Source organism: Nicotiana sylvestris, chromosome 11 (genome assembly GCF_000393655.2).
Source record: "Nicotiana sylvestris chromosome 11, ASM39365v2, whole genome shotgun sequence".
In the NCBI taxonomy this organism is placed as follows: Eukaryota; Viridiplantae; Streptophyta; class Magnoliopsida; order Solanales; family Solanaceae; genus Nicotiana; species Nicotiana sylvestris.
The window spans coordinates 140691580-140763668 of NC_091067.1; the positions used below are offsets into that span (position 1 = coordinate 140691580).

At 36.7% G+C, this 72089-nt stretch overlaps 1 protein-coding gene across 1 annotated transcript; it reads right to left on the bottom strand.

Annotated features, from left to right (window-relative positions):
* Positions 1-21695: 21695 nt before the first annotated feature.
* Positions 21696-22640, bottom strand: LOC138881753 (uncharacterized). The gene is made up of 2 exons (XM_070162009.1): positions 22362-22640; positions 21696-22136 (listed from the first exon to the last, which is right to left on the bottom strand). Exons 1-2 carry the CDS (start codon positions 22638-22640, stop codon positions 21696-21698), a joined length of 720 nt encoding a protein of 239 aa, XP_070018110.1.
* Between the last annotated feature and the right edge of the window lie 49449 nt (positions 22641-72089).

A 72089-nucleotide genomic window follows, 5' to 3' on the forward strand; every position in this document is an offset into this window, starting at 1 on the left:
TTCTTCGTGTTTTCGTCGTCAACCCGTCGCGCTGCTGCTCCGTTCTCCAAACGAGCAAGCTGCTCCTGTTTTCTGTTCCGTTGCTGCCCCCGGTGCTTCTGCCGGTGCTTCTTCTCCCCGTCGTCCTCCTCGACAGACTGCTGCTGCCATGGTCGCCATTGCTGCTGCTGTTCGGCGTCGACCAGCTGTTGCTGCTTCACGTTTCTGCTTCGGCTCTTGCTTGATCTTCTTCGTTATGTCAAAATTTCGTTGGTTTCATTTAGAGTTAGTTCAATGTTCATCGTTGGTCATTTACGGTTAGTTGTTCTAAGTTTTATTTTGTCCATATTTTTGTTTGATATTTTCCGGATCCAAAATCCCTAAATGATTCAATTCTTGTTTTGTTTGTTCGTCGTTGAAATAATTTTCTATTTTTGCTCATATGTTTTGTTGATTAAATTTTCAGATTCAAATGGAACTTTGATTAATTCATTTTTTCAGTTTGTTTCATGTTTGTTTTATCGTTCTTGTTTATTGTTTAGTTAAAAAGTTGTTAGTTTAATGTTGGTTAAATAAAAATTGAAGTTTAATTAATTTGTTTCATGTGTTCTATGTATTTTTTCCAGAAATTGTTAATATTGTTAAGTTCAAGTTTAAATTCATAATTGTTTCTTCTTAAGTTTTGTTTTGTTATTTGCCTAAAATAATTTATTTGTAATAGGGAAGTATGTTGGTTTAATCATGTGAATCCGTCATGTTTTGTTGTTTAAAAATAGATTTAATTCATGTTCATATTATGTTTGGTTGATCTTGAATCCGAAATTTGTATAGTTTGATTTCTTGTTTATCATTTAAGATTATTTCTTGAATTTGTCTCATAATCTTGTTTAAGTTTAATATAGGAATTGTTTGTTGTAATGTTGTTAAAGTTGATTTTAAGTTCAATATTATTGAATTTAGAAATCTGAATATACTTGTTTGTTGTTGTTGTTGTTGATTCTGAAAATAGGTTTGTTTGTTGCTAAAATATTGTTCAATCAAATTTTAGTTGTTCTTTGTTGTTCAATTTGTGTTCATGTGATTTGTTATTGAAATGTTGAAGAAATCATGTTCATGTGATTTGTTGTTGAAATATTGAAGAAATCATGTTCATGTGATTTGTTGTTTGAACATTGTTAGAAATTGATCATATTGTCTATATTTTGGTTAAGTTTGATTAATTGATTGTTATAGCTGATGGGGTAGTTTGGTAATTTGTAGTACGTTCAGGGGTAAAATGGTAATTGCAATAAGGTCGGAGGGGTAGTTTGGTAATTGAACATTTTATAATTCTTTATGTTAAGCATGAGAGACAAAATATAATGGGGTGAATTTTTGATATAATTGTTTAATTTAATGGAGAACAAGACAAAATGTAGTGGAGGGGAATCTTGTATTTGTTTATGGTAGGCATGGGGGATAAAATATAATGGGGTGGGGTTGATACATTTATTTAATGTAATGGGGATGAGTGGGAAGAATAATGGGTTTGGTAGGAAAAAGTATTGAGTTATTAGTTAATTAAAGGGTTTGGGAATGTGATATATATAGGAGGTCTTGGACAGATATAAAAACACAAACAGAGAATAGAGAGAGAACAGATTAGAGAGGAAAAAAAAGAGCTGAACATTTATTCCGAAAAAACATTGAAACTCTCAAGAAAAGAAAAAACATACAAAGAAAATAATAAAAAAAAAGTTGAAAATTAGAAGAGAGAGTAGTACACACCTGATAAATATTCTGGTATACAGGTGTAGAAATTAAGGGTTGAAGATTAACTAGCCTTTCAAAAATCTGAAAATTTCCCTTGGTTTCTGTCCGTTATTTTAGGCATTCCTGGATTTTATTTTGAATTTTTCAAATCTGTCACTGGGGCTTTCGTTGACTGGTTATTGCTGGTTATTGTTGTTGTTGTTGTGTTACGTATTACGTTGCTGACTTTCTTCTTCTTATATTGACAATATCAGGTACACGACTGTAATTTTGGCATTTTGTAAGCCGAAATGAAGAATGGAGTGTTAAATTTTTAATTTAGTTTTAATTTTTTTTGTATTGTATTTAGATTATTCATGTATTATTATTCTGTAAATCACTGTCATTTGGCATAACTAGGCATGTTATAGCGATATATTAAATAACGCCTTAACCGGATTATTAGAAAATATATTTAAGCCTGATTACTAATTAAAACTGTTTAATAATCAAAATAGAAGAAATAACGTAAAAATGGCGTTATTGAATCAGTTTGGCAAAAATTGACTAAGTTCCTTATTCATAAGGTTTTTTTGTCAACGTTAAGTTAATCGGAATCATGTAGTTAATTTCAGTTAAAACATGAATTAGTTTGCGAATCAAGTATTAGGACATGATGTGAATTAAAACAAGGTTAGTTAAGGTTAAATTGTTTAATTTTTAGAAATATGGTTTAGTAATCAAGTTTTTTTTTCCAATTTTTAGTCTTTGTAAATAATTAATTTCAATAAGCTTAAGTCATATTAACAATATGAATTTTAATCCAACTATGGGATAATTAGTTTTTATTTTTATTTTTTGACAATTCCATGTTGTTTGTAATTATAATTTTAGTAATATTACTTTCCATTAATATTTGTTTTAAATTAGTAATTAATATGTTATTTTTAAGTATGTAGAGATTGACTTCATAATTATAGACAAACTTAGTAATAATAAAGATGTAGTCATTAAAGGGTATTCATAAAATAAGGGAGGATCTCGCTAAAAAATAAATAAATATAAATAATACAAAAATTGCAGTCCTCCAATCTTATTTATTTATTTTTTTAATATAAGAAAATATCTAGATTCCGAGATGGGCGATTTAGTAAAATTCACAGTCCTACCTAATAGTACCATAACGCGTAGTATTTTTGCGCATATTTAATAAGGTTATTTTCTTAAATACGGGTGTACATTTATGTAACCCAAATCACGATCTTGACGAAGTCAAAATGCGTCAACAAATCGCGTGTGCACTGGTTGTGGTGTGGTTCGAGATGTGTTTTCGCGACGTTGCAATTTTGTATAAAATAAATAATGATAAAAGCGGTTTTAAAAGTTAAATTTGCATATAAGTTCTTAATTGTTTAAAATCAGATAAATGAGCCAAATATGACAATTGAGCAACCGTGCTAAAACCACGGAATTCGGGAATACCTAATACCTTCTCCCGGGTTAACAGAATTCCTTATCCGGATTTCTGGTTCGCGAACTGTAATACAGAGTTATTCTTTTCCTCGATTCGGGATTAAAATTGGTGACTTGGGACACCCTAAATCTCCCAAGTGGCGACTCTGAAAATAATAAATAAATCTCGTTTCGATCGTCCTTTAATTGGAAAAAACTCCCTTCGTACCCTCGCGGGGCAAAAAAAGGAGGTGTGACAGCTCTGGCGACTCTGCTGGGGATTCTTGTCCAGAACCACTGGTTCAGGGTTAGAAGTTGAGCTTAGAATAATTGTTATTATTTGGCTTTATTTATTATCTGATTTTATACATGCTAATTAATTGCCTTTACCGCTTTGATATTATGTGAACTGTATATAAACTGTGCTGAAACCCTTCTCTTCTTACCTCCGGGGAGAAGCTCGCTGGTCGAGATTCCCAATTCTGTTAGTGTCAATACCCGAAATAAGAAAGAGGCTCGGATAAGTTACAAAACCGGATGACCCTGCGGGTCCCCGGTACGTAGCCCCCTCCTCGACTCGAGTTATCTGCTCGGGTAAGCCAGGTCTAGAACAAAGCCCAGTTGAAACTTAGTAAAACATGACTTCATGCCGAATCCCTAGTAGGAAAAACGGTTATTTGCATCACGTTGCATCTGACTTAGGGGGCTCAACACAGGAGTTGAGTCCGTCTAGGACTAGCAACCTGAAATCTAAAGACCATCCTGTTGCATCCTGTTTACTTTATGCGTTTATTTGATTTAGACTGGCATGCTGACCGGCTTTGGAAAATCAGAAATATCAAAAATTGTGAAAAAAAGGGACGTAGTAATAGTGTAGAGAATTAATTGCCTATTTTAAAAATATATATAAAAAATAAAACAAAAAGTTTGTATTATCGTGAAAGATAACAAAAAATAAAAATAAAAAGGTCTTGTTTTTAAATGTTTTTACTTATTTATTTATTTATTTAAAAAAAATGCCAAGAAATAAATAAAGAATCAATAGCTTGTATTACCATTAAAAATAAAAAAAAAAGTTGTTTTAAATGTTGTTATTTATTTATTCATTTATCTACAAAAATGCCAAAAAATAAATGAAGAGTCAGGCTATGCCATGTTGCAAAAATTGCCGAACATTTCCTATAGGGGCGCTGAAAGGCTGACTCTGCATAAGCAGCCACCTTTGTTTTTTTTACCTTACGGCTGATTAAATCCCTACAGCTTTAAGATCTTCATCCTTGAAGAGTCAGAAGGCCGTGTTTTTAAAATAAAAATAAAAAAGTCAGTATTTTTAAAAATTAAAGAAAAATAGGAAAATTCGTTTATGAGTCAAATAAAGATTTTGCTTTTGTCTAAATCCCTTAATAAATGTGCAGAATGAGCACGAGTAAGAGTCCATGTGAGGCCATTATAAACAAATTTCCTTTGGGCTTACGCATGTGGTGGAACGACCTAGAAGAATCGGGGCGAGATACAGTCAAAATGTACTTGGGAAATTTGGTTGGATTGCTGGACATCGATCCGCGAGGGGACATTATCAGGGCTTTAATTTCATTTTAGGAGTTGGCAGGGTACATTGGATGTCCTAAAATCCCTATGAAAGAACAGTACCTTATTGCACCAAGAACCGTGACCATACACAAGTTCCTGGATATCGTAAAGATCCGCAGAACGGTACATAACCCAGAGTTATCAAAGGAGTTTTGCAGTCTGGCATTTCTGTACGACAGGTACAGTCATCTGGGAGGGTTCAACAATCCCGTGAGTAAGATCTGCAGTGGGGAAAGCCGGTTGAAATGGGAGAGGAATAGATGTATTGCTTTTATGATAGCCTTTCTGGGTTTTCTGGTGTTCCCTAGAAGGGATGGAAAAATTAACATACAAATCGCTGGGGTCGTCAACACTCTGCTCAGACAAGAAAACAACACTCTGGCACCAATGATAATAGCAGAAATTTTCCGCGCACTCACTATTTGCAAAACCGGAGGAAGCTTCTTTGAGGGATGTAATATACTACTGTAAATGTGGATGATAGAGCATCTATGTCATCGCCCTCAATTTCTGAAATATGGGTCATCACAAAAGACTTGTATAGAAGAGTTTCCAACCAGGATCGACGGGTTCAGTTTGCCGGAAGAGGTCGCCGAATGGGTCACGCTACTGCGCTCTGTTTCAGCAAACCAGATAGAGTGGGCGTTCGGGTGGCTACCCATAGATGAAGTCATACACATGTCAGCCACCGAATCTTACTTGTTATTAATGGGTCTCCAAAGTATCCAGCCCTACGCACCATGCAGAGTGTTGAGACAGTTGGGGCGATACCAAATAATCCTGAAGGAAGAAGATCTCAGTAGCGAGGTGATCGAAATCGGACTTGGTGGGCAGTTCCCTGAAGCGGTCGTTCGGAGAATCTGGAATGAATGTCAAACCCTGAAGGTAGATACTTGTGTACGAGATTGGGCCAAGGGCGAAGTGTCGCCAAAATACCTCATGTGGTACAGAAGAGAGCTTGAGCATCAAAGACCAACTAAGAGAGCTCACATCCAAGACTTTGAGGAATCATCACATACACAGTGGGGTTGGTTAAAAAGGGAGGAAGGCTACCGGGCTGAAATCGGGAAGCTAAAGCAACAAGTTGAAAGGCTTATATTTGATAACAACGTGCAAGTCGCCTCCGAGCGGGGTGAAAAGAACAAGTTAGCCCAAGAGAACCAGACACTAAAGACCCGCATTCTCCAAGCCAGCAAGAGTAACATTGACCGACAGAAACGTCGCTTCGACGAAAGATTGATAGCAGATTTGAGAAATCAGGTTAGCCAAAGCCGAGAAGAGTTGGAGCAATCAGAAGCTTGCATAGCAAGGATGAAGGTCAGATGGGCAAAAGGTACAATGGCCCGGAGGCAGCGTCTGCAACAAGTCATAAGGGATTATAAAATGAGCATCGGGATACTAAGGAAAACAAACTCCATGCTTCAGGAACGGATCTTCAAACAAGCACGAGATGCCCAGGCCGACAGAAGACGTTGTTACGATGCGATGACCATAATGGAAAGACAAATGGAGATGTTCCAGGATCAACTTGCCGACAATGCTCAAGCACTGGGATTAAAGAACCGGCAAATAGAGCAATTGTTCGTTGAAAGGGACAACATTCGAGGAAGAATTGATGAGATTGGGCACTACATCTACATGAGATGCCTGGCATGTGAGCAAATACCTCGGAAAACCCTCCTTGTTTCCATCATGGGCTGCGTCCACCGGATCATGAATGAGTTGAAGAGCTTGCAGAAAGACCTTACACCAAGAGCCGCGGAAAGGCCGAATGATGCCTCGCGGACCCCTAAGTTGGAATTTTAATCTTTTTCGAGTCTTGTTTAGTTGTCTTGTTTGTCCTCCCATATGCTGTTGTCTTTCTCTTTTAATCAAGTCGGTTTAAAAACTTTGGAATCTGTACTATTGTTGTTCCTTGTTTGAAGTAATTTGTAATAGTAAAAAATTTGACGAATTAAATGATTCCAAAAGAATTTTGTGTGTCTTTACATTGTGGCAGAACTACGTCCGGTCTGATTCACGCGGGGACGTGATACGTAGGCAATCCACATAAGATTCGGCCGCCATAAAAAAAATACAGGGGTTCCCAAAGTACTTTAAAAAGGACAAATAAGCATGTCGGGATGACGCATGCAATCGGGCAAACGCATAATAGAAAGGAATAATTGTATAGGTGCATTCATGCCAACGTGTAGTTGTTAAATCTGTTAAGACCTAATCGCTAACAAAGTGGTTGTCTAAATGTGCGATATCAGGCCGGTGGTTAATTCTGGCAACTCATCCATACAACATCCGGTTGAAAGATCAAGTAAAAATGACAGGGCAGGATTCGGAAATCAGCATCGTAGACCCTTCGAATGAGGTTGAGGTAACAGATGTGGGTGCTATGAAAGAAGAGATGAGGAAATTAAAAGCACAAATGGCTGAAATGCATCAGGCATGGTCGCAGGGACACCCAGCACCACTATATCCTGCCAACCCATATTACATCCCACCCTTGGCTCAAGCTCAGGAGCCTATCACTCCCCACGCATCTTCAGCTTTCCCTTATCAGGCCCAGGGAAGAGAGGCTTATGATTCCCAAGCTCCACCTCCCACTCAAAACCCTCCTCCACCAAATGTTCCCGTCTTTGTGGCACCTCCCCCAGCTCCACTACATAGATCATCCAGTGAGCCGCTATTCCAAGCTCACGACACCCAATATTACCCTCCCGAACCCACTTTCAAAGCGCCTGAGCCATATACCTCCTCTCCCCATTTTGAAATCCCGGGAGAAGTTGAGAAACCGGTTAAGAATGCAGAACAAGAGGAGGTGATTCGTAAAGTCAAAAGCCTGGAGCAATCCTTCAGGAACATGCATGGTTTAGGAAACCAAGTTAGTGTCGCATACAAAGATTTGTGCCTTTTTCCTGATGTACAGTTGCCTGCGGGGTTTAAAATGCCGAAGTTTGACTTATATGAGGGCACGGTGACCCAGTAGTCCATCTGCGTGGTTTCTGTAGCAAAATGAGAGGGGCCGGGGGAAAGGATGAGTTGTTGATAGCATATTTTGGGCAAAGCCTGAGCGGGTCAGCGCTAGAATGGTACACGAGGCAAGACCCCGGTCGATGGTATACATGGGATGATTTGGCCCAGGCATTCATTGGCCATTTTCAATATAACCTCGAGATAGTCCCTGATCGTCTGTCATTGTTGAAACTAGAAAAGAAGCCTGGGGAAAGTTTTAGAGAGTTTGGTTTCCGCTGGAGGGAACAAGCTGCAAGGGTTGATCCTCCCATGCGGGAGAGTGAGATGGTAGATTACTTCTTGCAAACATTGGAACCTACCTATTTTGGTCATCTAGTGACATCTGTCGGGAAGTCGTTTAATGAAGTGGTAAAGATGGGAGCCATGATTGAAGAAGGATTGAAATCTAACAAGATCTTGAGCTACTCGGCGTTGAAAGCAACCACCCAGGCCATCCAAAGCGGTACTGGTGGTGTGCTGGGGAAGAAGAAGAAAGAAGAAGTTGCTACAATTGAAGCTAATATTTGGTCCAGGCACAATAATCGTCCACTCTACTACAACCAACCCAGACCCCACCACCCAAACTATCAATATACCCCATATGGTCCACCGCAACACTATTATCCACCACCAGAACCACACTTTTCTATTCACTACGCCCAGACCTACACTCAACCCCCAGTGTACTCGCAATGGCGTACACCAAGTCTCCAAAATACACAACCACACCCACAAAACACCTATCCACCTCCCAGGGCTAACAGACCAGGAACCAACTTCCGCCCAAACCAAGCTTTTAGAAATGAGAAGGCCCCAAACAGAAAAACATTTACACCGCTGGGAGAATCTTACACTTCTCTCTTCCACAGGTTGAAACAGTTGGGGATGCTGACCCCAGTTGAATCCAAAGCACAAAATCCTCTTCCCAGAAACCTGGACCACTCTGTTAGCTGCGAGTATTGCTCAGGGATGCTGGGGCACGATACTGAAAAATGTTGGAAGTTGAAAAATGCAATCCAAGAGCTCATTGATAATCGTCGTATTGAGGTACAGGCTCCAGAGGCCCCGAACATCAATCAAAATCCGTTACCAGCGCATTATGAGGCCAACATGATCGAACTGATACATAAGGGGGCAGAGCCTAAGAAACCTTCGCAGGTGGTTATGGTGATTCGTTCTACGGAAACCAAAGAAAAGACAGTGAGTGCAAGGCCAGTGGTTCAGTTAAAAGCAGTAGAAGACAAGCCAGTGCTAGTAATGGGAAAGGGATCGTTTGTGGCCGAGAAAAAGTAGGAGCCAGTCAAGATAGTGGTACCAAGGTCAGTATCCGCGCCCGTGGTAGTTGTGAAAGGAGCCTATGTAGAACCGGTTGTCATAAAACCGGTAGTCCAGTTACCCATGGTTGATAGCAAAGCCGTACCCTGAAAATATGACAAGGTAGTGGTGACATACAAAGGAAAGGAAATTGAGGAAGAAAGTTGTGAAGCACAGGGACTGACCCGGTCGGGACGTTGTTTCGCCCCCGAAGAGTTGAGAAAAGCTAAAGGCGCAAAAGACAATCCAGTACCAGTTAAAAAAGCTGTAACGGAAGAAGAGGCAGAAGAGTTTCTGAAAAAGATGAAAGGACAAGATTATTCCATTGTTGAGCAACTGAGAAAAACACCGGCCCAAATCTCGTTGTTGTCATTATTAATTCACTCTGATGAGCATTGCCGAGCTTTAATGAAGATATTGAATGAGGCTCATGTGCCTGACAAAATTTCAGTAAACCATTTAGAGACAATTGCCAACAAGATCTTTGAAGTGAACAGGGTAGCATTTTCTGATGATGAATTGCCTATGGAAGGCACAGAACACAACAAGGCTCTCTATTTGACGGTCAAATGTGAAGGTTCAATGGTTACTCGGGCACTAATCGATAACGGGTCGAGCGCTAATATTTGCACGTTATCCACATTGAACAAGTTAAAGATTGATGAGGATAGAATCCGCAAAAATAGCATTTGTGTTCGAGGGTTCGATGGAGGGGGAACAAACACAGTAGGGGATATTGTACTCGAATTGACTATTGGCCCAGTCGAGTTCACGATGGAATTTCAGGTGTTGGATGCTGCAGTATCCTATAATCTTTTGTTGGGTCGACCGTGGATTCATGCGGCAAAAGCCGTGCCCTCCACACTGCACCAAATGATCAAATTCGAGTGGGACAGACAAGAAATTGTGTTACATGGGGAAGATCCCACATGCGCCATGAATGATGCCATTGTACCCTTTATAGAGACCGAAGATGATAAGGGGCCATGGGTGTATCAGATCCTCGACACGGTTTCGGTGAGCAGGGTGCCTGAGGGTAAAAGCATGACATGTCCCAGGGTGTCAGCTGCGACCGTCATGGTAGTGTCAGAAATGTTGAATAACGTGTTCGTGCCCGGGAAGGGTTTGGGGGTTGAACTGCAGGGCATTACTCAACCTGTGTCTTTGCCCAAAAATCTGGACACCTTCGGGTTACTGTTCAAACCAACAGCGGCAGATGTCAGAAAGGCCCGTAAGTTAAAGAAGAAAGCTTGGGTGCTCCCTAAACCAATTCCTCGATTGTCCAGGTCCTTCGTCAGACCGAGTATTAAGAAACAATCATTGGCAAAGATGTCAGGTTCGTTAATTGAGGCGGATGGGAATTTGGATAAGGTGTTTGAGAAAGTATTTGCTGAAGTAAACATGGTTGAGGCCGGGGAAGGGTCAAGCAGAGCAGACATACAGTACATCGGACCACGTGCTAACATCAACAATTGGGAAGCTACTCCTCTTCCAGTTCGGAGGGAGTCGTGGTAGTGGGTTTTGTTTTCCTTTTTGTCACCTAGATTATTCCAGGGTTTGTAATCCAGTTGTTATGTTCCGTCCGTTTGGATGAGGTAAAACCTTGTTGTCTTTACGTTTAATGAAATGCAATTTTCTTCGTCCTTAATTCTCTTTCCATTTTCTTTTCTTTTCTTTGTATAGTTCTTTTTATGCTGATATCAATGACATGACATGCATGAGGAATCTTCGGCCCAGTTTTAAAAGCCAATCTAGTTCAGAAGTAATAATACAAGAGATCGAGTGTGATGATGGGGTGGATTGTAATAATGATGAAGCTTATTAGGAAATTAGTAAAGAATTAAGTCACTTTGAAGTAAAACCCAAACCTAACCTAAATGACACAAAAGCAGTTAATCTAGGGGACCAAGACAATGTACGGGAAACTAAAATAAGTGTTCATTTGGAGCCACAACTCAAGGAGGAGATAATTAAAGTATTGCATGAGTACAAAGACATTTTTGCATGGTCATATGATGATATGCCGGGTCTAAGCACCGATTTGGTGGTTCATAAATTGCCCACTGATCCAGCACTCCTCCCTGTCAAGCAGAAGTTGAGAAAGTTCAAAACAGACATAAGTGTGAAGATCAAAGAAGAGATCACCAAGCAGTTTGAGGCAAGGGTCATTCAGGTTACACGGTACCCCACTTGGTTAGCCAATGTCGTGCCTGTGCCAAAGAAAGATGGCAAGACCAGGGTGTGCGTCGATTATCGAGACCTTAACAAGGCAAGCCCAAAAGATAATTTCCCACTGCCCAACATCCATATACTGATCGACAATTGTGCCAAACATGATATTGGCTCTTTTGTGGATTGTTATGCGGGTTATCATCAGATTCTAATGGACAAGGAAGATGCAGAAAAGACGGCATTCATCACGCCGTGGGGAACGTATTGTTATCGGGTCATGCCGTTTGGTTTGAAAAATGCTGGGGCAACTTATATGAGGGCCATGACAACTATCTTCCATGATATGATACATAAAGAAATCGAGGTATACGTGGATGATGTGATCGTGAAGTCTAGACAGCAATCCGACCATGTCAGAGATTTGAGAAAATTCTTTCAAAGGCTTCGCAGGTACAATCTTAAGCTCAATCCTGCGAAATGTGCTTTCGGGGTGCCATCTGGGAAGTTGTTGGGATTTATAGTTAGCCGGAGGGGTATTGAATTAGACCCGTCAAAGATCAAAGCTATTCAGGAGTTGCCACCTCCAAGAAACAAAACCGAGGTGATGAGTTTGTTGGGAAGACTGAACTATATCAGCAGGTTCATTGCTCAGCTCACGGCAACGTGTGAACCAATTTTCAAATTGTTAAAGAAAGATGTCGCGGTCAAATGGACTGATGAATGCCAGGAGGCTTTTGATAAGATAAAGGGGTATTTGTCAAACCCACCCGTGCTGGTCCCACCAGAACCAGGGAGACCTTTGATTCTATATCTGACAGTTGTGGACAGTTCATTCGGCTGTGTACTGGGGCAGCATGATGTTACGGGCAGAAAGGAGCAGGCTATCTACTATCTCAGTAAGAAGTTCACATCTTACGAGGTCAAATATACTCATCTGGAAAGGACATGTTGTGCCCTAACTTGGGTGGCACAGAAATTGAAACATTACTTGTCATCTTACACCACTTACCTTATATCTCGCTTGGACCCGTTGAAGTATATTTTTCAGAAACCCATGCCCACAGGAAGGCTTGCAAAGTGGCAGATCTTACTTACAGAGTTCGACATTGTCTATGTGACACGGACTGCCATGAAAGCACAGGCATTAGCCGATCACTTGGCTGAGAACCCCGTTGATGAAGATTATGAGCCTTTGAAAACTTATTTCCCTGATGAAGAGGTAATGCACATTGAAGAATTAGAACAAGCTGAGAAGTCGGGATGGAAACTTTTCTTTGATGGGGCCGCCAATATGAAAGGCGTAGGAATAGGTGCGGTACTTATTTCGGAAACAGGTCAGCATTACCCCGTTACAGCTCGGCTTCGTTTCTACTGTACAAACAACATGGCAGAATATGAGGCGTGTATATTGGGATTGAGATTAGCTGTGGATATGGGTGTACGGGAAGTCTTGGTCATGGGTGACTCGGACTTACTGGTACACCAGATTCAAGGGGAATGGGAAACACGGGACTTGAAGCTTATACCGTATCGGCAGTGTCTGCATGAGCTTTGCCAGCGTTTTCAGGCCATATAATTCAGACACATTCCAAGGATTCATAATGAGGTTTCTGACGTTTTGGCTACTTTGGCGTCAATGTTGCACCATCCAGATAAGGCCTATGTTGATCCATTGCAGATTCAAGTCCGTGATCAGCATGCTTACTGTAATGTGTTAGAAGAGGAAATCGATGGAAAGTCGTGGTTCCATGATATCAAAGAGTACATCAAAGCGGGAGTATATCCAACGCAGGTCACCGGTGATCAGAAAAGAACAATTCGACGGTTGGCAAGTGGGTTTTTCCTTAGTGGAGGAGTACTGTACAAAAGAACGCTAGAGCTCGGTTTGTTGAGATGTATAGATGCACGGCAGGCCACAACTATCATGACTGAGGTGCATTCCGGAGTTTGCGGACCGCATATGAGTGGGTATGTTCTAGCAAAGAAGATTCTCCGAGCAGGTTATTATTGGCTCACGATGGAGCGAGATTGTATCAGTTTTGTGCGTAAGTGTCATCAATGCCAAATACATGGAGATTTGATTCATGCTCCACCATCAGAATTACATACGATGTCCGCGCCATGGCCTTTTGTTGCATGGGGCATGGATGTTATTGGGCCAATTGATCCAGCAGCATCAAATGGGCACAGGTTTATCTTGGTAGCTATAGATTATTTTACCAAATGGGTGGAAGCGAAGACATTCAAGTCTGTGACCAAGAAGGCTGTAGTTGACTTCGTGCATGCAAATATCATCTGTCGGTTTGGGATCCCAAAGGTAATCATCACAGATAATGGGGCTAATCTTAATAGTCATTTGATGAAGGAGACATGTGAGCAGTTTAAGATTGCTCACAGGCACTCTACTCCGTACCGTCCCAAGGCAAATGGTGCGGTTGAAGCGGCCAATAAGAACATAAAGAAAATACTCCGGAAGATGGTTGAAGGATCTAGACAATGGCACGAGAAATTGCCTTTTGCATTGTTAGGATATCGCACCACCGTGCGTACCTCGGTAGGGGCGACTCCTTACTCATTGGTATACGGTACCGAGGCAGTAATACCCGCAGAAGTGGAAATCCCATCTCTGCGAATCATTGCAGAGGCTGAGATCGATGATGATGAATGGGTGAAAAGCCGTCTTGAGCAGTTGAGTTTGATCGATGAGAAAAGATTGGCATCAGTGTGTCATGGCCAACTGTACCAACGAAGAATGGCAAGAGCATACAACAAAAAAGTACGTCCAAGGAAATTTGAAGTCGGGCAATTAGTACTTGAGGCGGATCTTGCCTCATTGGGCTGAGGCAAAAGGAAAATTTGCCCCAAACTGGCAGGGACCATTTGTAGTAACCAGAGTGTTGTCTAATGGAGCATTGTATTTGACAGATGTGGAAGGAAAATGTGTAGAAATGACCATCAATTCCGATGCGGTCAAGAGATATTATGTATGATTTCTTTATTTTCTGAATGTATCTGTTCGTATTTGGCATATCTTAAAGATTGAAATGATGAAGGCATTTTGTTCTGCTATCCAAACACTCTTATCCCTTATTATCCCCTTCGAGCCTTACTTATTTTTCATACACCTCTTTCGGAATCAGCGGCACTATCAGAGAACACAGGTGCCGAACATAAAGAAAAGAAGGAAAGAAAAGAAAATAAAGAAAAAAAAAGGAAAAGAAAAAGAAAAGAAGAAAAGGAAAAGAAAGAAAAGTGAAAGAAAAGGAAAGGAAGAAAATCACAACAACAAAGTTAAATACAGTGAACTACGTTTGACTTGATCCCGAAAGGATACGTAGGCAGCCTTACTCCAAGGTTCAGTCATACCAAATAGAAATCCAAAAATCCCCAAGCAAGAAACTGGGGCAGAAGTGGTGATTGTTATGAAAGTTGGATTCCGAAAGTTGTAATTTGAACCCATTGGAATTGTTTTGAGCCTTTTATACCTTTCTTTCTAAATCAATCCAAAAGCCTACATTACGGACCGAAGAAAGACCTTATGATCAGTTTTGAGAAATGCCAAGATGAACAGGTAGGAATAACCCACGATAGGGGCAACACTCTGGTTCGAGCAAGAAGAACAAAAATAAATGAGAGAGTCTTATGGGTGAAAACCCTCACGGGCACCGTAAGGCGACGGGAGCTGAGAGAAAAATAAATGAGAGAGTCTTGTTGGTGAAAACCTTTACGGGCACCTCAAGGCGAAGGTGAGATAAGAAATGGAAAACTGAGAAAGGTATGTTGATAGAAACCGTTTCGCGGTACCGCAGGGAAACAAGGTTAAGGTCTGGATAAATCAAAACAAGTGATGTAAGTTCTGGGCAATGAGGTACGGCAGTTGAGAGTTGTTTGGTTGGACAGATTGGGCTGATTAATCCAAAATGCATGTCATGACCATTGGTACTAGTTGTCTCGCTCAGATAAGTTTCTTTTCCTTCTCTTTTCAAACAGTCATCTGGTTTTGGATTCTTCTTATCCTTAACTCAAGAATCATTGCATTTCATTTTCTTTTGAGGGTTTTATCTAGCTGAGATGTTTCAGTGCCAGTTTTGTTCAATGCAAGCAGAAAGGACTTCAAAGTTCACTACCAGCTTCTAGAATTGTAAAGCACAACGTGGTCAGAGCATGTCAAAAACAACTTGATGTCAAGTGGAATACAGGGAATTAACGGAAGTTTCATCGGTGAAATGATTGGGGAATGTCGTGGGAAAGGCAAAAGCTCAAACAAAAAGGTCAGAAAAGTGGAATAACATCATGGGTGTAAAACATTTAGGTCGCCAGAGGTTGGGAAATTTAAAAGTTGGTCAGAAAGTCAAGCGGTTCAGGGTCAGTGCGTGGAAATCAGTCAACACAAAGTAAGGCAGTGGAAGGATTTTTCAGCAAGAATGCCATCAACTAACCACCGTTTTAAACTGACGAAATTTTCTTTGATTGAGCAGGGGAAGAAAAGTTAGTTGTTGAGGACGAATTCTCCAGGAGGGAAAAACAAGCACTAATCAGTTCGCATGTTTAGGATAAATGCAAGTTATCAGGAGTCCGCCTGGAGAATAGAGACATTCAATTTTAAATTTAGCAATCAGGAGTCCGCCTGGAGAGCAGAGACATACTTTTCAAGTTTGACATCAGGAGTCCGCCTGGAGAATAGAGACATTCAATTTTAAATTTAGCAATCAGGAGTCCGCCTGGAGAACAGAGACATACTTTTCAAGTTTGACATCAGGAGTCCGCCTGGAGAATAGAGACATTTAATTTTAAATTTAGCAATCAGGAGTCCGCCTGGAGAACAGAGACATACTTTTCAAGTTTGACGTCAGAAGTCCGCCTGAAGAATGGAGGCATACAGTTTAAATTTCAAAAAGCAGGAGTCCGCCTTGAGAATAGAGACATTCAATTTCAAATTTAGCAATCAGGAGTCCGCCTGGAGAACAGAGACATACTTTTCAGGTTTGACGTCAGGAGTCTGCCTGAAGAACGGAGACATACAGTTTAAATTTCAAAAGTCAGGAGTCCGCCTAGAGAATAGAGACATTCAATTTTAAATTTAGCAATCAGAAGTCCGCCTGAAGAACGGAGACACACAGTTCAAATATCGGTTGAAGTCAGGAGCCCCCCTGAATAACAGAATGGCGATTTATTGGTTGAAGTCAGGAGCCCGCCTGAAGAGAGAAATGACGTTTATTTTTAAAGTTGTTGTTGAAGTTGGGAGCCCGCCCATAGAACAGAGGCATACATTTCAGTCTTTTCATTTCAAGTGTTGAAGTTGGGAGCCCGCCCATAAAACAGAGGCATACATTTCAGTCTTTTTATTCCAAGTGTTGAAGTTGGGAGCCCGCCCATAGAACAGAGGCATACATTTCAGTCTTTTTATTCCAAGTGTTGAAGTTGGGAGCCCGCCCATAGAACAGAGGCATACATTTCAGTCTTTTTATTCCAAGTGTTGAAGTTGGGAGCCCGCCCATAGAACAGAGGCATACATTTCAGTCTTTTTATTCCAAGTGTTGAAGTTGGGAGCCCGCCCATAGAACAGAGGCATACATTTCAGTCTTTTCATTTCAAGTGTTGAAGTTGGGAGCCCGCCCATAGAACAGAGGCATACATTTCAGTCTTTTCATTTCAAGTGTTGAAGTTGGGAGCCCGCCCATAGAACAGAGGCATACATTTCAGTCTTTTCATTTCAAGTGTTGAAGTTGGGAGCCCGCCCATAGAACAGAGGCATACATTTCAGTCTTTACATTTCAAGAGTTGAAGTTGCAACAAGAGGTCTCAGCACAAACTCAAGTGCATGTGTCAAAAGGAAGAAAAAAACATCGGAAGAAAAGCACCGGAAGAAATACAAGAAGACAAGAAAGCCAGGCAACAAAAACAAATTGCAGTCTAGCCTAGCTTCTTGTTTTCTTTTAAGCACGGTGTAACAAGGAGATCGGTAAGCAGTGATAACAGCATGCAACAGCAGTAACATCGCAGTCCCACGGTAGTCCCAGCTACCAAAAACTTCCCGAACTACATTGACCTGATTCCTGTTTAGCCCAGGATATGTAGGAAACCTTTGAAGCAAAGGTTCGGTCAAATCTTTTTCAAAAAATGCTTCACACGGAGTACTCGGATGGGCAAAAATCGCTCGCTTTATCTTTGCACGAAAACCCTTCGTGTCTTCGGGCAAAGAGGGAAAGCTGTAACCACGTGATTTTTGCCCTATATGAGAATTACTCCCAAAAAATTCAAAAAAATAAAATAATTTTTCTTGGTGTGCAATTTTTGTGATATTTTGTGATATTTTGTGTAACTATTTGTATATTTGTCTGTGCATGTTTATTTGTTAAATTAATAAAAATACAAAAATATATCGCATTTTGCATGTAGGATTTAATTCTACAATTGTTAGTAATTAAGTTCGTTTTACAAAAAATAAAAATCACAAAAATAAGCATCGTTTGCATTTTTAGCATGTAATGTCCAAATATACAATTTTATGCTTAATTATTACTTAATTGTGCGATAATTGTTATTGGGAGTTAATTTGCGCTTTTATAACTTAATTTAGTTCTTAATAATAATTTAAGTATTTTTATAATTTAGTTTTAGAGAAATAAAAGAAGAAAAGAGAACGAAAATATAAAGAAAGTCGGAATTGGGCCTCTTCTTCGATTTCAAGCCACAGGCCCAAAAAATAGCCCAATCTTCCCAAACGACCCAGTCCATTTCGAACCGGGTCGAACCAATCCATAACCCAAATACCCAACACCCTATCTTGTAAAACAAAAGAAAAGAAAAAAACAAACCCTAAAAACACCCTAAACCATCCGCCACCCCCCCTATCTTCTTCCTTAAGCTCCCCTCCCTAGCAACCATGGCTGCCCTACCCCCTCACCCAACGACCACCCCCTCCAGCCCTTCCCCCTCACCCCGTCACACTCACACACACACGCACCAACAACTCCATAGCTGCCCTCCTCCATCAAGCTTCGTCATCGTCGAGTTTGAGCTCATCCATGGCTTCCCCTACTGCGTTCAGCTGCTTCTCCTTCTTGCTGCGTTCAGCTCATACTTCTTCTTCGTGTTTTCGTCGTCAGCCCGTCGCGCTGCTGCTCCGTTCTCCAAACGACCAAGCTGCTCCTGTTTTCTGTTCCGTTGCTGCCCCCGCTACTTCTGCCGGTGCTTCTTCTCCCCGTCGTCCTCCTCAACGGACTGCTGCTGCCATGGTCGCCACTGCTGCTGCTGTTCGGCGACGACCAGCTGTTGCTGCTTCATGTTTCTGCTTCGTCTCTTGCTTCATCTTCTTCGTTATGTCAAAATTTCGTTGGTTTCATTTAGAGTTCGTCCAATGTTCGTCGTTGGTCATTTACGGTTAGTTGTTCTAAGTTTTATTTTGTCCATATTTTTGTTTGATATTTTCCGGATCCAAAATCGTTAGATGATTCAATTCTTGTTTTGTTTGTTCGTCGTTGAAATAATTTTCTATTTTTGCTCATATGTTTTGTTGATTAAATTTTCAGATTCAAATGGAACTTTGATTAATTCATTTTTTCAGTTTGTTTCATGTTTGTTTTATCGTTCTTGTTTATTGTTTAGTTAAAAAGTTGTTAGTTTATTGTTGGTTAAATAAAAATTGAAGTTTAATTAATTTGTTTCATGTGTTCTATGTATTTTTTCCAGAAATTGTTAATATTGTTAAGTTCAAGTTTAAATTCATAATTGTTTCTTCTTAAGTTTTGTTTTGTTATTTGCCTAAAATAATTTATTTGTAATAGGGAAGTATGTTGGTTTAATCATGTGAATCCGTCATGTTTTGTTGTTTAAAAATAGATTTAATTCATGTTCATATTATGTTTGGTTGATCTTGAATCCGAAATTTGTATAGTTTGATTTCTTGTTTATCATTTATGATTATTTCTTGAATTTGTCTCATAATCTTGTTTAAGTTTAATATAGGAATTGTTTGTTGTAATGTTGTTAGAGTTGATTTTAAGTTCAATATTATTGAATTTAGAAATCTGAATATACTTGTTTGTTGTTGTTGTTGTTGAATCTGAAAATAGGTTTGTTTGTTGCTAAAATATTGTTCAATCAAATTTTAGTTGTTCTTTGTTGTTCAATTTGTGTTCATGTGATTTGTTGTTGAAATGTTGAAGAAATCATGTTCATGTGATTTGTTGTTGAAATATTGAAGAAATCATGTTCATGTGATTTGTTGTTTGAACATTGTTAGAAATTGATCATATTGTATATATTTTGGTTAAGTTTGATTAATTGATTGTTATAGCTGATGGGGTAGTTTGGTAATCTGTACTACGTTCAGGGGTAAAATGGTAATTGCAATAAGGTCGGAGGAGTAGTTTGGTAATTGAACATTTTATAATTCTTTATGTTAAGCATGGGGGACAAAATATAATGGGGTGAATTTTTGATATAATTGTTTAATTTAATGGGGGACAAGACAAAATGTAGTGGAGGGGAATCTTGTATTTGTTTATGGTAGGCATGGAGGACAAAATATAATGGGGTGGGGTTGATACATTTATTTAATGTAATGGGGATGAGTGGGAAGAATAATGGATTTGGTAGGAAAAAGTATTGATTTATTAGTTAATTAAAGGGTTTGGGAATGTGATATATATAGGAGGTCTTGGACAGATATAAAAACACAGACAGAGAATAGAGAGAGAACAGATTAGAGAGAAAAAAAGAGCTGAACATTTATTCCGAAAAAACATTGAAACTCTCAAGAAAAGAAAAAACATACAAAGAAAAATATATAAAAAAAGTTGAAAATTAGAAGAGAGAGTAGTACACACCTGATAAATATTCTGGTATACAGGTGTAGAAATTAAGGGTTGAAGATTATCTAGCCTTTCAAAAATCTGAAAATTTCCCTTGGTTTCCGTCCGTTATTTTCGGCATTCCTGGATTTTATTTTGAATTTTTCAAATCTATCACTGGGGCTTTTGTTGACTGGTTATTGCTGGTTATTGTTGCTGTTGCTGTGTTACGTATTACGTTTCTGACTTTCTTCTTCTTATATTGACAATATCAGGTACACGACTGTAATTTTGGCATTTTGTAAGCCGAAATGAAGAATAGAGTGTTAAAATTTTAATTTAGTTTTAATTTTTTTTTTGTATTGTATTTAGATTATTCATGTATTATTATTCTGTAAATCACTATCATTTGGCATAACTAGGCATGTTATAGAGATATATTAAATAACGCCTTAACCGGATTATTAGGAAATATATTTAAGCCTGATTACTAATTAAAACTGTTTAATAATCAAAATAGAAGAAATAACGTAAAAATGGCGTTATTGAATCAGTTTGGCAAAAATTGACTAAGTTCCTTATTCATAAGGTTTTTTTTGTCAACGTTAAGTTAATCGGAATCATGTAGTTAATTTCAGTTAAAACATGAATTAGTTTGCGAATCAAGTATTAGGACATGATGTGAATTAAAACAAGGTTAGTTAAGGTTAAATTGTTTAATTTTTAGAAATATGGTTTAGTAATCAAGTTTTTTTTTCAATTTTCAGTCTTTGTAAATAATTAATTTCAATAAGCTTAAGTCATATTAACAATATGATTTTAATCCAACTATGGGATAATTAGTTTTTTTTTTTATTTTTTGACAATTCCATGTTGTTTGTAATTATAATTTTAGTAATATTACTTTCCATTAATATTTGTTTTAAATTAGTAATTAATATGTTATTTTTAAGTATGTAGAGATTGACTTCATAATTATAGACAAACTTAGTAATAATAAAGATGTAGTCATTAAAGGGTATTCATAAAATAAGGGAGGATCTCGCTAAAAAATAAATAAATATAAATAATACAAAAATTGCAGTCCTCCAATCTTATTTATTTATTTTTTTAATATAAGAAAATATCTAGATTCCGAGATGGGCGATTTAGTAAAATTCACAGTCCTACCTAATAGTACCATAACGCGTAGTATTTTGGCGCATATTTAATAAGGTTATTTTCTTAAATACGGGTGTACATTTATGTAACCCAAATCACGATCTTGACGAAGTCAAAATGCGTCAACAAATCACGTGTGCACTGGTTGTGGCGTGGTTCGAGATGCGTTTTCGCGACGTTGCAATTTTGTATAAAATAAATAATGATAAAAGCGGTTTTAAAAGTTAAATTTGCATATAAGTTCTTAATTGTTTAAAATCAGATAAATGAGCCAAATATGACAATTGAGCAACCGTGCTAAAACCACAGAATTCGGGAATGCCTAATACCTTCTCCCGGATTAACAGAATTCCTTATCCAGATTTCTGGTTCGCGGACTGTAATACAGAGTCATTCTTTTCCTCGATTCGGGATTAAAATTGGTGACTTGGGACACCCTAAATCTCCCAAGTGGCGACTCTGAAAATAATAAATAAATCATGTTTTGATCGTCCTTTAATTGGAAAAAACGCCCTTCGTACCCTCGCGGGGCGGAAAAAGGAGGTGTGACACCATCTCCTCAACATCAACTGCTTTAGAGGACTCTGCAACCTTACCTTTTCCTTTATCCATGCTCTTCTTCTTACTTTCATCCAAAGCCTTCTGTAGGTCACTCTCACTCTGCTTCACCCTGCTTCTTGTGGCCCTTCCCTTTGGAAAGGGAGTTTCAGTAGTTGTTGGGGAGGAAACCTTTCGTTTCTTGGAGGGTTTAGCAGCACTGGGGGTTCTCCTTTTCTTTGGATCATAACTAGCACCTACTTTCTTTATACGGACTGCTAGGGTCTCTTCAATAAATGAACCAGGTTCATCTCCCTGTGAACTTAGATTAACTAACCCTTCAGCAACTTCACCAGAACTACTTCCCCCTGACTTCTTGCCACTTTCTTTAACAGTTTCCTATGCAACTCTACAAATAGCAGGTACAGACAATGCAACAGTGGGTGAGTAATCAGCCACTCCTTTCCCTTTTCCCCTCACATATCCACATTCACCCTCTCTCTCTTTTTCTTTATCAAATTTCTTTTTACCTCCACTCCTTCTTAACTTAGGTAATTCCACATCCCTGGTAGGCCCAACCAGAACAAACCTATTTTCTAAATTTTCAGTCAAAGAAGAACTTACCTTAGAAGGGGATTTTTGAGCCTTCTCAGAGTCAAAAGACACAGGTCCTTCCCCCTCACTAGCAGATTTGTACGACTCAGAATCAGAATCTTGAGCCTGACTTGCCTTTAATTTCTCATTTAATTTCTTTGAAAGAGCACCAGATGCTAGCGTTTTGCGAGCAAGCACTTTTACTCTCCTTGTCCTGGGTTGGGGAGTCGTGCTAGGTGGAGAAGGGGTAGATGAATCAAAGGGAGTAGGTTGTGGAGGAGTTCCAGGGTTGTCTTGTGGGTTCGTCATTATAGCTAATTTCTTGAGAGAATTGGTGAGTTAAATCTTTGGAGAAGAAAGTAATTGAGAGTGAAGAAGGTTTTTGACGATTTTGAATTATGAGGGTCGCAGAAATTAATAATAAATATTTAAAGGGAAAGACTCATTGAATGGATAACGATAACTTTAGCAGTCAATTAGAGGTCTAATCAACCTGAAATTACAGGTTGAACGAACGGTTAGGCTTCCCTAGATTTTAGACAATTTTTGTGGTTATAATTCTAATGAGGATGGAACTGGTTCAAAAACAACCGAATAGGATTTTCGAATTAGTTGAACAATGGTAGGACTCTGATCTTGATTTAAATATTTATATTTTTAATTGTGCAGAGTATAGAAAACACACTTTGGCATTCAGATGAACCAATACTGACGAACCAGGTTCTTTATTTAGAACTCTCTTGATCATGCCTCAATTTACCACAATAGAGAAAAATTTTGTGAGAAATCAGTGAGTCATATTAACACATGTCACAAGAGTATACTATTTACAGTATGAAGCTGAATAAAAATTAATCTAGATATTTACACAACTTCCAGATTTCCTAGCCAATTTTTTTTCCTTTTTTTAAATTTATTTTTCATTGTGCATTCTGAGCTGGTCCCATTAGGTGATTTTAATCATCCCTAATTCTAACCTGTTCCTCTCAAAGCTTTCTTTACTCAGTGCTTTAGTAAAGATGTCAGCAATTTGTTTATCAGTAGCACAGAATTCTGTGGTAATCAATCCTTTCTCATAGTTGTCCCTTAAGAATTGATGTCTAAAATCTATGTGCTTAGTCCTCTTATGATGAACTGGTTTCTTTGTCATACTTATAGCACTAGTGTTATCACAAAAGATGGGAATGCAACCACTTCAATGCCAAAATCTATCAGCTGTTGTTTGATCCACAACAATTGAGCATAACAAGAGGCAACAACAACATATTCAGCCTCAGCAGTGAATAAGGCCACCGAATTCTATTTTTTAATAGCCCATGATACAAGACATGAACCAAAGAAATGAGCCATACCTGAGGTGCTCTTCCTATCCACAAGGAAACCTATATAATCAACATCAGCATACCCTACTAGATTGTAATTACTAACTTTAGGGTACCAAAGACAAAGATCAGTAGTGTCTTTCAAATATCTCAGTATCCTCTTGACGGCAATCAAGTGAGATTCCTTAGGGTTTGCCTGAAAATGAGCACAAAGCCCTACACTGAAAACTATGTCAGGTCTTCTAGCAGTAAGATACAAAAGTGAACCAATCATACCCCTATACAACTTTTGATCAATAGATGAACCAGGTTCATCTATGTCTAATTTAGTAGCTGTTGCAATGGGTGTGTCTATTTCCTTTGATTCATCCATTTTAAACTTTTTAATCAACTCTTTTGCATATTTCTGCTGATGGATCATGGTTCCATTTGAGTTTTGTTTGATCTGTAAGCCTAAGAAAAAGTTAAGCTCACCCATCATACTCATTTCAAACTCACTCCCCATCAATTTGACAAAATCCTTACTCAGTTTGTTAGTGGTTTCCCCAAAAATTATGTCATCAATATATATTTGTACTACAAGAAGATCCTTACCTTTTTCCCTCACGAATAGAGTATTGTCAATTTTACCTCTCTTGTAGCCATGTTCAAGCAGGAATCTGGACAATCATTCATACCATGCTCTAGGAGCTTGCTTAAGTCTATAGAGAGCCTTGTCTAATTTGTACACATATTCCGTACACTCCTTGCTCTCAAACCCTGGAGGTTGTTTGACAAACACTTCCTCTTTTAGGTAGCTATTCAGGAAGACACTTTTGACATCCATCTGATGAAGAGTGAATTCCATGTGTACTGTAAAGGATATGAGGATTCTTATTGCCTCCAGTCTTGCAACTGGAGCAAAGGTCTCATCATAATCTATGCCATCCTCTTGGCTGTAACCTTGGACCACTAGTCTTGTCTTGTTCATTATAATTGTTCCATCTTCATCAAGCTTGTTTTTGAAGACCCATTTAGTGGCAATTACTGATCTATCCTTGGGTCTTGGAACTAGATGTCAAACTTGACTTATCTCAAACTGATTGAGTTCATCTTGTATTGCATTTACCCAATATGCATCCTCTAAAGCCTCAGCAACATTTTTAGGTTCAATAAGAAAGGAAAAGCATCAAACGTATACGGATTCTTTAATTGTGATCTAGTTTTAATCCAAATGTTGGATTAGTAATTATGTTCTCAATGGGATGAGAACTTTGATACTTGTAAGGTTTCACAACCAACTGGTTTCTGCTTGATGTTTCTTCCATGTTCTGTTGCTGAGGAACAGGGTCATGGACAGGTTCCATTAGGGGATTGGTTTCAGTTCTTCTTTGTTCAGTTCCCCCTGTCAGGTTGCCCTGGATGGAAGAACCTGTTCCATCACCTGTTCCTTCGTTTGGTGCATCTTTAGCTTGAGCTGAGACTTCACTCAATTCTTTTATCAGCCTAATAGTTTCATGTTCCTGTCTCTTAGAAAGAATGTTAGTTTCATCAAAAACTATATGTACACTTTCTTCTACACATAAAGTTCTTTTGTTGTATACTTTATAAGCTTTGTTATGTGAAGAATATCCCAAAATACTCCCTCATCACTTCTGGAATCAAACTTACCTAGGGAGTCCTTTCCATTATTGTGCACAAACCACTTGCATACAAATGCCCTAAGATAGGATATATTTGGTTTTCTCCATTTAAGTAACTCATAGGGAGTCTTCTCTACAAGAGGTCTAGTCATGCATCTATTAATGATGTAACATACGGTATTTACAGCCTCTGCCCAGAATCTATGGGGCAATTTACTAGAAAGAAGCATAGTCCTAGCCATATCTTCAAGAGTCATATTCTTTCTTTTAATTACTCCATTTTGTTGAGGAGTCCTAGGTGCAGAAAAATTATGATCTATACCATGCTCATCACAAAATTCAGCAAACTAGCATTTTCAAATTCAGTTCCATGATCAAACCTGATTGATGCAAGTTGATTACCTAGTTGTTTCTGAGTTTTTCTAACAAAGGTAGTAAACATGTCAAAGGCTTCATCCTTAGATGTTAAAAATAGCACCCAAGTAAACCTAGAATAATCATCAACAAGTACCATCATATATTTCTTACCATCTCTGCTCAATGTTCTCATTTGACCATAGAGATCCATATGAACCAGTTCAATCATTCTGGTTGTGCTTACCATTTTCTTGCTTTTAAAAGATGATCTTACCTGCTTCCCCTTGCACAAGCCTCACAAACTTTATTTTTCTTGAACTTGATATTAGGTAACCCTATTACCAGGTCCTTGGAGACTAATTTGTTAAGTTGATTCAGACTTGCATGACTAAGTCGTTTGTGCCACAGGAGGGGATCATTGTCCAACACACTCAAGCAAGTGAGTTCATTTTCTGAAAGAGTGGACAAATCTACAATGTAAATATTGTTAACTCTTTGTCCCTGCAAAATAATCTTGTCAGTGGTAAGATTAATCACAAAGCATTTGGTAAAGGTAAATGCTACAAGGTTACCTTTATCATACAGTTGTGATACACTGATTAGGCTATATTTCAAGCCATCTATTAAGTAGACATTCTCATTGGAATGTGAGTCTGTCTTACCTACCTTTCCAACCTCTATGATCTCCCCTTTTTCCCATTTCCAAAGGAGACATTACCTCCTTTTAGATCCTCAAGTGAAAGGAACTGGTTCTTGCTTCCAGTCATATGCTTTGAGCAGCCACTATCCATATATCATATTCGGATACTTCCTTTCACTTGGACCTATTGTTCATCATCTAATTCTCCAATGGCCATAAATGCTTATTCATCTCCAGCTTCATCTTCTGAATCCTCATATGATGTTTCTCCCCAAGCAGCAACCATAACCTTTGTTGATCCTTTGTTCCTTTTGGGTTGAACGTGTTCTTTCTTCCAGTTCCTTTGTTCATCCCTTTCCTTCTTCCATTCAATTTCCCACTGAGGACAATTTTTGATCATGTGGTCAGTCTTGCCATATTTGTAGCAGCCCTCGTTGGTCTGTTTCTTAGGATCCATTGGTTTGTTGAAGGTTGTACCTCTTGAAGAACCTTTTTCTCTCATCAGGTACTTTTTGAAATCCCTTGTGATCATGGCCATTTCATCATCGTTCTACACCTTTAGCTATTCTGAGAGCCAGACTCCTTTTCTTCTTGGGTGCATCTATTTTCATGGTTTGCCTTCTCAGTTCATAGGCAGTGAGATTTCCATTCAGTCCATCCAACTTGAGAGTAGCAATGTTCTTTGATTCCTGAATAGCAGCGATTTTGCTTTCCCAAGTTACTGGTAAGACCCTTGTCAAGATTTTCTCAACCATGTCTTCTTCAAGGATAATTCTCCCAAGAGATTTAAGTTGATTTATTAATATTGTGAACCTTGTATACATCTCCTAGATAGTTTCTACTTCCTTCATGGTAAAATTCTCATATTAAGAATATAGTAGTGTTCCTCTTGATCTCTTTACTTGAGGAGTTTCTTCATGAGCCACTTGTAAAGTGTCCCATATCTCCTTAGCAGTGGTACAATTTTGAATCCTGCTGTACTCGTATGGATCTAGTCCACACACAAGTCATTTCTTGGCCTTGGCATTCTTTTCCCATTTCTTTAAATCTTCGGTAGTGCAATGAGCTCTTGTCTTTGGCACGTCCACTCCTTCAGCATTCTTCTTTGTAGTAGCCAGGGGACCATCTATGACTATGTCCTAGAGTTCATAGTCTTCTCCTATGATATGGTCTCTCATCCTGTTCTTCCACCAAGAATAGTACCGACCATTAAAGAGTGGGGGTCTAGCAGTGGATTGCCCTTCCCAGTTTCCAGGTGGTGCACTCATCTTGATCTGTTCCTAAGGTGTTAGCCTCTTCAAGGATAACCCGCTCTGATACCAATTAATGTTTTATACTTCAGTACCACAAAAAAAGGAGGGTGATTTGTGTGGTTCCCAATTTTTGCTTAACTTGATTATAGAAGGACCGGGTTCTTCTATGTGTTCCAACTACTATTGTTTGCGGAATAATAAGTAAAGAAAATAAAGAACATAGAGATTTTTACATGGAAAACACCTGGCTCAAAAGGTGAAAAAATCACGACCTACTACTCAGTAGGATTTTCCAAAACTTCCACTAAAATCACTGAGCCAAAAACTGCATTTACAAAAACTCTTTTGTAAACCTAGGATTAACTTTAATCCCGTTGTAGCACACAGCCTCAACTGGTGCGACAACTTCAAGTTAACTCTAACTTAAACACTCTAAGTATCTAATACAATTGCTTCTATAAAAGCTGAAAGGTACAATGTAAAATCACCTACTGCAATTGAGCTAGAATAAAAGATAGACACTTGGAACTGGTTCTTCTATCTGGTTTAAGTAGCTTTAGGATTGCACGCTTGAATCACACATAAATTGCTTGCAAAATTGCCTTGCTATTTTGCTCTCAATTCACGTTTAACTTCTGCTTATGTGCATTACTTGTAAAAGAGAACAACACTGGTATTTAATGGGTTAGTAATTAGAGATTGACTGGGATACAGATGCTACTCTTCTATGGTAGAAGAGTTCTAGTTGATCTCATATTCTAACACTATCATCTTCCTAAATTGTGTTCTCTTCGTGTAAGGAGTCTTTCTCTCCTTATCCAATATGCAACCTTTTGATCAGGTCAAAAGGTATTACTTCTAATAAGTTAGATTTATCTCCTTCACGTGCATCTTACATGTTTGGGTTGATCACGATTGTGCTTCACAAGATGGACCTGGTCCATTTCTGAGTTCCTCTTGTCAGTATTCAAAACTTCACATTTACTTGGGCTAACAGTTTTCAAGACTCTTCAGAACCCGTTTCTCTCTCTTCTCATCATTAGCCCCTCTTCCCATAAAACTCTCTTTCTCCCTCACAGCAAGTCATGAACCTTTATCTCTTTTGTATCTCTGTGATCTTTTCTTCACTTGTCTTTCACTTAACTCCCCTACCAAATCCTTTTATAATGGAAATCGAATGATCGCTTCCTTCCCCACCATTAACACCACTCCCACTTCCCTATCATCCTTAAAGTCATCTCCAGAAATTCACTCTTCCACTCTTTCCAATGCTACTGCACCCACACCTGTTTCCTCCTTATTTCCTATTATTTTTCCTTTTTTGTCAAACTATGTCTCCCTTCCATGTGTTGAAAATCCCATGTCTCCTCATTCCTCTGATCTCACCAAAGAACACTCAAGAAGTGTTACCTCTCAGGTGTCAGAGATCTCTAAGGATGATCCTAATCAGTATCTGAACTCCTCCATTTTGGTATCATTGCTATTACAGAGTCACCAGAAAAGGAAGCAGCGCACAATATCACGACTATCGCTGTTGAGAGTCTGTTGAATGAAGGAGCATATCTCTTATCTCTTGGATGAAATAACCATGGTACTCTTCGAGTCTTTAATCCATGAACCAGTCCCAGAAAAACCTGCTGGAGGACCTGATTCTCTTCCAGATAAATCCACTCCTAAACCTCTTGATTATCCCAAGCCCTTATAATCCTCTTCCAAGTCACCCTCTATCAGGTTCCAGCAGAAAGAGTCCTTCGAGTCTACCTTGCAGAAAAGTAAGAGAAGTGTCAAGACAAGGAAGAAGAGGTTGATGAAACAAGGGGAATTTGTGACTGACAAAAGCATTCCAGTGGGTGAGGTTGACAAAGATGCTCTAAAGGAACTCATTTCCTTAGTATAACGATCTATAAAAATCCAGAAGTCTTTGGATGGAGCTTCCGATGAAGCTATTGAAAAACAAAGTGGAACATCTGTGAAGGGTAGCAGTAAGTCTAAGAAGAGTATAGTTGAGCAAGCTATGTCTGAAGGAGATACTATGGGGCTTGTAAGTTAGAAAGGGAAGTTTGTTAAGGATCTAGAAAACGAAAATGGGAAACTGTATGGGAACCTGGTTCTCTAAAGACCATACCTAGTGATAGTGGTCTTTGGCAGGAGAGATTGAGAACTCAGAAAGTCTTGTGGGGTCGTATGTTTGATCCGGCAATTTCAAAGATGGCAGGTATGAGGCAAATTCTGGAGATAGTGGAATTTCAGTAATGGGAGCACTTGTTTCATAAGAACGTGCATATGGTGTACAAAGATGCGGTACAAAATTTCTACGCGTCTCTGTTCACTGTTGAGGGGGATCACATCTGTTGTTAGTAAAAGGAGTAGACATTGTACTTGACGCTTCAGCCTTGAGAAAGGTTCTCCAAATTCCATGTGAAGGAATATCCTCAATTAAAGGTGTTTATGGTGCCAACTTTAGGAGAGCTATCATGAAAGAGCAAGCTATTCAGCAGGGGAACATGTGCATAAGAAGGTATTACTTCCTGAGTATCAACTTCTCTTTGAGCTGGTTAATAAGGTGTTTTTACCTCATTTTGAGAGGCGGTCTATTGCTACAAAGTCTGATCTGGTCTTAATGGAGGCTCTTGATGAGCTTATCCCGATCAATCTGCAAGCAATCATGATAGATCATATGCAAAAGGTGGCAAACATTAAAGGTGGGAATCATGGGCTTCCATATGGCTTTCTCCTCACTCAAGTGTTTAAGTTTTACAAGGTTCCATTGGGTAATCCCAAAGTGGGCACACGCAACCAAACCTTCTCTAAAACTACTCTAGAAGAATGTGAGTGCGTAGAAAAGGTTGGTGGAATCATCTCGACCATTTCTTAGCTGATCAATGCTCAAAATGCTACTTCTGAAGAGATCAGAAGGTTGAGGGCCAAAAATGTCATACTAGAAACTTAGCTCACTCAAGTAGTTAAAGGACCCGATTCCTTTAATGAAGAAGTTGCCTGCCTAACAAAGGAAAATGATAAACTTCGCACAAAACTGCTTGAAGAGCAGTTATCTGCAAATGCCCGACTGGACCTAGTTCTCAAGACCCTTGCTGCTTCTCTCTCCTAGTCTCCCTCTTCTAGTGCCTCTTAGATACCTCCTAATGACCAGTTGTCTTATGTTATGATGTTTTGTGGTTGTTGTTTCGATTTTTGTTTGTCTTTTTGCTGATGGCATGCTGGATTTCACCAATACTGCTCCTATTTTTCTCAGTCCATTGTTCATATCAATGAAACAACTCCTGCTTTTGCTTGTACAATATTGTTTTCCTTTGGCTTCTCTTTTCTATTATGTTGCGTGCACATATGTGGCATGAGTTGGCTATGTTAGACTTCTTTATGTTGTTTTCCTGCTTGTGTATTTTTAATGATGCCAAAAGGGAGAAGATAGTAGTATTGTGAAACGGGGGATCAAAAGCAAAAGGTCAGGGGAAACTTGTAAAAGATTGATTCAAAACAGGGGATCTGATTAAGGGGGAATCAAAAGCAAAATGTTAGGGGGAACTTGTGAAGTTCCTGGTACCTCATCTGGTTATCTCTGCTCTGGACTAATACTATCAATGCCTAAGTACTATCAATGCCTAAGTTTTTCATCATCAAAAAGAGGGAAATTGATGGGTTTTCAATGTCTTTGCCTTATGCTTCTTATGTTTTGATGATCTAACAAACTTATTGTTAAAAACCAGATAGGGAACCTAACTCACTTGGTACACATTTCAAATGAACGAAGTTCAGTCTGAACTTCAGCTAATGAACTACTATAAAGAGGAACACGACAGGGACCTTATCCCTTGGTGTTCTCTGACAGAAGTACAAGTCAACTATACAGCTAGAACGCGACTGCAGAAAGTGACTGCCTGCAACTGTACATGCGATAGTGCAGCAGTCACTTCCCATTGGGAAGAAGCGTGTACCAAGAATTGACATCATCCTTGTGATGTCTTTGGTAGTATAACAATATGGTGCAAGTCATAAGATTTTCACTTGAGCATTTAGTGATATTCTCTCAAGCATTAAAGTGTTGATCCAACATTGAAGTCACAAGTGTGTCAAGAACAAGAAGATAACTCCACTAAAGGATCAGTTTCACAATGAGTCTATGTGTATCCGTAGTTGAGTTGTAATCTTGTTATTTGTTCTTAGAAGCTGTGTTTTAGAAAACCCAAAATCACAAACCTTCTAAGTTTGTGTTGTGACTAGAGTTAGTCATAAGTTAAAGTCTTTGTAACTAGAGAGTGGCAAAGTGGCTTGTTTGAGTTGAAGTCTTTGTAATAGAGTCATTACAAAGTGGCTTGTAATAGTGTGATTACAAGTTAGTGAAGTTGAAAGCCTACAAGTGTAGGTCGTGGTTTTTGTCCCCTTGAGTGGAATTTTTCCACGTAAAAATCTCGTGTCTCTTTTACTTACTGCTTCATTAGTATTCTCAGTAGAAACTCATAGAGGACCAGGTACTCTATCGTTTGGTGGACTCATATAAACTATCAAGATTATATAAGAATTTTTATGAAATATAATTCAAAGTAGCAATATGGAATAAGGAAATAAAAGCAATTTAGTAAAACATGAACAAGAAATGGAGATATAGAGAAGGAAGAGATTTTTTTTTTAATTGTGTGTATTTTCCTATCTATTACAAGGCCTTTATATAGGCATGAAAAGTGAAGAAAATATGTCATGGAATATGTCATTGAACATAGAAAATATGTCATTGAATATGTCATTAAGCATTTGACATGAAGATCATGGAGGAAGAGTAGACATCCACCATAATATAATATTTATCATAACACTCCCCCTTGGATGTCCATAAATAATGTGTCACGTTAAAACCTTATTAGGAAAAAACCTTATGGGAAAAAAATCCTAATGAAGGAAAAAGAGTACACATATTTAAAAATACGCCTTTTGGTTGCCTCGTTAAAAACCTTGCAAGGAAAATCCGGTGGGACAAAACCTTGTAAGGGAAAAAGAGTACACCGCGTATTAACTTCCCCTGATGAGAGCATCAGTTCACATCCTTCAACCTTCGCATCCCAATCTTGTACACCAGTTTCTTGAAGGTTGACGTCAGTAGAGATTTGGTGAACAAATCAACCATATTATCACTTGAACGAATCTGTTGCACATTGATATCACCATTCTTTTGAAGATCATGTGTGAAAAATAACTTTGGTAAAATGTACTTTGTCTTATCTCCTTTTATGAATCATCCCTTCAATTGGGCTATGCTTGCTGCATTGTCTTCATACAAAATTATGGGTAGTTTGTCACACTTCAAACCACATTTGTCTCGGATAAGATATATTATAGACCTCAACCAAATACATTCTCGACTTGTTTCATGAATAGAAATTATCTCAGCATGATTACAAAAAGTAGTCATGATTGATTGCTTAGTCGATCGCCAAGATATGACAGTGCCTCCAAATGTAAACACATAGCATGTTTGAGATCAAGCCTTGTGTGTGTCAGATAAATACTCTACATCGGCATAACCAACAAGATCGGGATTGCAATCATTGCCATAAAATAAGCCCACATTGGTAGTCCTTTTAGATAACACAATATGTGTATGATTTCACTCCAATGTCTCCTTGTAGTAGGAGCAGAGCTATATCTTGTTAAGACATTAACTGACAATGTTATGTCACGCCTTTTAGTGTTAGCAAGATACATTAGTGCATCAATTGCACTAAGATATAGTACTTCAGGACCAACAAGTTTTTTATTATTTTCATGAGGTCGGAATGGATCTTTATTTATATCGAGTGATCTCACAACCATCGGGGTACTAAATGGATGTGCTTTATCCATATAAAATTGCTTTAAAATCTTTTTAGTGTATGCTGATTGATTGATAGAAATTTCACCTTTCATATACTCAATTTGTAGACCAAGACAAAATTTTGTATTTCCAAGATCTTTCATTTCAAATTCTTTCTTTAAACAGTTTACTGCTTTAGGAAGCTGCCTGGGAGTTGTAATGATATTTGAATCAACATACACAAAGATTATAACAAATTCAAATCTAGATCTTTTTATAAAGATACAAGGACAAATTGAATCATTTTTGTACCCTTCTTTCAATAGGTACTCACACAGGCGATTATACCATATGCGCCTTGATTGTTTCAATCCGTATAAGGATTTTTGAAGCTTTATTTAATAGATTTCTTGGAAACATTAATATGCTTCAGAACAATTTTAATCGTTCAATGATTTCCATTATACGCATATCAAGTTTTCATGTATTGCCAGATTAAAACTTGAAATAATTATATCCACCGTAAGAGAACATGTCTCCATATAATCAATGTGAGGATATTTACTAATTTTCTTGTGTCACAAGTCGTCTTTATGTCTATCGACATGAACTTTTTGCACAAGAACATATTTATACCTCCATTGGTTTTATACTTTCATGTGTTGGGACTATTCGCCCAACTTCACATTTTTTCAAGTGAAGTCAATTTTCATTGCGTATTTTTTATTTGGCCAATCATTTATCTGTCCAAATTTCATGACAGATTTGAGCTCAAGATCCTTGTCAATATTAATAATATTGAGCGCTACATTATGTTAACAATATCGTCGATGATCATTTTATATCGGTTCAATAATTACACAATAAAGACATAACCTATTGATATCTCTTTATCTCATTATTTTCAGGTACCTGAGCCTCTCACATGAGGTCTTACGAAGTGTTATGTCGTGGTGCTCTTCTAGAGCACTTGCCTCCTTATTATGACCATTTTGCCCATCTTCTTCTTCATGGAGTTTTATCTTTGGAACCGATTAGTCTGTTACGCTTCATGCGTGCCATAGACTTTGTCCCTCATGGACTTTATTCTATTTGGAGCATTAACAGCTGAAATATGACATTTAGCTTTGGGTCAGCAAATGCGTCTGGCGATAATTTATAAATTAATTATCACTTGAACTTCAAGTTCATATTTTCTTGTACGAGGATCTATATGTATTCATAATAATTCATTTCACGGATCACTTTCTCAGCTATCCATTTTCTCCCCCTAATGTTGGGATCACCAACACATTTCCCAACCTTCTTTGGGAACCCATCTTTGTACGTTGTGGTGGCATAATTAAATCATCTAGCACATTCATATTTCTATATAGAAATTATTTGGTTCCTGACCCTGAACCGATTGTGATCGTGAGAAATTTTCATAACTGGTATATCATGAGAATAAGCAGCACAAGAGAATTCTTGAAGAATCTTCTATTCTTCAATATATGTCAATGTAATTCTTAATTAATTTTTCGCATCATAATTGAACCGAGATGGTCAACCGGTCATGTCAATTAATATTTGTTTTAGTAAACCTTTAGTTTACTTGTGGCATATGATTCTAGCATCATGCTTATATTTGTGTAGTACAAATAGAAAGAAGATCGGGTAACCTTTCATATTTACCCGGTATGATTATAGATATTTGAAGATATTCAATATTCCTTTCATTTATAGTCTCAATATGTCAATCACCTTGACTTAGCAATTAGTGAATAAATTTATCAAAAGTACACCTAACACATATATAGTACTAATACATAAATTCAGCATTTATATTACCTGAAAAGTGACATTATAGGTAACAACTTACCAATTGTAACTTGTGCATCATTCATATAAAATACTTAAAAATAGTAAGTCAGTAGCAAGCATCAAGTAGGTCATGGATACTCAAAATACCTCTTCTAGTAGTCATACTAATCATTGTTTGCTTTCAAATGATACGACCATAAATTATGAAGTATACTTTCTCAATAGCTGGTTTATTTTCCAAATATCAAAGAAGTAATTAATCAACCTAGATAAAGATGTGAAGTATTTCTTATTTTCTTCAAGATGATTTATGCTTTTAATCAGTATGACCAATTTTATTTTATTTTTTATTCCTTTTTTTGGTACTATATGCAAGTGTAAAAATCCAAAAAGGAAAAAAATATATTCATCCAAGTAAAAGAAAATGTTTAAAGCGGCAGGACAGATTGAAGATAGTTAACACATAAATATGCATAGGACAATTTATATAAAATGTCGTTGGTTACCATGACATGCATCATATCAACAATTAACTGCTACTATGATTTTCACATATAGAACTTCAAAAATTTTATTCCATTCATGTGATACAAAAGATGTAATATTAATATGTGCTTATGCAATACAGGTGTAATACTAAGTTGTGTGCATATGAGATTTTAAAGGAATGACAAGTATAAGATAATCATACCTTCTTACATTTCATTACTTACCATATGTAGCTTCTCTTTACATTTAACCATGTGATGATATGTATGGCTTCTAATTGTAATCTTTCCAGATGTAGGAAAAATTTTGTAGATATATATATACAATTGGTTAGAGACTTGTGCTGATAATGTGTTATGAAATATAATTCAAAGTAGCAATATAGAACAAGGAAATAAAAGCAATTTAGTAAAACATGAACAAGAAATGGAGATAGAGAGAAGGAAGAGATTTTTTTTTTTAATTGTGTGTATTTTTCTATCTATTACAAGACCTTTATATATGCATGAAAAGTGAAGAAAATATGTCATGGAATATGTCATTGAGCATAAAAAATATGTCATTAAGCATTTGACATGAAGATCATGGGGGAAGAGTAGACATCCACCATAATATGATATTTATCATAACAAGAACCTAATTGTTGAATTATATTCCCTTTATCAGTTAAATTATACACCTTCTAATATGTTTATATATAAACAAAGAAGTTGTGTGGCAATTAATTAGTCTTAATGGATATATGATTAGCGGTTGTTGGAGGAAACCTACATGAATAATTGTAGTGACTTTCTTATCCATTAAGATAACGAATGAAGAGCACATGCAATCCACTAAAATGAAAGGACGAACCAATCAAAAGTATATGACGAAGCTAATACTTAGCCAAACTTTTCCTCTTTCCCAATATTACCAAATTTAGAACCTAGATTATTGGAGTGGTGGGAAAATTAATGTTGGCAATAGTAGAATTATTTGTCAATACAATTCATCATATCCTCAGAAAATCAATCAATTATTGATCCCACCACTTTCTTTGATTACCTTTGGATCCAATGCAAATGGATATATTGTATTCTTCCTACTCTATTTCAGCATATTAACTACTCATAATAAACAAGTAAAGAAAAATGGGAAAAACTGCGTAGGACAAGTTTTCTAAAGGAGAACGAGAAAATTATAAAATATTGAAAACTAAGACATAATAAGAAAAGAAAAAAAAATCATAACTCACTATCCATATATGAATAACGTGATGCATTTTGCATTTCACTTCGAACGATCTATTTGGCAGCAAGTAGCTTATAATCAATACATTTCACTCTTAACTTTTATTTATATATTTAAATTGATAAAATCGGTGGTTAGAAGATTAAAAATATTTTATCTATTACTTGCTACTAGGGCTTCTTTCACCTTCTTTAGCTGAGGGTCTATTGAAAACAGTTTCTTTACTTTTCTAGGGTAAGAGTGAAGCTGCGTATATCCTACCCTCCCCAAACTCCACTTGTGGGACCATACTGTGTTGTTGTTATTGTTGTTGTTGTACTGCTGGCTATATTGGAGGATTTCAGATTGGATGGTTAAATTAAAGGGCCATTTGAACGACCTATTAATACAAACAATAGACAGATTTTTGAAATATTAGCGATCACCAAGTTTAAACATAAACTAAGGTTTTCGAAAGTCAGGGCCAGAGCTAAAAGATAAAATAAAGGGGTAGAGCTAGAAGGTTGAGTAATATTTGACCGCCCAGTAATTTTAGTTCAAACTCTATATTTTTATTTAAAAATTTCCTAAATATATATAAAAATTTGTATACATAATCTAACTACTAACACCGTATGTGATTATCATAAAATTTAAAACTTATAAAATTCAAATTCGCCCTACGAGTTTGAACGCGCATAACATTTGAAATGCACCAATTCAGATGGGGCATTAACGGAATTTTCAAAATATTTATCTTGAATTTTGCCTTGTAAAATTAACAACCCTCGACTTTAAGTGGTGGACATATGGGACCATAGTGTATGATCAAAAATGCCATAGGGATCAGTCATGTTAGTTGACTGGTCAAATATCTCCCATCAGTCAAATTAAACATTACTGACACAAAGTAAAATGTGGGGACTGCTTGTGGAATGTTTACAAATCTGAGCCTCAAATTGCAAATTGAAGTAAAATAATGGGATGGAGTACAAACAAAGAAAAGAATCTGCATGCATTTTGCATTTGCATTCCCATGTCCTCTTTTAAGAAAACATAAAAAAATACTGTTAAAAGATTGTGATGTTCAGATTAGGCAGAATGTTCTTAAATCAGATTAGGAAATCAAACAAAAGATTTGCTTCGTGCTTTGAGCACATTTGATTTCTTTTCTTAAAAATGTACCCAAAATTAGGTTCGGGTCAGAATTTAAAGTTTATGAATCTATAATTTTACCTCCTTAAATTAATAATTTATATACATTTAATAAATTTAATAAAGTAAATATAGAATTTAAATAAAAGTTACCAAAGGCGAGCTCCGATTCTGCCAAATATCAGGACTATTGTTTCCTAGAACATCTTTTTAGCCAAAGGCTTGATTTGTTTAAGCCGGACATGTGCACCGCAATTGCTTGTGCTGCGCGTTAAATCTCTATATTATGAAGGGAATTCAATTTTTTAACTAAATGGGGTAAAGTAACACAACAGTAATGTCTTGGAATTCATATCGATTGAACCAAAAATAATAAAGGCATAATAGAAGAAATAGATTTATAATATATACAATATTACAAGTTGGGACTATGTTCTAGTCACGTTAGAACTTTTGTTTTAGGTTTTACGTTTTTCAGAGACTTTAAATAATTTTAATTATATTTGAGATTTATATGTTACTAGAAAAAATAGAGAATTTTTTAGAACATCATCATCATCATTATTATTGTTGTTGTGTTATTGAATTGACATGATTGACTACCGGACTTTTCTTCCTCCTATTTTTTCTCACGTTTGTAGTCTGTCGATTTCGTCGGCTGCAGTGACCTCTTCTCTGCTTTCCCATCGGCGAAGGTAAGGATCAGCACACCCACGAATATTTTGCTTCATTTTGAACATTGAATTTGTAATATCTAATCAGCCCATTTTCAGATCTAATCTCTTTTTAGAACTATCTTTTCTTTTAACATATTTTTTTTTCTTTCATTGATTGAGCTGCTATGAACGTCATTTCTACTGTAAGAACTAATACCTTCCACCGCAAATCTCTCTCTTTATATTTAAATAATTTTTTTCCCTTTTGTGTTCTCGTTTTATATCTTTTAGCTTCTAAAAATCTGAAATTTGCTTCATCCAAGCTCAGATCTATCTCTGTGGTAAGTTTCTAGCTCCAATTTGCTAAATCTTTTTCAACAGAATTTTTCACTAGATTTCTTTTCAGAATTAATTAATATTTTGAAAATATAAGCTCCGAACAACAGTTGACTTCTGTCGTATTATTCTGTTGCAACTAATAAAAAAAATAATTTTTTCTATTAACTAGTATAATTTCGATTTGTTTTAATTTATAGAAGAATACTCATTATTTCTTAATTTATAGTAGTTATCAAGTGTTCTAGCAATATATTTCATTAGATATTTATGTAGTTCTATGCTTTGTCCCTACATTTTCCCTACTACTATCACGACTACACCAGTGGTAGCGGTGACAGCCCTTTTTGGTTTTCGGGTCGTGGTATTTTCTGTGTTTTCAGGGAAATTCTCGAAGTTGTGGAGACAAGTTGGGCGCACGAGCACTAGCAAAGGAGAGCAACCAGGACGAGCGTCCACAACGGGCGGTGGGAAGCGGTGCGTGAGTGTACAACTACATCAAGTACAACAAATCAACAGAGGTTTGGTTCTCGGGAGTTGGTACCTCCCGTTCTACTGTTTCCCTTTTGGTGTTAGCTAAATTGATGTTACTTTGGTTCACAATAGTTCAATCATTCAACTAGTGTACTTGTAGTCACTTGTTTCCTTCTAGTTTGATTCGTTGTTCGTTGTGCACTAGTAAGTCTTCTTGAGATTTGTCGTAGGTGTAGTGGCTGCAATATGGGATGATAGATTAAGGGCATGTCCTCGGGTGGGGCAGAGTGTGGGATCGGGGTCAGGGTGTGGGACGGGAGGTAGGGGAGGTAGAGGGGGCAAGGGAGCCCATAAGTTGAGAATCGGGTCATGGAACATAGGTTCGCTAACGAGTAAGTCTATAGAGTTGGCGAAGATACTTTAGAAGAGGAAGATTAACATAGCGTGTGTCCATGAGACTAGGTGGGTTGGATCTGTCACACCTCCTTTTTCCGGCACCGCGAGGTGGGTAGGGAGTTTTTTCCAATTAAAGGACAGTCGAAACGGGATTGGTTTAATTATTTCAGAGTCGCCACTTAGGAGATTTAGGGTGTCCCAAGTCACCAATTTTAATCCCGAATCGAGGAAAAGAATGACTCTATATTACAGTCTACGTACCAGAAATCCGGATAAGGAATTCTGTTAACCCGGGAGAAGGTGTTAGGCATTCCCGAGTTCCGTGGTTCTAGCACGGTCGCTCAACTGTTATATTCGGCTTATTTATCTGATTTTTAATACAATTATGAACCATGTGCAAATTTTATCTTTTACCGCTTTATTATTATAATTATTATTTTTTAGGAATGTGAACATCGCTTAAAACATATCTTTGGATTGTGTCACATGAAATGCACCCACAATACGAAACATATTTTATTTGATGTTTTAGGATTTAGATTTGGGTCGCATGAAATGCGCATCCGAGTTTAAGAAGGTAAAATTAATTAAATCGCGCCTAAAGAGTCTAACGCGTCATCATCTTTGGGGAAGGAAGTGAAATTCACTAAACAATCCATCCCTAATTCTAAGTAATTTTTTTTAATAATTAAATAAATAAATGAGAATGGAGAATCCTATACATTTGTATTATTTACATCTATTTATTTTTAGCGAACTCCTTTAATAATATCCCTAATGACTACCCTTTTTTATTATTACTAAGTTTTTTTTTTTATAAATATAAAATCAATATCTACATTCTTGAAAGTGACATATTAAATAGAAGAGAAAAACAAATATTAGCAGAAAATAATAAAATTATAATCATAGATACAACATGGAATTATCGGAAAGTAAAAAAATAAAAAATAAAAACTAATTATCCCATAGTTGGATTAAAATTCAAATTATTAGTAAGACTTAAGCTTATTGAAACTAATTATTTGCAAATACTGAAAATTGAAAGAAATAAAAACAAAAACTTGAGTACTAAATCATATTTCTAAAAATTTAAACAATTTAACATTAACTAACTTTGTTTTAATTCATCATGTCCTAATACTTGTTTGCAAACTAATTCATGTTATAACTGAAATTGACTACATGATTCGGATTAACTTATCGTTGACGAAAAACCTTATGAATAAGGAACTTAGTTAATTTTTGCCAAACTGATTCAATAACGCCATTTTTACGTTATTTCTTCTATTTTTTTTTTATTTAAACAATTTTAATTAATAATCAGGCTTAACTATATTTCCTAATAATCTGGTAAAGGCGTTATTTAATACGTCGCTATAATATGCCTAGTTATGCCGATGACAGTGATTTACAGAATAATAATACATGAATAACCTAAATACAATACAAAAATTAAATTAAACTAAATTAAAAATTTAACACTCCATTCTTCATTTCAGCTTACAAAATGCCAAAATTACAGTTGTGTACCTGATATTGTCAATATAAGAAGAAGAAAGTCAGCAACGTAATACGTAACACAGCAACAGCAACAATAACCAGCAATAACCAGTCAACGAAAATCCCAGTGACAGCTTTGAAAAATTCAAAATAAAATCCAGGAATGCCGAAAATAATGGACAGAAACCAAAGGAAATTTTCAGATTTTTGAAAGGCTAGTTAATCTTCAACCCTTAATTTCTACACCTGTATACCAGAATATTTCTCAGGTGTGTACTACTTTCTCTTCTAATTTTCAAAATTTTTTTTTCTTTGTATGTTTTTTTTTCTTTTCTTGAGAGTTTCAATGTTTTTTTTTTCGGAATAAATGTTCAGCTTTTTTTCAATCTTTTTTTTTTCTCTCTGTTTTTTTTTTTCTTCCCCCCTTTTATTTGTCTTCAAGACTTCACATATATAACACATCCCATAAACCTTTTAATCAATTAAAATCAACCCATTTTCTCTACCAAACCCATTATCTTCCCACTCATCCCCATTATATTAAATAAACATATCACACCACCCCATTATATTTTGTCCCCCATGCTTTATTTAAAATAATGCAAGATTCCCCTTTAATTTAAATCTTGTCCCCCCTTTATATTAAATAATCATATCACAACCCACCCCATTTCATTTTGTCCCCCATGCTTCAAATAAACAATTACAAAATGTACAATTCCTAAACTACCCCCTCCAACCTTACTGAAATTACCAAACTACCCCTGAACGTACTACAAATTTACCAAATTACCCATCAGCTATAACACATCATTTAATCAAACATAACCAAAATATAGACAATATGATCAATTTCTAACAATGTTCAAACAACAATATGAACATGGATGAACATCATAACAACAATATCACATGAACATGATTTTAACAACATTTCAACAACAAATCACATGAACACAAATTGAACAACCAAGAACAACTAAAATTTGATTGAACAATATTTTAGCAACAAACAATCCTATTTTCGGATTCAACAACAACAACAAACAAAGTATGAAGATTTCTAAATTCAATCATATTGAACTTAAAATCAACTCTAACAACATTACAACAAACAATTCTTATATTAAACTTTAAACAAGATTATGAGAACAATTCAAGCAATAATCATAAATGGTAAACAAGAAATCAAACTATACAAAATTCGGATTCAAGATCATCCAAACAAAGTATGAACATGAATGAATCTATTTTAAGACAACAAACATGACGGATTAAACGATTAAAACAATATATTCCTTTAATACAACTAAATTCTTTAAACAAATAACAAGATCGACGAAGAAACAATTATGAACTTAAACTTGAACTTAACAATATTAACAATTTCTAACAATACATAAACACATGAAACAAATTGAAGAAACAATTAATTAAATTTCAATTTGAATCTAACAAACATCAAACTAACAAATTCTTACTTAAACAATACAACAAACATGAAATAAACATGAAAACAACTAATTAAACTTCCATTTTAAAATCTGAAAATTGATTTAACAAATAACACATGAACATGAACTAAAAATTAATTCAAACGATAAACAAAACAAACATTTGTTGATTTTAGATTCGAAAATATCAAAACAAAATAACGGACAAAATAAAATTCAAAAACTACTAACCGGATTGAAACGAACGACGAACAATGACCAAACAAACAACGAACTTGTCGAGCCTCGACCAAAACGAAGAAGACGGAAGGAAAGGAGCAGCAGTGGCGGGGAGCTGGACGGAGAAGAGAAGCAGCAGTGACAACGTCGGGGTAGCTAAACACGACGAGAAGCGGAAGCAAGTCGGAGCAGCGATGGACGACGACATGGCATCTTGGTTCGCTTTGTGTTGTTCCGGCGTGGTTGGGGGTCGTTCGTAGGTGGTGTTTGGACGGAAAAGAGCTAAGCAACCACAGCAGTAGCTTGACGTGTTCGTAAGGAGGAAAAGAAGCAACATGGTCAGCCATAGACGTCGAGCTCAAGCTTGAGCTCGTCGAGCCTCGTCAATGGCGGATAGGGCTAGGGAATTCGGACGAAGAAGAAGGAGATGAAGACGATGTAGCCATGGGTGGTCGGATTTAATGGGGGATCGTGGGAGAGGTTTTGGAGAGGAAGAAGATAGGGTGGCCATTGTTGGCTTTCTTGAAGCTTGAGGAAGAAGAAGAAGGAAATAGGGGGGGGGCGGATCTCTTTCCTTAGTTTTTAGGGTTTTCCTTTTATTTTTTGTTTTGTTTTGTGTCTTTGAAATGCAAGATAGGGGTATTGGGTCTTTTGGGTTATGGACTGGGTCGACCCAGTTCGAAATGGACTGGGTCGTAGGGAAGATTGGGCCATTTTTTGGGCCTATGGCTTGAAATCGAAGAAGAGGCCCAATTCCGACTTTCTTTATATTTTCGCTCTCTTTTCTTCTTTTATTTTTCTAAAACTAAATTATAAAAATACTTAAACTATTATTAAGAACTAAATTAAGTTATAAAAGCGCAAATTAACTCCCAATAACAATTAACGCACAATTAAGTATTAATTAAGCATAAAATTGTATATTTGGACATTAAATGCTAAAAATGCAAACGATGCCTATTTTTGTAATTTTTTAATTTTTGTAAAACAAATTTAATTACTTACAATTGTAGAATTAAATCCTATATGCAAAATGCGACATATTTTTGTATTTTTTATTAATTTATCAAATAAACACGCACAAACAAATACAAATAATTATTCAAAATATCACAAAATATCACAAAATTGCACACCAAAGAAAAATCATTTTATTTTTGGATTTTTTGGGAGTAATTCTCATATAGGGCAAAAATCACGTGCTTACAGCTGCCCCTCTTTGCCCGGATACACGAAGGGTTTTCGTGCAAAGAAAAAGCGAGCGATTTTTGCCCATCCGAGTACTCCGTGTGAAGCATTTTTTTGAAAAAGATTTGACCGAACCTTTGCTTCAAAGGTTTCCTACATACCCTGGGCTAAACAGGAATCAGGTCAATGTAGTTCGGGAAGTCTTGGTAGCTGGGACTACCATGGGACTGCAAAGTTACTGCTGTTGCATGCTACTTTTACTGTTTGCTGACCTCCTTATTACACCATGCTAAAAAAATAAGAAGCTAGACTAAGCTAGAAATTACAGAATCTTATCTGTTTTCCCCCTTGCTCCGGTTGCCTTGTTTTTTGTCGGTTTGTGTTTCCTCTGGTGCCTTTTTACCAAGACTTCTGGCCCTTGGTTTTTTTTTTTTTTTTTAAATACCAGTTTTCGTCATTTTGTTCGGTCCGTTGGGGACATGGCTTTCTTCATTAAGCTTTTTGGTTGTTCCTCTTGGGACACGATTATCTTCATCAGATTCATCAAGACACGTCTTTTCTTTCTTTTGACTCATGCGCTTGAATTTGCGCTGGGACTTCTTGTTGCCACCTTCTGCCTTCCGGTGTTGGGATTTTTATTGTTTCCTGCTGGGGATTCTTGTTGTAACCTTCTGCCTTCCGGTGGGGTTACTGACTTCAAAATCTGCAGTATAAGACTGAAAAGTATTCCTCTCGTTATACAGGTGGGCGCCTGGAAATGGAAAAATGAAATGTATGCCCGCATTTTACTGGTGGGCGACCTAGAACTGAAATGTATTCCCGCATTTTACTGGCGGGCGACCTAGAACTGAAAAGTATTCCCGCATTTTACTGGTGGGTGACCTAGAACTTAAAAGTATTCCCGCATTTTACTGGTGGGCGACCTAGAACTGAAAAGTATTCCCGCATTATACTGGTGGGCGACCTAGAACTGAAATGTATTCCCGCATTTTACTGGTGGGTGACCTAGAACTTAAAAGTATTCCCGCATTTTACTGGTGGGCGACCTAGAACTGAAAAGTATTCCCGCATTATACTGGTGGGCGACCTAGAACTGAAATGTATTCCCGCATTTTACTGGTGGGCGACCTAGAGCATGAAATGAGAACATAAATGCATACCCGCATTATACTGGTGGGTGACCTAGAACTTAAAAGTATTCCCGCATTTTACTGGTGGGCGACCTAGAACTGAAAAGTATTCCCGCATTATACTGGTGGGCGACCTAGAACTGAAATGTATTCCCGCATTTTACTGGTGGGCGACCTAGAGCATGAAATGAGAACATAAATGCATACCCGCATTATACTGGTGGGTGACCTAGAACTTAAATGTATTCCCGCATTTTACTGGTGGGTGACCTAGAACTTAAAAGTATTCCCGCATTTTACTGGTGGGCGACCTAGAACTGAAAAGTATTCCCGCATTTTACTGGTGGGCGACCTAGAGCATGAAATGAGAACATAAATGCATACCCGCATTATACTGGTGGGTGACCTAGAACTGAAAAGTATTCCCGCATTATACTGGTGGGCGACCTAGAACTGAAAAGTATTCCCGCATTTTACTGGTGGGCGACCTAGAACTGAAAAGTATTCCCGCATTTTACTGGTGGGCGACCTAGAACTGAAAGTAAAAGGACAGAAATGTATGCCTCTATTATATGGGCGGACTCCCAACTTCAATGCTAACTTAGGAGGAAATGCGTCTCCTATGGGTAAACTAAACTTAGGAGGAAATGCGTCTCCTATGGGTAAAAGTAAATTTAGGAGGAAATATGTCTCCTATGGGTAAACTAAACTTAGGAGGAAATGCGTCTCCTATGGGTAAACTAAACTTAGGAGGAAATGCGTCTCCTGTGGGTAAAACTAAACTTAGGAGGAAATGCGTCTCCTGTGGGTAAAAGTAAATTTAGGAGGAAATGCGTCTCCTATGGGTAAAAGTAAATTTAGGAGGAAATGCGTCTCCTATGGGTAAAACTAAACTTAGGAGGATATGCGTCTCCTGTGGGTAAAACTAAACTTAGGAGGAAATGCGTCTCCTATTGGCAAAGGCGTGGAATGTATTCCCTTGTTATACAGGTGGGCACCTAAAATATGCAATGGACAAACAAGAAAAGTATTCCTTTCGTTATTCAGGTGGGCGCCTGGCTTCAACAACAACTTTGAAAATAAAATCCTATTCGAGGGCGGATGCACCCAAAATATCCTATTCGAGGGCGGATGAACCCAAAATATCCTATTCAAGGGCGGATGAACCCAAAATATCCTATTCGAGGGCGGATGAACCCAAAATATCCTATTCGAGGGCGGATGAACCCAAAATATCCTATTCGAGGGCGGATGAACCCAAAATATCCTATTCGAGGGCGGATGAACCCAAAATATCCTATTCGAGGGCGGATGAACCCAAAATATCCTATTCGAGGGCGGATGAACCCAAAATATCCTATTCGAGGGCGGATGAACCCAAAATATCCTATTCGAGGGCGGATGAACCCACAATATCCTATTCGAGGGCGGATGAACCCAAAATATCCTATTTGAGGGCGGATGAACCCAAAATATCCTATTCGAGGGCGGATGAACCCAAAATATCCTATCCGAGGGCGGATGAACCCACAATATCCTATTCGAGGGCGGATGAACCCAAAATATCCTATTCGAGGGCGGATGAACCCAAAATATCCTATTCGAGGGCGGATGAACCCAAAATATCCTATTCGAGGGCGGATGAACCCAAAATATCCTATTTGAGGGTGGATGAACCCAAAATATCCTATTCGAGGGCGGATGAACCCAAAATATCCTATTCGAGGGTGGATGAACCCAAAATATCCTATTCAAGGGCGGATGAACCCAAAATATCCTATTCGAGGGCGGATGAACCCAAAATATCCTATTCGAGGGCGGATGAACCCAAAATATCCTATTCGAGGGCGGATGAACCCAAAATATCCTATTCGAGGGCGGATGAACCCAAAATATCCTATTCGAGGGCGGATGAACCCAAAATATCCTATTCGAGGGCGGATGAACCCAAAATATCCTATTCGAGGGCGGATGAACCCAAAATATCCTATTCGAGGGCGGATGAACCCACAATATCCTATTCGAGGGCGGATGAACCCAAAATATCCTATTTGAGGGCGGATGAACCCAAAATATCCTATTCGAGGGCGGATGAACCCAAAATATCCTATCCGAGGGCGGATGAACCCACAATATCCTATTCGAGGGCGGATGAACCCAAAATATCCTATTCGAGGGCGGATGAACCCAAAATATCCTATTCGAGGGCGGATGAACCCAAAATATCCTATTCGAGGGCGGATGAACCCAAAATATCCTATTTGAGGGTGGATGAACCCAAAATATCCTATTCGAGGGCGGATGAACCCAAAATATCCTATTCGAGGGTGGATGAACCCAAAATATCCTTAAGACTTGAAAATGTCTTACCTCGAATACTTCCTGGGGATAACACTGTTGGGGAATTATTTACTTACCTGTTGGGGGGTAAAATGTTATCAGCTGGGGATAACGCTGTCGAGGATAACACTGTTGGGGGATTCTGATTCTTTCAGAACTAGTGCTTCACTGAGCTCAAGTTTCATCCCTTTGCTGGGGAACAACTTCCTCCATAGAACTTATTATGTTGGGGGCAACACTGGTTCTAAGACCACTTCCCTTGAGACTGGCGTTATCTTTATTCTTTCCCGCATGGGTACCTGACTTCCAGAAAATTTTCTAAGCGGAAGGAAAATTTTCTGCCCCAGTTTGATAATATCCCTTGCGGCATGCATTTCTGGCATCAATGCCATTTCCTTTACCTGTTTCAAATCAAACAAAATTTGTTAGTTTAAAACATGGTGATTGGTTGTGATACCCCTACTGGGATGGCTTTTCCCTTTCTCCTTCCTTGCTCTGCGTTCCACAGCTTGTTGGGGATGATATTATGTGCTGGGGATAATCCCTTCCTGCTGGGGATATCCGTCTTCTTTTGTGACATAGCTCGGAAGCTGGCATTTCCCCGACCTTTTAGTCCTAGTATGAATTTCCCAAATCATGCTCATTGCTCTCCTTGATTTGCCCACGGGCTTTGGCCTTGAGGTTTATAACTTTGGTTTTGGCAAGGATATCCCTTTTGACACTCGTCAATCCTTTTGTCAATTCCCTTTTGCTGGGGATATTTTCTTGACACTGGCCTCACGCTTGTTCCTCGCTGACTACACCATTTGGATGCACTAGTCAGATCTCATTTTGTATAATTGGGAAGCTGATGACATATTTTGAAGTCATTTCATACTTGTTCTGACCGGACAAACTCTATTGGGGAAAATTTTTTATGAAAGGAGAAAGATAAAAGATACAAAACAAAAGACAAAGGAAATGATGACTCTTTTACAAAAGAAACTATAAATAAAAACCTATCAAACGCAGATACCGACTCTAATGGCCATGACACGCGTATGTGGCCTATCCTCTACCGTCAATCATCTTTCAAGATCTTCAATTGGCGATTCCCCATTGGATTCTTAATCTTATTCGACTTGTAGTGCCCAAAGGGTTTTTACTATCAAGTCTCTCTCATTTTTTGTTCTTCTCTCAGCTTTCATCGCCTGATGGTGCCTGTGAAGGTTTTCACCGATATGACTCTCTCATTTGTATCACTTTCCAACTGGGGATTTGGAGTGTTGCCGGTATGACTCTCTCTGCTGGAGATTAGAGTCCTTTCTGCTGTGGAACAGAATGTTATGTTCGCCGGTAAGACTCTCATTTGTCTGACTTGGCATCTTTTGAAGACTGGTCAGAAGGTCTTTCTTTGGACCGTAATGTGGGTTTTGGATAGGGCTAGAAAAAAAAGGGTATTAAAGGCTCAAAAATGCATTAATTCTGGGTTATTAGTTACAACTTTCGGAACTAGATTTATTTACCACAAACGCAACTTTTGCCCCAGTTTCTTGCTTGGGGATATTTTACTTGATTGATTTATATTTTTTCAAAACTATGACCGAGCCGTGAAGCGCCTACGTATCCTCTTTGAGGAATCAGGTCAAACGTAGTTCCCAATTCCTCTTTTTTCATTTGACTTTCTTTTTTTTTTTTGTTTTCATGCCATGCTCGCGTTTTCTAGTCGTTTTTACTGATTCCGAATGAGGGGTATGAAAGAAAAATAAGTAAGGCTCAAAAAGGGGTAACGAAGGATAAAGTGTTTAGGTAGCAGAACAAAATGCCTTCGTCATTCCAGTCTTCAAAACATGCCAAATGCAAACAACACAACAAACAATAGATTTATAGTCTCTTCCGACGGTGCTGGGCTTGACAATTATGTTAAACATATGTTTGTTCATTTGTCACTTCTAAAGCACCGTTGGGCGACACTCTCATTCTCTTTTATTATGAACGACCCTCATGCCAATTTAGGCGAATCTTTATTTAACGGTTTTCTTTGTGTTTGCCCCAGTTCCACATGACTCGGGCTCCAAATAATCTCAAACCGTTCTTATTTCCTTTAAATGCTTTGATCACCTTCTCAGGGTTTTATGATTAACTTTTAAGACTAGGCCCAAACTGGGTGCGCATGTCATGTCCCTAGAATCGGCATTGAACAAAAATGATAAAAGGACTAAACAAAAAGATGACTGGAAATAATAAAAGACCGGATTTTGTATTAGACTACCGGTGAAATGGTTTAAATAACAAAACAAACAAAACAATTCCAGAACAAAATCCTAAAACAAACTGGACAAGACAACATCCGACTTATAACCCTAATAATCCGAACAACAGAAATGACAACAAAATGAGCCACCACAAGCTTCTCTCTTGCTGACCAAGGAACGAAACGTCCTCCCACTTTATCAAAATTGGCATTTTAGCCACTGAGCTTTGCATCAATACTGCCGAGACCATTACCAGCTTCAATCTCATCAACCTCCGTCGGCAAGTTCTCGAGGGGGTTCGAGTGCTCCATGTCACTGTTATTAATCACAACCCGCCCTTCTCGGATCATTTTCTCTACTTCCCTTCTCCAACTATGACAGCTCTCAATGTTGTGCCCTATGACATTGGAGTGGTAGGCGCATCGCGCTGCCGGATCAAAGCTCCTTGCAAGTGGATTTGGAGTACATGCGGGGAGTGGTTCAATCGAGCCAGCATGCCTTAGCCTTTCAAACAGACTGGCATAAGATACCCCGATAGGGGTGAGAGCCTTTTCTCGTTTCAGCAACCTCTTCATTCTTGCATGTTGACAGGGCCGGAAACTTGATCCAGATGGCTTTTGGTAGGCTTGTATGGGTGGGTAAGCATTTCGTGGAGTCGGGTACCTGGGAAGTGAGGTATGGCTTTTGAGGTCACGGGGAAAGAAGTGGTGTTGGGGAGCGGAGAAACATTGAAGAGTGATGGAGCTACTCGGATAGCTGGGAAAGCTGCCATAAATGGGTTGGGATGGAGAGTATGGAGAATCTTCCATTATGGTGTTGGGTGCTTGGGAAATGACCGAGTTCAAGAGGCTTGGAGGTGGAGGGGGTGGTGCTTTTCCCGTTATCCATGCCTGATACATGTCTGCCACATGCTGTCTCAGCATTTTCACTTCTTCTACCAACCTGTTGTTCTGTTCGACCAATTGTTGTCGGTCATCAGTACCGATCCACTCGGTTCTGCGGTTCTGAGCCATTGTCCTTTGATTTTGCTTTGCAGGGAGGAGTTACCACAACCAACCACTTTCTATATATGGACACATCAAAGGGAAGCCATAACGTTAGTGTTAGGGCATTGGACAGACAATCATGTATCAGAGATACAATGTACCTAAGCAGTTAGACAATTGTGCCCCCTGAAAATCTTCCACACTCTCTTTTATTTATTTATTATTATATTTTTTTATATTTTTTTTATTTTGGTGGTGGTCGAATCTTATGGAGATTGCCTACGTATCATGACCCCGCATGAATCAGACCGAGCGTAGTTCGGACCCAATAAAAGATAAACAATGCTAAACATTTTTTTTTCAATTTTCATGTTAAAACAAACTGAGTTTCAAAGGTTTGAAGATGACCTACAAGCTGGAAAATCAAACAACCCACATATTCTAATTAAAAGATTTACAAACGGCCAATTTCTTTCCCCGTTTGACAAATGCAACCAAACGGTTATTTTTGCAAATGTGGCCCCTTCCAACTTTCACATGAATTTGAGGCCGGGGAGGATTATTTTATGACACTTTACACACTTGTCCATTCTTTTACGAAAATAACCTTTCGACAACTGACAGATACTCTAAGGTTATTTCGGCAAGAACGGTTCAAGACGCGGCCGAAGTTGGCTCGGGTTATTTTGACTAAAAAAAATCCAAACGGTATTCACCTGACCGTTGACTCTTTTTTTTTCAAATTATACTAAAAACCTGATGTTATAAACACGGCCCTTCAGCGCCTCGAGGACGAAGATTTATAGGGCTGTGTGGGTCAACTAGACCAAAATCCTAAACATGACCCAAAAAAAGTGGCTGTTTATGCAAAGTTAGCCTTCCGGCGTCCCTCTCGGGAACATTCGGCTATTTTTGACAAAACAGCATCACCCGACTTATTTATGACTCTTTTTATCACTTTTCGAATTAGAAAAGTCAATATTGCAAACACGGCCTTTCAACGCCTCGGGGACGAAGATTTTTAAGGCTGTGTGGGTCAACTGGTCAAAATCTTAAAAATGACCCAAAGGCGGCTGTTTATGCAAAGTCAGCCTCCCGGCGTCCCTTTCGGGAACATTCGGCTATGTCTTCATAAAACAGCGTCACCCGACTTCTCTATGACAAAATTAAAATTTTGACATATTTTTTTTGGCTATTTTAGCAAAAGGGAAGGTTGGACACCACTAGACTTATTTATGACAAAATAAAAAATTTTGACACGTTTTTTATTTATTTTTTTTGTTTTTGACTATTTTAGCAAAAAAGGGGGTTGGACCCGATGAGGGTTGCCTACGTATCTCACATCCGGTGAGAATCAAACCCGCGTAGTTCGGGCCTCGCGAATAAGTAAATGAATTAATATTTTTTTTTAATTGGAACTGTGAAAGAACTGCTTCAAAAGAAGAAAGGAAGTATATATATTTTTTTTTGATTGATTTCTTTTTGAAAGAAAGACTTGTAAAAATTCCTTTTCTTTTGATTTAAACTTAGAGAATTTCGAAAGTAAAAGGAAGTTTTTTTTTTTTTGAATTTCCATTTGTTTTTTTTTCTTATTCTAAAGAAAAAAAAATATTTTTGGAATTTTACTTTTGATAAAAGAAATGCTTCTAAAAAATATTTTTTGAATTTTGAATTTTCTTTTCAATTTTGAAAGAAGTATCAAAATATTTTCGGATTTTTTTTTTTTTAAAAAAAGAAAACATTTTTATTATTTTTGTTTTATCAACAATGGAAAATAAAGATATTTATATTATTTTTTGCAAGACATATCTTTTTTTGGAATTTTACTTTGAATTTTCTTGGCAAGACAAATACTCTTTGCAACAAATAAAGATATATATATTTTTTGGAAATAAAAAAAACTTTTCGGATTTATATATTTGCGACAAATAATGAAAGACTTTTTTATTTTTTTTTATTTTTTGCATTTTCATAAGCAAATAAATAATAAAAAAAATCATTTTAAAAATAAGACTCTTTTTCATTTTCATTTTCATGGCAAGACAAACTATATATTTTTTCTATTTTTATTTTTAAAAAATAAAACACAACAACGACTCTTTTTTTTTCTTAGCTTTAATAAAACAAACTAATAAGACATTTTTTTTTATTTTTTTTTTCTCAAAATTTCGGCAGAGTTTTGACAGTATTTGGGCATTTGTTTTCTTTTCAAAATAAACAATCAATTCCCTAACCGCTATTTCTTTTTTTCAATTTCAAAATATTATTCCTGATATTCACAAGTCAGTCAACACACAAGTCCTAATTAAATTAATGCGCAAGTAGTAACAAGTAAGATGCATCAGGATGGTCATTTTCATTTTTGGTGCACCTGTCCTAGACAGACCCAACCCCTGTGTTGAGCCTCCAAAGTCAGATGCACGTGATGCAAACAAACGTTCCTACTAGGGATCTGGCATGTGGCTTTGTTATACTAGGTTCAGAACCTGGGTGTTTGTTCTAGACCTGGCTTACCCGAGCGGACAGCTCGAGCCGAGGGGGGGTAGCGTACCGGGAATACAGAAGCTTCACCGGCTTAGCAACTTGTCCGAACCTCGTTCTAAATTGGGATTTTACACTATACAGAAAAGAAGTCGTACGAAGTACACCCTTCTTCATGATTTAGAAGACTCAGAGAGGAGATGGGTTTCGGCACAGTTTATACACAGTTCACGTAATATCAAAGCGGTAAAAGCAACATTTAGCACATTAGGCTCAAACATGTAAAAATCAGATAAAACCAAATATAACAATTTATATGAGCTCGAATTTCTAACCCTGAACCACTGGTTCTGGGTTAAATCCCCAGCGGAGTCGCCAGAGCTGTCACACCTCCTTTTTCCGGCACCGCGAGGTGCGTAGGGAGTTTTTTCCAATTAAAGGACAGTCGAAACGGGATTGGTTTAATTATTTCAGAGTCGCCACTTGGGAGATTTAGGGTGTCCCAAGTCACCAATTTTAATCCCGAATCGAGGAAAAGAATGACTCTATATTACAGTCTGCGTACCAGAAATCCGGATAAGGAATTCTGTTAACCCGGGAGAAGGTGTTAGGCATTCCCGAGTTCCGTGGTTCTAGCACGGTCGCTCAACTGTTATATTCGGCTTATTTATCTGATTTTTAATACAATTATGAACCATGTGCAAATTTTATCTTTTACCGCTTTATTATTATAATTATTATTTTTTAGGAATGTGAACATCGCTTAAAACATATCTTTGGATTGTGTCACATGAAATGCACCCACAATACGAAACATATTTTATTTGATGTTTTAGGATTTAGATTTGGGTCGCATGAAATGCGCATCCGAGTTTAAGAAGGTAAAATTAATTAAATCGCGCCTAAAGAGTCTAACGCGTCATCATCTTTGGGGAAGGAAGTGAAATTCACTAAACAATCCATCCCTAATTCTAAGTAATTTTTTTTAATAATTAAATAAATAAATGAGAATGGAGAATCCTATACATTTGTATTATTTACATCTATTTATTTTTAGCGAACTCCTTTAATAATATCCCTAATGACTACCCTTTTTTATTATTACTAAGTTTTTTTTTTTATAAATATAAAATCAATATCTACATTCTTGAAAGTGACATATTAAATAGAAGAGAAAAACAAATATTAGCAGAAAATAATAAAATTATAATCATAGATACAACATGGAATTATCGGAAAGTAAAAAAATAAAAAATAAAAACTAATTATCCCATAGTTGGATTAAAATTCAAATTATTAGTAAGACTTAAGCTTATTGAAACTAATTATTTGCAAATACTGAAAATTGAAAGAAATAAAAACAAAAACTTGAGTACTAAATCATATTTCTAAAAATTTAAACAATTTAACATTAACTAACTTTGTTTTAATTCATCATGTCCTAATACTTGTTTGCAAACTAATTCATGTTATAACTGAAATTGACTACATGATTCGGATTAACTTATCGTTGACGAAAAACCTTATGAATAAGGAACTTAGTTAATTTTTGCCAAACTGATTCAATAACGCCATTTTTACGTTATTTCTTCTATTTTTTTTTATTTAAACAATTTTAATTAATAATCAGGCTTAACTATATTTCCTAATAATCTGGTAAAGGCGTTATTTAATACGTCGCTATAATATGCCTAGTTATGCCGATGACAGTGATTTACAGAATAATAATACATGAATAACCTAAATACAATACAAAAATTAAATTAAACTAAATTAAAAATTTAACACTCCATTCTTCATTTCAGCTTACAAAATGCCAAAATTACAGTTGTGTACCTGATATTGTCAATATAAGAAGAAGAAAGTCAGCAACGTAATACGTAACACAGCAACAGCAACAATAACCAGCAATAACCAGTCAACGAAAATCCCAGTGACAGCTTTGAAAAATTCAAAATAAAATCCAGGAATGCCGAAAATAATGGACAGAAACCAAAGGAAATTTTCAGATTTTTGAAAGGCTAGTTAATCTTCAACCCTTAATTTCTACACCTGTATACCAGAATATTTCTCAGGTGTGTACTACTTTCTCTTCTAATTTTCAAAATTTTTTTTTCTTTGTATGTTTTTTCTTTTCTTGAGAGTTTCAATGTTTTTTTTTTTCGGAATAAATGTTCAGCTTTTTTTCAATCTTTTTTTTTTCTCTCTGTTTTTTTTTTTCTTCCCCCCTTTTATTTGTCTTCAAGACTTCACATATATAACACATCCCATAAACCTTTTAATCAATTAAAATCAACCCATTTTCTCTACCAAACCCATTATCTTCCCACTCATCCCCATTATATTAAATAAACATATCACACCACCCCATTATATTTTGTCCCCCATGCTTTATTTAAAATAATGCAAGATTCCCCTTTAATTTAAATCTTGTCCCCCCTTTATATTAAATAATCATATCACAACCCACCCCATTTCATTTTGTCCCCCATGCTTCAAATAAACAATTACAAAATGTACAATTCCTAAACTACCCCCTCCAACCTTACTGAAATTACCAAACTACCCCTGAACGTACTACAAATTTACCAAATTACCCATCAGCTATAACACATCATTTAATCAAACATAACCAAAATATAGACAATATGATCAATTTCTAACAATGTTCAAACAACAATATGAACATGGATGAACATCATAACAACAATATCACATGAACATGATTTTAACAACATTTCAACAACAAATCACATGAACACAAATTGAACAACCAAGAACAACTAAAATTTGATTGAACAATATTTTAGCAACAAACAATCCTATTTTCGGATTCAACAACAACAACAAACAAAGTATGAAGATTTCTAAATTCAATCATATTGAACTTAAAATCAACTCTAACAACATTACAACAAACAATTCTTATATTAAACTTTAAACAAGATTATGAGAACAATTCAAGCAATAATCATAAATGGTAAACAAGAAATCAAACTATACAAAATTCGGATTCAAGATCATCCAAACAAAGTATGAACATGAATGAATCTATTTTAAGACAACAAACATGACGGATTAAACGATTAAAACAATATATTCCTTTAATACAACTAAATTCTTTAAACAAATAACAAGATCGACGAAGAAACAATTATGAACTTAAACTTGAACTTAACAATATTAACAATTTCTAACAATACATAAACACATGAAACAAATTGAAGAAACAATTAATTAAATTTCAATTTGAATCTAACAAACATCAAACTAACAAATTCTTACTTAAACAATACAACAAACATGAAATAAACATGAAAACAACTAATTAAACTTCCATTTTAAAATCTGAAAATTGATTTAACAAATAACACATGAACATGAACTAAAAATTAATTCAAACGATAAACAAAACAAACATTTGTTGATTTTAGATTCGAAAATATCAAAACAAAATAACGGACAAAATAAAATTCAAAAACTACTAACCGGATTGAAACGAACGACGAACAATGACCAAACAAACAACGAACTTGTCGAGCCTCGACCAAAACGAAGAAGACGGAAGGAAAGGAGCAGCAGTGGCGGGGAGCTGGACGGAGAAGAGAAGCAGCAGTGACAACGTCGGGGTAGCTAAACACGACGAGAAGCGGAAGCAAGTCGGAGCAGCGATGGACGACGACATGGCATCTTGGTTCGCTTTGTGTTGTTCCGGCGTGGTTGGGGGTCGTTCGTAGGTGGTGTTTGGACGGAAAAGAGCTAAGCAACCACAGCAGTAGCTTGACGTGTTCGTAAGGAGGAAAAGAAGCAACATGGTCAGCCATAGACGTCGAGCTCAAGCTTGAGCTCGTCGAGCCTCGTCAATGGCGGATAGGGCTAGGGAATTCGGACGAAGAAGAAGGAGATGAAGACGATGTAGCCATGGGTGGTCGGATTTAATGGGGGATCGTGGGAGAGGTTTTGGAGAGGAAGAAGATAGGGTGGCCATTGTTGGCTTTCTTGAAGCTTGAGGAAGAAGAAGAAGGAAATAGGGGGGGGGCGGATCTCTTTCCTTAGTTTTTAGGGTTTTCCTTTTATTTTTTGTTTTGTTTTGTGTCTTTGAAATGCAAGATAGGGGTATTGGGTCTTTTGGGTTATGGACTGGGTCGACCCAGTTCGAAATGGACTGGGTCGTAGGGAAGATTGGGCCATTTTTTGGGCCTATGGCTTGAAATCGAAGAAGAGGCCCAATTCCGACTTTCTTTATATTTTCGCTCTCTTTTCTTCTTTTATTTTTCTAAAACTAAATTATAAAAATACTTAAACTATTATTAAGAACTAAATTAAGTTATAAAAGCGCAAATTAACTCCCAATAACAATTAACGCACAATTAAGTATTAATTAAGCATAAAATTGTATATTTGGACATTAAATGCTAAAAATGCAAACGATGCCTATTTTTGTAATTTTTTAATTTTTGTAAAACAAATTTAATTACTTACAATTGTAGAATTAAATCCTATATGCAAAATGCGACATATTTTTGTATTTTTTATTAATTTATCAAATAAACACGCACAAACAAATACAAATAATTATTCAAAATATCACAAAATATCACAAAATTGCACACCAAAGAAAAATCATTTTATTTTTGGATTTTTTGGGAGTAATTCTCATATAGGGCAAAAATCACGTGCTTACAGCTGCCCCTCTTTGCCCGGATACACGAAGGGTTTTCGTGCAAAGATAAAGCGAGCGATTTTTGCCCATCCGAGTACTCCGTGTGAAGCATTTTTTGAAAAAGATTTGACCGAACCTTTGCTTCAAAGGTTTCCTACATATCCTGGGCTAAACAGGAATCAGGTCAATGTAGTTCGGGAAGTTTTTGGTAGCTGGGATGACATCGTTCGTAGTATTCCGCCTTCGGAGAGGTTATTCATAGGAGGAAATTTCAATGGTCATATTGGGTTGTCTGCAGTTGGTTATACTAAGGTGCATGGCGGCTTTAGTGTCGGGGAGCGGAACGGAGGGGGCACTTCGCTGTTGGACTTTGCCAAGGTATTCGATCTAGTGATTGCGAACTCAAGTTTTCCGAAGCGGGATGAGCATTTGGTAACTTACAAAAGTTCGGTGGCGAAGACTCAGATTGACTATCTCCTCCTCAGGAGATGCGACAGAAGGTTGTGCGAGGATTGCAAAGTTATCCCAGGTGAGACCCTAGCAACGCAACATAGGCTTTTGGTGATGGACATTGGTATTAGGATAAGGAGGAAGAAGAGGTCAGTACGAGGTTGTCCGAGGATTAGGTGGGGCGCCTTGACTAAGGATAAAGCTCAGGATTTGGAAGGAAGGTTATCGGCAATGGGAGCTTGGAGAAGTAGTGGAGACACAAACACTATGTGGTCGACGACGGCTGATTGTATAAGGAAGGCGGCGAGAGAGGTGTTAGGGATATCTTCAGACTGCACTGGTGGCCACAAAGGAGACTGGTGGTAGAATGTACTTGTCCAAGATAAAGTGGAAGCGAAGAAGGCGGCGTACCTGAGGTTCGTAGGGAGCTCTGGAGAGGAGGATAAGTGAGCGAACATTGAGAGATATAAGGTATCTAGGAAGGAGGCGAAGATGGCAGTAATGGAGGCTAAGACGATAGTTTTTGCTCATCTGTATGAGGAACTAGGGAACAAAGGAGGGGAGAAGAAGTTATTCCGACTCGCTGAGGTGAGAGAGAGGACGGCTCGGGATCTGGACCGAGTGAGATGCATAAAAGATGATGACGGCAAAGTTTTGATGGGGGATGACCAGATTAAGAGGAGATGACAGACCTACTTTCACAAACTTCTAAATGAAGAAGGGGATCGGGATATTGTGCTAGGTGAATTGAGCAATGCCAACAGCCCCCATGAATTAAGTTATTGTAGGGACATTAAGGTCGATGAGGTCATGGAGGCAATGCATAAGATGAGGAGGGTCAGAGCTACCGAGCTAGACAAAATTCCGGTTGAACTTTTGAGGTGTGTGGGTAGAGCAGGCTTGGAATGGCTTACTAGGTTATTTAATGTTATATTCAAGACTAATAAGATGCCTGAAGAGTGGAGGTGGAGTACAATGGTTCCGCTGTATAAGAACAAAGGCGATGTTCAGAGCTGTAACAACTATAGGGGATTACTGAGTCATACCATGAAAGTCTGGGAGAGAGTGGTAGAAATGAGAATGCGAAGGACGATGTCTGTTTCAGATAACCAGTTCGGGTTCATGCCGGGGCGATCTACCACAGAAGCTATCCACCTTATTAGGAGGATGATGGAACAATACAGGGATAAGAAGAAGGATCTCCACATGGTGTTTATCGATCTAGAGAAAGCATACGACAGGGTTCCTAGGGAGGTCCTATGGAGATGCCTAGAGGTTAAAGGGGTCCCGGTTAACTATATTAGGGTGATTAAAGACATGTATGATGGAGCTAAGACTCAGGTTAGGACAGTAGGAGGCGACTCCGACCATTTTCCGGTTGTTACGGGGTTGCACCAAGGGTCTGCGTTCAGCCTTTTCCTATTTGCCCTAGTGATGGATGCCATAACGCATCATATTCAAGGGGAGGTGTCATGGTGCATGCTATTTGCTGATGACATAGTCCTAATTGACGAGACACGACGCGGCGTCAACGAGAGGCTAGAGGTTTGGAGATATGCCCTTGAGTCTAAAGGTTGCAGGCTGAGCAGGACGAAGATGGAATACCTCGAGTGCAAATTTGGGGCCAAGCCGACAGAAGCATGAGTGGAAGTGAGGCTCGACTCTCAAGTCATCCCTAAGAGGGGTAGTTTCAAGTACCTTGGGTCAGTTATTGAGGGGACCGGGGAGATCGACGGGGATGCCACACATCGTATAAGGGTGGGGTGGATGAAGTGGAGGTTAGCAATGTGAGTCTTGTGTGACAAGAAAGTGCCACCGTTACTAAAAGGTAAGTTTTATAGAGCAGTGGTTAGGCCTGCTATATTGTATGGGGCCGAGTATTGGCCGGTTAAAAATTAACATATCCAGAAGATGAAAGTAGTAGAGATGAGGATGCTGAGGTGGATGTGCGGGCATACAAGGATGGACAAGATTAGGAATGAAGATATTCGAGAGAAGGTGGGTGTGGCCCCCATGGAGGACAAGATACGGGAAGCAAGGCTCAGATGGTTCGGGCACATTCAGAGGAGGAGCACTGATGCACCAGTGAGGAGGTGTGAGCGACTGGCTGTGGTGGGCACGAGGAGAGGTAGAGGGAGAGCTAAGAAGTATCGGGGGAAGGTGATCAGGCAGGACATGGCACGACTTAGGATTTCTGAGGACATGGCCCTTGACGGGGAATTGTGGAGGTCGAGCATTAAGGTTGTAGGTTAGAGGGTAGTTTGTGAATATTACTACAGCGCACTAGAGTGAGACTAGCCGTTTAGGAGTTAGTCTTAGGATGCTACTGATCAGCTACTGATGCAGGGCTGTATCTGTTGGATATTAGTATACCTTACATCCTTTTCTCCATCCTTTTCCTATTTCCTATATTTCTTATATTGTTGTTATTTTTTTATTTTATGTTATTTATTATGAGTTTATTGATAGTACTAATATATTGTCTCTTGATCCTATGGTTTCCTGGAAACATCCTCTCTGCCCCTCGGAGTATGGGTAAGGTCTGCGTACATATTACTCTCCCAAGACCCCACTTGTGGGATTATACTGGGATGTTGTTGTTGTTGTTGTTGTTGTTGTTGTTATGTTTGTACTGTATGATATTAATCGAAAGACATTTTAAATTAAACCCAACTCACATACCACTTAAATCAGCGAACAACTGAACCCTTGGGACCTTTTTCAACCTCAGGATCTAATGAGTCGATATCAAAGTGCAAATAACTCCGTCAATAAGAGTTCTTGAAAGTCATCAATATATTATTCGCGGCGTAACTTTGATCCATTGAACGAGAGACTATCCATAGAGGACTTTCACGGTTACGTTTATTTATGAGAATATGTTTAAGTTAGTAAAAGTATATCTTTCTTGTTTTTTTTTTTTTAAAAAAAAAAGACATGTTCGTGAAAATAAACAGCTTTTCATCGACTAGATAAGCCAAACTAGTGACTTGCGATCTCTTCGCAGTCATTTATATTTAATAAAAAATAATAGTTCGTTGAAGGAGCAAATCACGGTGCCTTGTTTCAACAGGTAGCATTTTGACAAGCTTGACTTGTAATTGATTGAGCAAAGACATATCCAAGTGGATGTCATGTAATTTTACCAGTGGCCTCTTCTTTCAAACCGCAATATCATATCATCTTTAATAAATTAATATTGTTCGTGTTCACATCAAAGAAATATAAACGACATATAAATGATTTTAGGTACGCCTAAAATAATGTTAACGACAAAATGCAATCCTAGCTAGTTTGTTCACACGACAGGTAATTTAACAACACGTACCCATAGGATAAGCATAGTACAATCAAGTGTCTGACTAGGTAACCATGATTTTGTTGTCCTAACTAGAAAGTAGTGATATATTACTAGTGGCTGTGTTGTTATATGTGGTAACATGGTTATTTCGTGCAACCTTAAATAATAATGGGGAAAACTTTAGTGGGGACGTTGACTTTATAGGGGAGGGTGTATGTAACACTCTAGGCCAATCACACATAAATAAAATACGAGAAAGATAGTAAATATATTGATAAATAAGTCTTTGATTTTAGTAATGCGTTTTAAAACCGTTATTAGTGGGCTAAGACGTTACATTAAGTTATATTGTACTTATTATTGCTATCATATGTTAGTTGCTTTTTCGTCAAACATAAACATAGAAAGAACATTGTTAGGCCTTTCCTTGACATGTGTTTGACTAATAATTAGTGGTTAGTGAAATTGCCGCCTCACTTAATTCCAAAGTTTAATATAATACTCCTATTTAACGTGTGTAGTATATTTTCTAGCTAATGATGGATGTGTTTGGTATAACTGAAAATGCTTTCCGTGGAAAAATATTTTTCATTCATTTTTCGGTGTTTGATACCCAAATTAAAAAAAATAACTTCTCAAGAGTATTCATAAAAAATTTAGATATAATAAACATGAAGCTATAAACTTTCAAACCAACAACCTTCCGAACCCACAAATTTCATAAACGTTCGAACCGCTAAATTTTCAAAACCGCGAAATTTCGAACCCGTAAACTTCAAACACATAAACCTCCGAACTCATAATTTTGAAACTTGTAAAATTTTGAACCTTTAAACTGGTAAATAAAAATTAAAACTAAAAAATATATTTAAATTTTTTTTTGTGCGGGGGGTGGGTGGTGTAGGAAAACGAAAAAAAACAGAAATTTAAAATTACAAAAAAAAATTAAGGTAAAATAATTTTTTTATGTGCGGTGGGTGTGGGTGGGGTGGAGGGGGTAGTAGGGTGGGTGGTAACGGAAAAACTGAAATTTAAAAAAAAAAAAAAAAGCCTTTTTGGAGAGGGGGTGGGGTGGGGTGGGGAAGGTTGAGAAGGAGTTTTGGAAAATATTTTCCCTTCTTTTGATAAAAAAATATTTTCCTCCAATTGAAGGAAAATGAGTTCATAAGGAAAATATTTTCCAAAACATTTAAGCCAACCAAACATGGAAAAATTGAAAAATATTTTTCAGAAAATGTTTTCCTTTATACCAAACACACCCGATATGTCATAATGTCTTACTAATAAGTGTTGTCTTCATTTCTGGCACAGTTGACACTATTTATTACTCCCTCCTATTCATAATAAGTGACTCTTATTTAATTTCATTATCATTAAGAAAATATGAACTCTTAGAGAAAAAAGATATATTCACTAAATTAATCTTAATTAATTGTAACGTTGCACATTGGAGTATTTAAATTAAATAAGGGTAAATGTTTGAAAAAATAAATTAATTTTTTTTTCATTATATAAATGGACACTTATTTTGAACCAAATAAAAAGATAAAATAATCACTTATTGTTGACGAAAGGGAGTACACAGAATATTATGAAACAACTCCCATGCATGCAACGCAATCAAAGAGTTATTCATTATTATATAACTTATTTTTCAATTTCCACTAAAAAAATTGTATTAATAGTTAGAATGTTTGCATAGAACACCAAAGTTTTCCCTGTTTCTAAGTTCAAAACTTTAAATTACATTTTGTTCTTTTGTAGCATATTGGATTATATATTAGTATTAGTTTGTTGATTTTCTTTCGCAAGTAAAGATTGCCAATTTGGTAATGTAATAGGCCATTTGAAATCTAATATAGTTCCAATTTCCAATGTTTTACGGAGATTATATAAAGTTATTTGTTTATGCATATATTTTCTTGGGTTTTCATTTGGTATCTTGGGATCTTGTTAAATTTGGATTGTAATCGCGTAAGGCACGGTAAAAGGATAAGTGTTAGGGGCGGCCATTCCGTAAAGCAAGTAAAACAACCGCTTTAGACTTCATATTTATGGGTTTTTTTATTTTTTGTTACACCTAATAAATTATGTATAAGTTTAAAAAATAATTCTATAAAGTGAAATTTTTTGATTTATTTCTTTAACAAATATATAGAAGAAGGTTTGCAACTACTATGATTTCTACTAAGAAATTTATATTTGAAATGAATATCGAACCCCGATTTTGTAAGAAACGTGTGATATATAGAAAGTTACAATTTGATACGAATGTTGATAATGAAATCTCAAAATCTTTCGAAGAGTCCTTTAGAGTTGATTACTTTTATACATAATAGACAAGACTATTTTTTTTACTTCAAAATAGATTTGAACAATTCAAAGCATATGGAAATATTTTTAGTTTTCTATTAGACAGTGAAAACTAAGATCACTAAATGTTGGAAATTTTAAAAAATATTGCATTAATCTTGAATGTTCCTTAAAGCATAATAAATAATTTGATAATGACGGTTTAGATTTTTTTTCTGAATTAAAAGTATTAAGAAAAATAATACAATTAGAAGATAGCAGTTTAATTGATACACTTAATCAATTAAAAAGATTTAATTCTTTTCCAAATGCCTAAATTGCTTATGGAATAATGCTAATAACTCATGTTACTGTTGCTTCAGCGGAAAGAAATTTTCAAAATTAAATTTGATAAAATCTTACCTACGAATAATAATGTCACAAGAAAGGCTAAATGGATCAGCTATATTGTCAATTGAGAAATACTTATTATGAGTTATTGATGATAAGAAAATTATTAATAACTTTGTATCTAAGAAAAGCTAAAAAAAAATAGATTTCAAATTAATAATTAAAAAAATAAAAAAATAAAAAAGTTAAGTCCCATTATAAAGTTTGTCTTTAGGCCACAAAATTAGTTGGGCCGCCAGTGCTCTCTACAATATTTTATTTATTTATTTCATACACCAAATTTAAGAGTTTTAATTAAAGATAATGAAATTATATTCATCCACTAATCCTCAATAGCTACTCTCCCCGTTTCAATTTAGATGATACATTTTGGTTATTAAGAGTCAAACTATGTGAAGTTTGACAAATATTTTAAAAAATGTTTTTCAGTCATATTAACATGAGAAAAATTACAACTTATAATATTTTTCGTATAATTTTTGAATATTCAAATTTAATTTTAAAATATTGACTTGAATTCATCCAATTTAGTTTAAAAATATAGTCAAATTAACTTTTAATAAGTGATATATGTCATCTAAATTGAAACAAATAGAATATATGATAGTACATATTTAGGTGTAATAAATTTTATTATTTGAAGTACAAAAAAAAAATCAAATTTCGAACCGCCCACCAATTCAAAATCAAATTATTGGAAATGAAATATTTTATGGTCCATATTAGGGGTGTACAAAGGAAACCGACAAATCGCACCAACCCAAAAGCCGAGTCAAACCGAGAAAAAAAAAACGTAACTATGGTTTGGTGTTGGAAAAAAAAAATCCGACCATAATTGGTTTGGTTTGGTTTTAATCAAAGAAAGTCAAACCGAAACCAAACTAACCCGACATTACATATATAAATTTTTTAGATATATTTAATATATAAATATATTTATTGTGATGTAATTTATAAATATTTCTTAAAAAATTTCATAATTTTATCTTTTAAGGTATTTTTTCAAGGTTGGACTTAGAACTTTTGAATGTTCCAATAAGTATTATAGCCATTAATATTAGTAAATTAAATAATGCTAACAAAAACCCAAATCCAAATAAAATTAATACTAATGTTAACAAAAGACATTTAATTCAATACTACGAATGAGAATGTATTGAATATCTATTTTTTGTTTTGCAATAATTTTGGATAAAAATGCGTAATCTATTTTTATTTTTTCTTTAGCGTTTAGTCATGTAATTAATTCTCTTATTAGTCTACTTATTTTAACACGACTTAGTACTTATAAATTATGTTTTTTTTTATTATGGCTTCTTAATTAGCAATATTTATATTACTTGTCTTTATTGTTGAATATTTTAGGATAATGTCATGACGCATCTCATATCTTCTTATATTATTTTGCTGAAAAATACTTTATATGGTTGCATCTTATTTGAATTAAAAAAAAAATTTTGAGTACAAGTTATCTATTTGTTCTACGAAGATTTTACTGAAAAAAAACCTCGAAAAATTTCGAATAACCCGAAAATCCGAAAGAATCCGAAAAAATCGAGATCGAAAAATCTGAGTTTTATTGATTTGATTTGATTTTTAAATTTAATAACCCGGCATAATTAATTTTTATTTTGATAATTATAAACTTCGAACCAAGTCAATCTACGTACACCCCTAATCCATGCACCAGAACGCGACGGCGGCGGGCCGCGGAAAAATAAGCCCTACGAAATAGAAGGGGAATGAGACAAGCGTAAGTGGGTGGTCGGCAAAGATAGGGCCCACCAAATGATTCCAAACGTTAGACTAAGACACGTGGCAAGAAAAACGCTGCTAGCTGACGAATAATTCAGTATAACGAGGAGAAGAAAACAACACTGTCAAATCAAATCTTGATCATCAATCATCATCATTGAATTGCCTTAGTGATTTTCTGGCCCCACCAATTCTCCTTCTTCAAGTAAGGGATAATCTCCCACTTCCAAATTCCAATAGGCACAGGGCCCCACCCCACTATTCCATGTGATTATTTTCAGTCCTAACGTACAAGATTCGAGACCTTGACCATTGTTCAGATCAAATTATAAAATATCTATGGTGTCGCGTGATCAATAAAATGAGTTTAAAATCATGTGATTTTATGTTTATATTTTAATGATGGCAAAAAATATTTGTAAGTGATTTTTTCTTATTTGTCTAAACTTAGACGGAGCCGAACTATTGATGCAAATGGCAAAAAACTAAATATATAGAAATCGATATAACAAATACTCCCCTTGTTTCAAAAAAAATAGCGCTATCTCCTTGTTAGTATGTTCTAAAAAGATTGACATATTTCGATATTTTCTTAATAGAAAGTATTTATTGCAATACAAATGCTATGACAGGTTTCAAATTAATAATTTTAAAAAATTTACGGCCACATAAATATTATGACATATTTAAAACAATATATATTAAATTTTTTCTTTGCTTTATTGAAGTTTGTATCAAGTTAAACTAAGATAATTTTTTTAAAATAGAAAAAGTAAATACTTTTATAAAACAAAAACTGGATGTGTAGCAGGAGTTCTACAGCTTCTTACCGATATGTGCTTAAGAATATATACGTAATTAAATGTCTAAAAGACCATGCGCTTTACCCAAACTCATAATTTCGCAGCACAAATTTGAATTAGTTGAATCAAAAAATAAATACCTAACACCAAATTAGAAACAGCCTTTACTCATCGATTCAATGGAATTGGACAAATCCACCTCTACACATCGATTCTGGTAGACAATTTCAACGGAATATGAGTTGCAGACATGGTTCACCTTAATTTACAAGCATCTTGTAAATTAAAACTAGTATTAGTACCCGCGCGATGCGCAGACACAAATATCAAATTATAATTTGAGTTATTGGAGTTACCTTAAAATTTAAAACTTCCAAATAACATATTTCTTTTTATTTATATTTTTATTTTATATCTATAACAATCTAACTCCTTGATTTAGTGCTTGTATTTTATTTTGTGGTCAATATTGAATAATACTAAACATATCACGTTTGTGATATGTCTTGTTTGAGCATATTATTTAACAAAATTTTTACTACCACTTTATGTTTCACCGCAAATTCGAATAAGCCTTATCCTTCTACATTTTCACCCAAAATAACTATCTCTTTAATCTTTTGCTTATAGTTATTGCATTATCTATTACTTAATAGTGTTATATTCATGTGATCTTTTATTAGCATACCAATTGACTTGATAATTTGCTTATTACCCTTTTGATAAACATATATAAATATAAAAAATTTTATTCCTAAAATTTATTTATTTTTGTACTTTTATCCTCTTGGAACTCTATTTTCATTTAAATCTTTCAATAATATTTTTGAGTATCATTTAATTATTTAATATACTTATACTTAATTAATTTAAAGTATAAATATTCTCACACTATCTCTATTTTCCTCTTTATACAACCTCTTCCCTACTATGAATTTTTAATTAGTTTTTTACATTAATATTTTACCAATAAACAAAATATATAATATCACATTTTATTTTAAGTTATAACTTTGAATTAGTTTAAAATATTAATAGATAATTTTTTTATTATTACATTTTAAATCTATTGAATTTTTTTATAATTGTTTTTGTATCACGTGTAATTAAATTTTCTTTCTCTTTTAATGTTAGGATACAAATAGACTTTAATTTTTGTTCATAAAATTACCCACATGAGATATTTATTTTGTATTTCCTTAGTTTTAATTTGTTATCCAATTTTTAGTTTTTTATCTAGTAAAACTTTAATTTTATAGTCTTATCCATAGTTTGAGCGTTTCACCATAATTTTAATCTAAATCTCAAGTTCAATCGTCTTTTCTTTCTATTTCTAATATTAAATATTTTTAAATTTTTGATTGTTGCTATTAAGTTACCTAATATATAGTATTTTATTTTCTTATGTGGCTTTTGTTGACAATAAATTACGTCGAGAAAATAAAATCAAGACCGAAAAATATCGCAACAATCGTAGTATTTTATTTTGAATATTTGAGTGTTACAATCTCTATGAATCCTATGATTCTTCTTTTCAGTAGCAAATAAATTCAAGGGCCTTTGAGCTTGATCTTGAATATGTACTTGTTGCATCGAACGATGATCTTGTTCTTGAGCTTGAGCTTGATTGCTTGAACTTGACCTTGATTTGTTCTTCGTTCTTGAACCTAAGATTGATTTCTTCTTCGTTCTTGAGCTTGAACTTGATTTCTTGAACTTTAACTTGAAGCTTGAAACTTACGGAGGAATTTGCAGCGTTTGGTCCACGAGCTCTTTCTTGCTTCTTGTTATAACTTCTGGTGTTTTTTCTGAGTTATGAACACCCCTATTTATAGTTGTGGAAGGAAGGAGTCATGGTAAAAACAAACTCTTTCCGACCAATCAAATTGAAGTGTGACATGGCCGCATTTGATTGGCCAGAAAATGTCACTTGCACACGCGGCGCGATTTTATTGGCCTTTCAGTGTGACTCGACATGCCTTGTCATGTTGACACGTGGCATGGTCCTATTGACTTTTCCGTTTGACTTGGCGCGCCACGTCATTTGACACGTGGCACCAAACTAGGCATCTAGGAAGATGACATCTTGGGCTTAATGAATTGGGCTCATCACTTTAGCCCAACTAAATGGGCTAGCCCAATGAATTAAGACTTATTTATTTAACCCACATGTATTGGACTTATATAATCAATCCAATTATATTAGCCCATAGTATTTATTTGGACTAATATATATTGAATTTAAAATATAATCCAAATTATTTTATGGATTTAAAATTTAAATGCCTACAAATGTCCCCTACTTCAAATATTGTCGGAGCATAAATTATTAACGACAAAGCCTTGAAGTATCAGTAAAGTCCCAAACACAGGTGTCAAACTAGAGCTTCGAACGAGATAATTTCCACAACTAACTTGCACTTTGCCTTCACAGTATCAATGATAATTCATATTTGAATAAAACAAAACTATAATGATTGAAGTTTGTAGTAGTCTCATTACATTCACGTAATTACTATCCAAAACAAATTTGTTGGCAATTTATATTCTTTGCAAAGTAGTTTTCTTCGTTTCTAATAAGATTCCGGGAAATAAACATGCGTACTCGATTTCCATGTTGGAAACGAATTTCTGTTGCCGCCTTTACTAGTCAAATTCTTCTTTGAAGACACAAGCAGTAGCCGAATCCGACTCGAAAAACAATTGCAATATCCCATATCGTCAAATTTATTGTCCGATGCCTTCCCATATGTGTATATATAGACGTATGTTCTTCCCCTCTAAATATCAATTTGTAGTATTCGCAAGCTCTATTGAGTCTAGTTTTGTGGACTCGAAAGCATTGACGCGAAGGTAACTTTTTCTGTTTTTCTTGTGCTTTCTATGTTGTCTTTTTTCCTTTTTTGTAGATAAAGAGAGAAAGATATGTTCTTGTTCAACAAGATGATCCACGCATGAAGAAGACAATCTTGGGGTGTGAGGGGATGAGTACTCATCCTTGTCCGAATATCGAAGAGATTACTCTCATGGCTCGACTATCGGCGAGGCCAACTTAAGGTGCAAAGGGTATATGTCCACCTTAAGATTGGAAGACTTATATGTCCACAGAATGTGGTTTGACTATCAGAGAGATTACTCTCAAAATGTCCGCAGAATGTGTCTTGACTATTGGAGAGATTACTCTCAAAACGGCTGACTATCGGAGATGCCAACTTAAGGTGCAAAGGGACTTATATGTCCACCCTAAGATTGGAAGACTTATATGTCCACAAAATGTGGCTTGACTATCGGAGATATTACTCTCAAAATGTCCACAGAATGTGGCTTGACTATTGGAGAGATTACTCTCAAAACGGCCCCACTATCGGAGAGATTACTCTCATTGTGGCCTGACTATCGTAGAGATTACTCTCAATGTGGCTCGACTATCGGTGAGGACAACTTAAGGTGCAAAGGGACTTATATGTCCACCCTAAGATTGGGACTTATATGTCCACAGAATGTGGCTTGACTATTGGAGAGACTACTCTCAAAATATCCACAGAATGTGGCTTGACTATTGGAGAGATTACTCTCAAAACGGCCCGACTATCGGAGAGATTACTCTCAATGTGGCTTGACTATCGGCGAGGCCAACTTAAGGTGCAAAGGGACTTATATGTCCACCTTAAGATTGGAAAGTTATAAAGCTTCAACTCGAAGACGACATCGACTTGAACACTTGGAAAACTTTGAAGATTTAGCGGACTTTGCAGACTTCAACTCGAAGATTCGGAGGGCTTAAACAATTCAACTTTAAGACCGGCGAATTTGAAGACTGACACTTGAAGACCGACGAACTTGAAGACTTCAACTTTGAGACTTGGAGGGCCTAAATATTTCAACTTGAAGATCAGCGAATTTGAAGACTTCAACTTGAAGACCGACGGACTTGAAGACTTCAACTTTTGAGACTTGGAGGGCCTAATTGAAGATCAACGGATTTGAAGACTTCAACTTGAAGATCGACGGACTTCAAGACTTCAACTTTGTTGATTTCAAGAAAACTAGACTTCCAGATTTAGAACATACCCAAAATTCTCAATCAAACAACTTCAGAATCGTCCTAGATAATATTTTGAAATCAACTTTATATTGCACCACGCCATCAATTCCAGGTTTGCGCAGTCTCACAAAAATTCATATCTTGGTATGGAAGCCTCGAGATCGGAAGATGTTTTACTTGCCATCAATCGAAATTTAAGAGCCATATTCTCACAAATATCTTGAGTTCAAGGCTCACTGAATTTGAAACGTTGTGCCAAGCAATCCTTTCCTTATACTTGTGTTTCCTTTTGATGTCTCTCTTCTCTTCCCCTTTTTTTAAGGCAGAGGGCGGACTTGGAGACCAACAAACTTGAAGGTTTGGCGAACCTGAAGATATAGAGAATCCCTGAACTTCAATGCAAATACTTGACATCCTCCTAAAATCGGCCCATCGAAGATATCAATTTACCATGGAAGGTTGCCCCCTTTAAATCAAATGAGGTCAAAGTTCAGTAGGAGGATGGCATTTCAGCTTGATCTTACATTCCTTCATACTTCATTCGAACAACAATTGGGCCAATATGTATCTTTGAACTTATGCGACTGAACTTAGAATGAAACTCTAAGCTGCCTATGTACCTCGGTGAAGAGGATCAAGTCATACCGTAGTTCAGATTGTGTAGTTTTTTTTTACGTCCTAACTTTTGCCTAGGCCGCCTCTTTCGAGATTTTCAACCTACCGGACTTTTTTTCTTGGGCCATACACGGTTTATACTCTTGCGGGCTAGGAGTGTGGCAACATGCAGTTTAGGCTCATGCGTCAAGGAGCATCATGACTTGCAGTTTAGGCTCGTACGTCAAGGAGCGTTGCAACTTCAAGGATAATACTTCTTCAAAAACTTGCCATTTATAGGGCCGATTCTCGTACCATCTGCATCAACCAGTTTGTAAGCCCCACTTGAGTAAGCTTCTTGTACGACATATGGCCTATCCCATTTTGAAGTGAA

Coding starts and splice junctions, on each gene's coding strand:
- LOC138881753 (XM_070162009.1), bottom strand. CDS start 22,640: ATGACGAACCCACAAGACAACCCTGGAACTCCTCCACAACCTACTCCC. Junction 22,137..22,361: donor CTCAAAAATCCCCTTCTAAG/GTAAGTTCTTCT, acceptor AGAGTTGCATAG/GAAACTGTTAAAGAAAGTGG.